The sequence below is a fragment of the Arvicanthis niloticus genome, chromosome 9 (genome assembly GCF_011762505.2).
Source record: "Arvicanthis niloticus isolate mArvNil1 chromosome 9, mArvNil1.pat.X, whole genome shotgun sequence".
NCBI classification, from domain to species: Eukaryota; Metazoa; Chordata; class Mammalia; order Rodentia; family Muridae; genus Arvicanthis; species Arvicanthis niloticus.
In genome coordinates this window covers 11,864,594-11,924,736 of record NC_047666.1, presented here as the reverse complement: position 1 = coordinate 11,924,736, position 60,143 = coordinate 11,864,594, and the positions used below count along the sequence as shown (strand labels likewise).

The 60,143-nt window shown below is 44.4% G+C and overlaps 1 protein-coding gene and 4 long non-coding RNA genes across 5 annotated transcripts; 2 read left to right on the top strand and 3 right to left on the bottom strand.

Moving 5' to 3' along the window:
* Positions 1 to 8,699: 8,699 nt before the first annotated feature.
* Positions 8,700 to 13,126, bottom strand: Fabp1 (fatty acid binding protein 1). The gene is made up of 4 exons (XM_034512523.2): positions 12,966 to 13,126; positions 11,845 to 12,017; positions 10,566 to 10,658; positions 8,700 to 8,820 (listed from the first exon to the last, which is right to left on the bottom strand). Exons 1-4 carry the CDS (start codon positions 13,030 to 13,032, stop codon positions 8,770 to 8,772), a joined length of 384 nt encoding a protein of 127 aa, XP_034368414.1. The 5' UTR covers positions 13,033 to 13,126; the 3' UTR covers positions 8,700 to 8,769.
* An 8,028-nt stretch (positions 13,127 to 21,154) lies between these two features.
* On the top strand, positions 21,155 to 26,854 carry LOC143443449 (uncharacterized). Its single transcript, XR_013112435.1, has 3 exons — positions 21,155 to 23,073; positions 24,656 to 24,738; positions 26,483 to 26,854. It is a non-coding gene; the product is annotated as an uncharacterized LOC143443449 (long non-coding RNA).
* A 5,756-nt stretch (positions 26,855 to 32,610) lies between these two features.
* LOC143443450 (uncharacterized) lies at positions 32,611 to 39,023 on the bottom strand. Its single transcript, XR_013112436.1, has 3 exons — positions 38,139 to 39,023; positions 33,507 to 33,600; positions 32,611 to 33,368 (listed from the first exon to the last, which is right to left on the bottom strand). It is a non-coding gene; the product is annotated as an uncharacterized LOC143443450 (long non-coding RNA).
* Positions 39,024 to 46,278: 7,255 nt separating this feature from the next.
* On the bottom strand, positions 46,279 to 54,087 carry LOC143443447 (uncharacterized). Its single transcript, XR_013112433.1, has 3 exons — positions 53,897 to 54,087; positions 49,803 to 49,959; positions 46,279 to 46,368 (listed from the first exon to the last, which is right to left on the bottom strand). It is a non-coding gene; the product is annotated as an uncharacterized LOC143443447 (long non-coding RNA).
* Positions 48,619 to 49,797, top strand: LOC143443448 (uncharacterized). Its single transcript, XR_013112434.1, has 2 exons — positions 48,619 to 48,862; positions 49,425 to 49,797. It is a non-coding gene; the product is annotated as an uncharacterized LOC143443448 (long non-coding RNA).
* Positions 54,088 to 60,143: the final 6,056 nt, after the last annotated feature.

Genomic DNA, 60,143 nt, shown 5'->3' with positions numbered 1-60,143 from the left:
TGAGTGCAGGTGACACTTTATGTGAGGACTACATTTATGTGAGGACTACATTGAGGTTTCTGGTTCTCAGGGCTGTTGTCTGATCTTACAACTTGAGCTCCAGTCCCTCACATTTTCCTGGGTGCTCTGCAGGTACATCAAGGCCAGTATGCTCCAGATGAGACCCCAGTACAAAGTCTCCTAACACTTCTTCATTCTCAGAATACCACCCGAGATACCACTCTCTCCATCATGTCGTGGCTTCCTGAGAGCAGGGCTACGTTCCTTCATTCATCTTTCTGTCTCTAGCACAGGTCCTGGAACATAGTAGGTGCTCATTTAGTGTATGTTGAGTGAATAAATGAATGAAATGCTTATCTCAAAGTTAAGAGATACTCAACTGTGTACTTCAAGTATCTTACGTTATAACACTCAGCAAAGCCCATTAAACCATTCTTTGTTTATGGGGCATGGCTTCTTCCTTCTTTCTGATTGTCTTTCCAGACAGTCTTGATCTCATGGAATTTCCTGTGATGATGGGGAGGACTTACATCTCCGAGGTCCAGTTTAGTAGTCATTAACATCATGTGACAACTGAGAGTGGAGTAAGATTAAGGACATGAAAATGTAATTTTATTTAGTTTTAATTTATTTGTGATTGGCTAGGCAAGGTGGCCAGTGGCTGATGAATTAAACTGTAATTTTAGAGAAATACTGTAGTGTTGATTTAAAGAGCATGGATGCTGATAAAAGCTACTGAAGTTTGCCTTCTTCATAGCTATTCTGATACCACACTGGTTACTTCCCTCCTGCCTCAGTTTCCTCATCTCTCCCTCTGCCTAGGTTGGAAGTTGTTTTTTTTTTTTTTTTTTTAAGGCCTATCCCTGTACAGACTGTAGGATGGCACCAGACTCCAGCAGCATTTAAAGAGAACTGGTTAGTGTTACACTGGCTGAGACCACGTTTCTGCTGGGGTTTCCATTTTCCCAATTAGACAGGTAAGGAATGGGTTGTGGTGTGCTGAAATCGGCTTTATCGGCTTTGGGGGCCAGCTGTGCGCCGGACTCCACTGCACCATGCTCACAGATACCACAGTTGGCCATGATAGGAATGTGAAGACCACGCTCAGGGCCTTACACTTAGAACACATGTATAAACTTGCAAAGGGGCAGTGACAGAATGGAACGCTAAAGGAGCCTTGGCTTAACTGGAGACTGTACTTGCAAGCCTTTAGCCCCGAGAGCCACAGTTAACATGGCTAAGAGTTCTACGCACCACCCTCACCACGACGTCATCGGCATCCACCCCATTTTGGTGAACCAGAGCACTAATCAGACATAGTCATTGCCTGGTGACTCCCTTAGGGACTGCCTCTCTAAAGATCTGAGGAAGAAACTATGGCAAGTCCGTCACTGGCTGGAAGGATCTTCCTACAAAGCACTTTATTTGCAGACTGTAAACCCATCATTAAGTACCTGCAGACTCCTGGGTCAAGTTCAAGCTCCGTTCCAAAGTCAAAAGATTCACTGCAGATACCCGGATCTGTCTCTGTCTCCTCTCATGTATGCCCACTTTCAGCTTACCTGCTTGCAAAATAAATACCCTTGGGTGCTCTCGGGCTGGCTGTGATTCTTTCCTGATGTGGAAGACTAGAAAACTGTGAGCGCTCGGTGTATGTAAAAACTGACTCAGAACCAGTGAGATGGTTCAGTGGGGACGTGTGCTTGCTACTAAGTCTGACAACCCGAGTTCAACCTCCAGATCCGACAGAGTGGGAGGAGAGAACAGAGGTCTGCAAACTGTCCTGGCCTCCACAAGGGCACATGGCACCTGCACATCCCCTTCCCTAAGTAAATAATTAAAATTTAAGATAAATAGATAAATAAACAGACAAATAAGCAAATGAATGAATAAAAGACAAAGTGCCCAGAAAGCCCACCTGCAGCCACCATGCCATGCATTGTGGGTTGGGGAGGACATCCAGAGGTGGCTGCCCACAGTGGGAGCCACTGTGATGTGTGCAAGTATGTGGTGGACAGTATACCCCCCATACATGCAATAAATAATTCTTACTCATAAAAGGGTGAGGGAGGAGAGAGTTGTGAGTTTCATATCACGCACCCCAATCCCACTAATTTCCCAGTCTCTTTGTATCTGCCCTCCACCATTACAACCTTCCCCCCAAAGAAAACAAAAGACAGGAATAAAATAAAATGACAAAAAATAAAACAGAACATAAAAACATCTCATTGTGGAAGCTGTAGTGTGTCACAGTGTGTCTCACAGTAGATCCTTTTGTCCACACATTTTCACTTGCAAATTTTCATTGCAGGATCTCCAAAATACAGGGCAACAACAGAGTATTCGAGAGGAGTGCTGTGAGGATCCAGTATTGATGCCGTAGCAGAAGCCAGAGACGTTGAACTAGACCAGTAACTCATTGTAATGAAAATTTGAGTATACTGTCCCTGTCTTCAGACATACCAGAAGAGGGCATCCGATCTCATTACAGATGGTTGTGAGCCACCATGTGGTTGCTGGGAATTGAACTCAGGACCTCTGGAGGAACAGTCAGTGTTCTTAACTGCTGAGCCATCCCTCCAGCCTTCCTTTACCCTTTCAAATCACTTTCTTTACCCTAATGCCGTCAATTATAAAAAAGAACAGGGAGAAAATCAAAAACAAGAAGATAAAAGAAAACAGCTATTTTGTGGACATACTTAAGAATGTGCATTAGCCAGGAAAGTGTGCTCGTAGGTGAGCAAGCACGCCTGTGGGTGAAATGTCCATAGTCTAGGTAAAGGGCTGTGGTATTAACAAGTGAGTGTGCTCACATGCTGGTGTGTTTGTGTGCTCACCTGCTGGTGTGTGCGCTCACCTGCTGGTGTGTTTGTGTGCTCACATGCTGGTGTGTGAACTCACATGCTGGTGTGTGCACTCATATCCTGGTGTGTGCACTCACATGCATGGGTGTGTGTGTGAGTGTGTTGGGGGTAGAGAGTGAAGATAGGATGGACCAAGGGAAAATTGCAGAACCCATCAACAGCTGTTTCTTCAGGCCCTAAATCCTCTGGGCACCTGTACAAAATCTAAGTTCAGCATTTTCCAGGGCAAAAGACAACTTCTCAACCCAGGTCTCAGTGCAAGACCCTGGTAGAAGTCAACTTGGGAAATGGTTTGTTTTGTTTTTGTTTTTTTGAGACAGGTTTTTTTTTTTTTTTTTTTTTTTTTTTTTTTTTTTTTTTTTTTTTTTTTTTTTGAGTCCTGGCTATCCTGGAACTTGCTCTGTAGACCAGGTTAGCCTTGGACTCAGAGATCTGCCTGCCTCAGCCTTCATAGTGCTGGGATTAAAGGGAAGTGCCACCACTGCCTGGCTCATTTTTGGGGAATTCTATTTGATCCCTAGAAACTTTGCTGAAAAACCTTCAAATTATTATTATTATTATTTTGCTTCAGAGTCAAAGAACTTAGTTGTCAGCTTATTGAAAAAGCAAGCCTCCTTTCCTCTGCATGACACTCAGCTTAGTTTCTATGGTGATGACAGTGTATGTCAATGCTCCAAATATCACACTGTTTCAGTTCTACTCTTTTGCTGTGCCAAACACCACAACAAAAGGAAAAGGGGCTTATTTCAGCTTACAGAGTTTAAGTAACTGTCAATCACTGAAGGAAGTCAGGACAGGAACTCAAGGCTGGAACCTGGAAGCAGGAACTGAAGCAGAGGTTCTGGAGGAGCATTGCTTGCTCTCTCTGGCTTGTGTTCAGCTCGCTTTCTTATAAAACACAGACCCACCTGAATTGTGCTACCTCCGTGGGCTGTGCAGTTCCAATCGTCAGCCAAGACGATTCCCCACAGATATGCATCCAATACGATAGAGACAGCTCTTCAGTTAAGGCTCCTTCTTCCTAAGTCACTGAAAGTTTGTGTTAAGTTGATAACAAAACCAGTATACACACCCTATTGGCCACCCGACACCACCCCCAGGAATCCGAGAAAAGCATTTGCTTTGCAAATCATGCTATGGCTCCTTTCAAATGCCACAAAGAAGAAATTGCACTGTGCATTTTATAGAGGCGGTAACTGTGATCCAAAATCATAAGCCAGTAGCTCAACTATATTACAAGCCAAATATTTCTTAAATCACCTCCTCATCAAACACATAAATGCAGAAAATTGGTTGCCTATAAAAGAGCCAATTAACATAAACTATGTAAAAAGTCTCAACCTCCGGGTTCTGTCCCCACAACAGAAACACTCGCTGTCACTAGTACTAGTTGCCTAGAGGCTTTGCCCTCAGCTCCCTTAGATGTATAGTAAGAGACACGTTTACTTCCTGCTTTAACACAATTTACATGAAGGATATTAGATTGTTAGAATTGTTCTGAAGCTTATGCTGGTCAAGGTGGTTACAGGCATTTGGGTGAGGGAGCTAGGAGGATCTAATATTCAAGGGTTCCTTCAGATACGCAGTAAGGCAAAGCCAGCCTGGACTACGTTTTTCTACACAGTAAGGCAAGGCCAGCCTGGACTACGTTTTTCTATAATTTACTTTGTGTTAGACTGACACCATCATTTATAGATTATTTCAAAATGCACGGATGTACAACACTTGATTTAATCCCCCTTTTCTTACTTTTAAAATACTTGTTTTATTTTAAACTCTTTCTCACTCACTCTTTTTCGTGTGTGTGTGTGTGTGTGTGTGTGTGTGTGTGTGTGTGTGTAAACACAAGTGCAGGTTCCCACAGAGACCAGAAGAGGGCATCTAATCCCTGGAGCTAGAGTCATAGGTGGTTGTGAGCCTTTCTACTTGGGTACTAGGACTAAACTTGGGTGTTCTGCAAGAACAGTAGATAGCTGAGCCGTGTCTCAAGCCCCCTCTGCTCTTCTTTTCTATGCGTGTATTGGGGGGGGGGAGGGCATGTGCATTTTATGGCATGTGTGTGAGCTCAGAGGACAACCTCAGGCATTGATTCTCACCTTCTACCTTGTTTGAGATAGGTAGCCCATGACTGGCCCATGAGCTTCGAAGGATTGTCTTTGCTCCCCTCTTCCTGTTGGGGTGCAGAGACTAGAGATGCGTAAGTCACTCTGTTGGGCTTTATGCTGGTTATGGGAATCTGAAGTCAGGTTGTCAGGCTTGTGATCAAAGCACTTTAGCCACTGAACAATATCCTCGGCCCTATCTAGACAAAGAGCATCTGTTTCTAGTTTACATTGCTGCTTTTCTTTCCAAACTTAGAACTGTGTGCACTCGAGGCAAGTGTTCCAGCACTGAGCCACACCCTCAGCCCATTTGCTCGCTTGCTTGTTTGTTTATTAAGACTTAGCCAGGCTGATCCCCACATCTCTGCCTCCTAAGTGCGGGGGAGTGTACTACTATACCCAACGTATGCTTGTGACATCCTTTATGCTTTCTATACACGTATATAGTAATACTTCAGGAAGCTGCACAAGCGTGTTTGCTAAGTGCTAGGGACTTCACTGAAAATGTTAAGGGGTGCTGTCAAATGGCCCCCAGTACTGACGGCACGGCACCAGTTTATATCTCCACCACTGATGGTCGAGCCATTCATTGTATCCTTACAAACTTGGACGTAAGTAGTGTTAACATTTACTCGCTCTCCTATTTGGGTACCTCGTCTTACATTCCTCACCTCTGTTATGGTAAAATAAACCTCTTTTATATTGAGGGTGGCCTATTAAATGTCCTTGACCTGCCTGTCCATTGATTTGTTGGTAGTTCATTTTTAATTTGGGGGAAATTTTACATCTTATAACTTTCATAATAACATTATTGCTGCTATCTGAGACCATAGGGAAAGATAGTAGGCTCCTAATTCAATATGGCCAATATCCTTATTGAGACATCCTTGGGAAACATCTGTGTGAAGACCAGAGTTGTGCTGACACACCAAAGAGGTCTTAGAAGCCAGCAGAGCCCTGGGCCAGATGCTTTCCTAGATCCATCAGAGATAAACTTGGCACTGTCAACATTGGATCTCAGACTTCTAGTCTCCAGAATAGTGAGGTCGGCTGCTTATGCTACCCAGTTTGTGGAACAATGGTGTTTCAGGGTTTTATTGTTGTGAAGAGACACCATGACCACTGCAACTCTTAAAAAGGAAAGCATTTAAATGGGACTGGCTTACAATTTCAGAGGTTCCGTCTATTACTATCATGGCATGAAGCATGGCAGTGTGCAGGCAGACATGGTGCTGGAGAAGGAGCTGAGACTTCTACATCTTGATCCACACAGGCATCAGGAGAAAGACTGTAAGCTACACTGGGCATACCTTGAGCATGTGAGACCTCAAAGTCTATCTCCCCAGTGACACACCTCTTCCAATAAAACCACACCCACCCCAACAAGGCCACACCTCCTAATAGTCCCATTCCCTACGGGCCAACATTCAAACACATGAGTCTAAGTGGGGCTATTCCTTTTAAACCACCACATTTTACTTCCTGACCCCCCCCCCCATAGGCTTGGAGCCACACAATAATGCAGAAAAGCATTTAGTCCAACTTCAAAAATCCCAATAATCTACAACAGTCTCAAACTTTCATGCAATTTTTAAACTATAATCTCCTGTAAAATCAAAAAGCAGATCACATACCTCCAACATATAATGGCATGGGATGTACATTACCATTTCAAAAGGGAGGAGAGAGATCATTGTGAGGAAATACTGGACCAAAGCAAGACTAAAAACCAGATGGGCAAACTCCAAACTCTGCATCTCCGAGTCTGATGTCAAAGTGCTTTTCAGATCTCCAATTCCTTTTAGTTGGCTACAACACACTTCTCTGTCTTGGCCTGGCTCCACTCCCTGTTATCTGCTCTCCTTGGCGGGTATCCCAAGGCTCTGGCATCTCCAGCATCTTGGAGTCCCCAAGGCAATCCAGGCTTTACCTTCATAGCTTCACACAATGGCCTCTCTAGGCCTCCATGCAGGAGCACCCCCGACATTCCTGGGCTCAACAGCATTCCTTAGTCACAGAGGGAGATGCCACGACCCCTTTCTTCTATTCTTGACTCTGAAGCCAGAACCCTGTGGCTAAAGCTACCAAGACCTGCTACTTGCTGAGGCTAGAACATGGTCCCTTTGTTCAATGACGTCCTCACCAGCTTTCTGTGTTTGATGATTTCCTTCCCTGCCTAAGTTTGGCTGCCCTGGAACTTAGAAATCCACTTGCTTCTGCCTCTGGAGTGCTGGGATTAAAGGATTCATTACCCTAAACGTGCCGATTTCTTTCCACAAGTTGGAAGCTTAGCTGGTGGAGTCTTGCTCTGAAGCCCCCACTTCTTTTATTCCATTTAACACCAGGCTTTTCTTCACTCTGTTTATCATCCTGAACACAAAACTTAGCCCCATCCCACTTCCTGGCGCCCCCTTTCCTCTTAAAATAGTACACTTTCTATGTTTTCCTTGCTTGGCTTGCTGCTTTTCAATATAGATCTTCATAAGAGTGAACACCAATACTCAGCTGTTTTGAGATTTCCTCTGCCAATGGAATTAATCTAAAAACCCTTCAATTTAGCACCAGGCAAACTTTTTGTACAGGGCCAAAAAGTGGTCACACTCATTGCTAAAACATCACAAGAACAGTTTCTAGGCCACACACTAACATTCTTCTCCACTGAAACCTCTTGGGCCAGGCCCCCACAGTTCAAATCAGCCTTAGAACCATTGTTTTCAATATTCCTACTAGTAAGGCCCGCTATGCCCTACTTAAATCATTCAACTGCTTTTGTTCACACCACCACAAATGGCAAACCAACCCAGTTCTCAGACAGCAAATTGCTGCTCAATTCTGCTATTACCACCCTCATATAGTCTTTCAGCACCAGAAGTGTCCCGGCCTACAGAAGCCTTGATAAAGAGCTAACAACTACACAGAAAAATAAAAACCAATCACACACACACCAACATGCCAGTCACAGAAATGGATTCTAGACTGAAGTGCCAAGTAAATAAACATGAAATGCTGCAAGTCAGTGTAACATCCAGGGATGAATGTGGTTGTAAAGGTAGAGTTTAAGGTGTTGGCAACCATCTTCGACTACATGCAGCAGAGTCTGTGGCAGCCTAACTTAGATGACTCCCTCCTTCCAAACAAACCAGCTAAGAAATAGAAAGTAAAGGAAAACAAGAGACACATAGCAGTGGATAGCTTCTAAAATGCAAGGCTTTCTTTTAAAATCTCAATTATGTGTATGCCTGTGTGCACCGCTGTGGGAGTAGCCTCGGAGACTGAAAGAAGGTGTCAGATCTCCTGCAGCTCGAGGTACAGGCAGGTGGGTGCTGCCTTGTGTAGTTGCTGAGAGCCGAACTGGGGTACTCTACAACAGCAGTGTGCACTGTTAACTGCTGAGCTTTAGGTCTGGAGTTCTTATAGAACGTGCAAAGACCAAAGGAAAAGATTAATACATTTGACTTCACCATTTACTAAGATTACACATGAAAAAGACAGTGTAAATGTAATTTCCATATAAAGCAGTACTGTGGGAGAGCACTCTTGTGATCACAGAAAACAGAGTTTGGGATACACTCAGTGGCAGAGCTTATGCCACACATGTGTGAAACCTTGGGTTTAATTTCTAACTCTCTCTCTCTCTCTCTCTCTCTCTCTCTCTCTCTCTCTCTCTCTCTCTCTCTCTCTCTAACAAAATAAAAACAATAGCACCACAATGAGAGAAGCCACTAAGGAGAAATTATTTCAAAACAAAGGTAACTTTATTGCATTAATTTTGTACTGTAAAAGAACATGAAACACAGCCTTCTCTAAATCCTCTTGCTGACTCTCTTGTACACAATGTCGCCCAGGGTCATGGTCTGAAAGTCAGAAGAGGTATTATTAAATATTCTGTTGATGGTAAATTGTAAAACAAACAAAAAATAATCTTTCCAAATGGCTCCACCAAGTGTGCTAACACAATAAACAACTTGAACATTTCCCATTTTCATTAGGAACAGGGGGACGACTGGCAACCTTTTCTAAAACAGCATACTGGGTCTTCTCATGTTCTTGTGCATATGGAGAGCTGTCCTTCCAACCATTGAATGGTTTCTTGAATCGATGACAGCTATAGAAAAACCACCCAGAGCAGCCTAACCTAATGTCTCAAAATTTCATTGACATCTATTCCTGCACATTAACTACCTGTGGCTGAACACAAGGATATGTACAGTGGGTCGCTAGACTGGAACATAGTAGGTGCTATCTGCTTTCCTCTTACACTTGTGAATGAAGCACATGAGAACACTGGGCACAGCTGCTCTTTTGTAGGAGTGAGGGGCAAGAGTGTGGGGCGTGGATTTTGCTTCATGATTGATGCCTCTCTCTCCTTGGTAGAGGGGGTTGTCACTTGACCAGATGGTGTCACTTAGACAGGAGTTTGCCTTCTGTGACCTCTAAGGTGCATTTTGAATACAAAGGAAAGCTGGAAGACCCGGCCATGAGGGAAACACTGTGAATTACTGTAGTGGGACACAACGTGACCAGCAGCTGGGCATGGGAGATGACTGCATAGGAGTGAACACCCAGCATGGAAGATGACTGCATAGGAGTGCATATCATACCCAGCGTGTCATTCATTAGCAGCCATAACTTGGTAAAAGCGTGACTCCACACCAATGCCAAGTGGGCAGAGGCATTTATTGGGCACCTGGGCTATGGAAGATGCCTGGCTCTGTGGCTCACTGGTTAGTGCTGAGGCTGTAAACCACTCTAACGTCATCAAATAGGAATAGCAATGCAAAAACAAAGCCTCTCATTGGTGGAAAGTGCTAACGCAGGAGGCCCCGAGAGATCTGCAGACGCAGTGAACTCTGGGAACATCTCTGGGTTGAATGGACTTCTGTCCTATGGCCTGAGTGTGAGGTTTGAGGCCGCGTCCCAGCAGAAACAGGGACAGGCCAGCTATGCTCTGCACATGCTGTCCTGTGCCTCAGCACACCAAGCACCCCTCAGCCCGTCCTGTTTGGTGCTGTTGGGAAAAGGGTAAGTGTCAGGGAGTGAGCAAGGAGGAGAGAGGCAGAGGCAGGAGAGTGGCTGATTCTGAGAGTGGAGGACAAGGAGGTGTGAGACACCAGGTGAATTAGGAAAGGGTGCCCCTTCCTCAAGATACTGCTCTTCATCTATCAGGAAATCACCCTGATATTCTGCCATGGTTTGGCAAGAACAAGATGGCTGCAGGTGTGCTGAGTGCAAATCATCACTGTCTATAGTGTGAACAGACTCCTCTGAGGCTGAGTAGTGAACAGCTATGAGATTAGCCCAAGAGACAGACCCAGGTCAGGAAGCCCTGACGCTGCTATTTGACAAGCTTTCTCTGGTCATTGCCTTCTTTCCCTCATTTAGAAAAGGGTCGTTCAATAGATTTGATAAGATATCTATCAACTCTGTGATACATAGTGGATCCTCTTAGGTGGCAGAAGACATTGACAAGAGGCAAGGTGGAGTCAAGGTCCCGGGAGGAAAACGTGGAGAATGAGAGATGGGCGGCCAGCTGTCCCTCACCTTTTCCATCCCCATTCACCTCCAGCACTGGGATGGCAAGACCAGAGTGCCAACTTACATTGGTGATTGTGTCTCCATTGAGTTCAGTCACGGACTTTATGCCTTTGAAAGTCGTCACCATTTTATTGTCACCTTCCATTTTAACGGTTGCCTGCAGGGTAGACAGACCGTGACCCATGAGCAAAGACCTAGCAATGAAGCTGGTGAAGCTGGTTCTCTGCATGTTAGCAACTGGCCTGTCTGTATCCAGTTCTCCAGTGCTAAATGGAAATAGGGCATATTTATGAATGAAAGAAAATGTCAGGCCGACCTAAGTAGTTCTCCCCTGGGGGGGTGGGGGAATCCTAAAATAAGATATACAATCTCATTTCTCAAGCTTATGGAGGGAGGAGGTAGCAAAACTCCAGTCACCAGCATCTGGGAGGATTCAGTTTAATTTGGCTATTGAGTCTTTTTTTATTGTGGCGCCAATTCCAAGCCGTATACATCAAGCAACGCAGTAAACAGAAATGGTCTGGGCACAGTGCTTCAGGCTTTCCAGCACTCATGAGGCAGGAGCATGGAGATGCTGAGGTTGAGGCCAGTATGGGATACGTGGCAAGGTGCTGAGGGGAAAACAGGATAAAAGGAAAAGAAGCGAGAGGGATGGAGGGAAGAATCCTAATCGAGAGCACAAGATACCAGCCAAGTTTAAATAGCTGCCTCTTCAATGGGCATTGAAAAAGAACTGTAGTAAAACTCATGACACCCGACCCTCATCGTGAGCCAACCAGGAGAACCCTCCCCTGCTCTTCTTCTCGACATGTAAGAGAGGCAGAAATAAGAGCAACCAAAGAGATGAAGAGACTCCTGCTGAGCCTGAGGCACAGAGCTGCCTGGAAAGGCAGGAGCAGAGAGAACAGATACATAGTCCACTGGCTACCCTGGACTGTGCAGGTCTCAAAGGGAGGGGCAGAGGTCCCACAGCCTCTGTATTTCTCTGCTATCACCTGTCCACTGCTCACACAGCCCACAGACACCTGACATTGCTGCCTGGAATCATCTCCCAGGAAGCTGCCCTGGCTCAGATAAAGGTTCTCACACCAATTTGCCCCAGTTCCAGGCTCTCCTTAAAGGACTCTGAGAGCCAGGAGCACTGTGCTTGGGAGACCCTGAGGCTGAGGATCCTGCTCTGTGTCCCCTTTCCCCCACATCCTCCACGGTGAGAGCCCAGATACCCATAATCACTGAGACAGTGAGAAGTCTACTCTCAGAGCTCTCTGTGTCTCCTGCCTGAAGTAGGTTCAGTGACATGGTCTTTGTTAGGAGAAGTTTTGGCCAGAGGTGGGACTACATACCTTGACCTTTTCCCCAGTCATCGTCTCCAGTTCACACTCCTCTCCCAAGGTGAACTCATTGTGAATCACTTTGGACCCATAAGTGAGAGTGAGTTTGATTTTCTTCCCTTCATGCACGATTTCTGACACCCCTTTGATGTCCTTCCCTTTCTGGATGAGGTCTTCAGGCAGACCTGGTAGAGACCATGTAAAGGTAAAAACTGGAAGAACAGAGACCCCACACATTTCTATATAGCAGGTCTGTGAGCAGTCAGGCCTTTGGCTTCTGATCTGGAAAGTGAGTAGTCTTCTAGTAATTTTGCCAGTTAGTACTATTTTTTTTTTTTTTTTGAGACAGGGTCTCTTGCAGCCTAGGCTAGCCTTAACTCACTATATGGTTGAGGATGACCCTGAGTGTCTGATCCTCCTGCTTTCACCTCCTTAGTTCGAGAATAGCAGTCATGTGCCATCGTACCTTGTATGGTGCAAGAGATCGAACCCAGGGCTTCATGCATGCTGGGCAAACACTCTACTGATCGAGCTACATCCTCAGCCCCCAGGTTCATTTGTAGTAAGGATCCTTTCCTCTGTGGCTCCCTCTTCTTACTCATTCTCCCTCCCAGGTCCCTTCTTCTTTAGTGGCCTTGCTCTTAGAGTGGAAACGCTTCATCCTCCAGAATGTTTACCTTCTAAATCCAATTACTCCTGAAGCGATCGGGGAGCTACGAATAACTGGGCCATGTACAAGGTAGGACCATGCCAGGCAAACTTGCTGTGGTCTCTGGAGTCAAGGCTCTTGGGAGGTAATGTACAAAAGTCCTTTTCCCTAGAATAAGGCTTCACAGATTTTAGAACAAATCTGTGCTTTTCCACGAACGGAGGTTCACAGGAGCCATGGAGTTCACAGCAACAGTGGAGGGTCCCTTGCACAACTAAGGGATCCTCAAATTCATGATCTGTGACTTGTCTGCAAAAGAAGCTCCGAGTCCTGGGCTGACCCGGAGAGTCACTGGAAAACTCCTCAATTTGGTAGAGCCTGGACCCCTCCTTCCACCTCATCGTCAGACCTTGACTATCTGCTAATAGTAGGGCTTGCCCCTCATTGCCGCTACATCAGCTTTGGCGTCTCATTCGGCACTCACCCATTGCCTTCATGAAGGGCTCAAAGTTCTCTTGGCTCTGCAGTTGGTACTTGCCGGAGAAGTTCATGGTGGCAATGAGGCTTCCTTTCCACAGCTGACCACAACAGCTCTGCCTGCCAGGCCACCCACTGTTGGCTATTTTATAAGGGGCTTCTTCCTCCTCAAATATAGGCCATAGGTCAGTGATTGTCGATTTCTTTATGGCCAGGTTCAAACATTAACTCCTGAGAGCAATGGTCAACGATAAAAATCAGAATGGGCAAGGCAGAGGTTTGTTCTAATTCAGCAAACATTAGTGAGTCCAGTCAAGGGCGAAGCTCTCTGTAAATGTTGCCTGTATAGTGATTGACACTGCTCATGAAATAAGTGTGCATGCATGAAGTGTATGGTGACAGATGTACATAGGTGAATCACATCTCTAGCAATGCATATATGCATATATACTATGTGCACTTGTATGTGTTTGTACCTGTGCACACTTGTATGTGTGCATATATTTATATACACATAGTTACATATACATATGTACATATATAAACACATTTATAGATATGTGCATTACATATATAAACATATTTATAGATATGTGCATTTGAACTCAAAACCTTTTTCACATAACCTCATGTTTATTTCTCAATTTTTTATTATTATACAAACATAATTTTACATATATTTTGTCAGTCCCCAAAGCTGTTTTTTATATTCTGAGCATTTTATATTCTGAACATTCTTCCTCAATGAATCCGGGCAATCCTCAGTTCGGGCAAGCCTCCCTTTTGAAGGCATCTACTGTCAGCAGGTGCAAGCTCTTTAAAGCAGCAGCCTGAAAATTTAGATCATTTTGTCTGGTAGAGACAAGTCAAGGGGAGAAAGATGGCATTACCTGCTGACTTTGTCCCATCCCTGCCTCAAAGCCAGGAACAGGGAACCAAGATGCTACATGGGAGTCTGGCCCTGGGGGAAAAGCAGAGGGATGTTTCCAAAGGTCTCTGGTGTTCTTGTTCGTCGTGGGGAGCAGAGTTGTGTTACCCAGAGCATCTTCATCCCCGCAGTTCCTGCATCCCAGGCAGCTCTCAGCAAGTCCCGCTTTCTCTTTCACAGCCTGCTTCTCTTCTGTGCTTAGACTTTAGCACCAGCCTCTCTTCACCCACAGCCATCAGCCCTCCGTCCTCTAGTCTTCTCTACATAGGCTGTTATAAATCAGAGCCTGGGGTATGCAACACCTCCGTTTTAAACCTCCAATGGTCCCTATTGCTCTAGCAGTGACAGGTCCCGGAGAGTGTGGCAGGCCTGTGTCTACTATCCTGACTGATCACTGCTCTGATCGAGCACTGCTGATCGAGCTTGTAGTTTGCTATCATGAGCTCTCATTTTTGTCTTGCAAAATGACTGCCATTGCCTAACCTTCTCTTAGGCGGTTAGGCTTGCCAAACCCAGCCTAGTCAACCCCGCCCCCACCCACTCCCGCTTTCTCTTGAGGTCACAGGCACAGATCAGCTGAAGGTGTCAGGGGTATCCATTCCTCTATGTTTGAATTAGTGTCTCTTCTGCTCTTTTCCTGTCCTCCAGCTGTCTGCCTCCCTGTAAGTCCTCCCAGCCAGTGGACCAGTATGTAACATCCCTACCCCCATTCCGTCTCCTCCATTCAGCTGGGCTGGCTTCTCTACATTCTTCTTCACTGTGTTCCTTCCTTGGGATTCTCGATGTATGGCACATGAAATGAGCTCAATCAGTGATGGTTCAGCAAAGAAAAGCCACCAAAAGATAATGAGGCCATGGCTCTCGTGCAGAGGTAGTGGGAGATATGGAGTAGTCAGATCAGCAAGTCAGTCCTGTAATCAGTGAATCATGAGTTCTGAGGCAAGGGGACTGGAGGGCAAGTACGATTGTGTGCATGCGCTTGGGCAAGCGTGTACCTTATGTGGCTGCAACTTGGCTGAGAGGCCAGGGGGATAGATGTGAAAGGGATGAAGATTGTTGTTCCAGTCCTGAGCGCTCAGCTCTCTCTTCTCACCCCCGGTATTCTTTTTCTTTTCTCTGTAATCCTGCTCAGTCATCCCAGTCTGTGCTAAGCCCATGGAGACAGATTTTGCATGGCCAGTTCTCTGTTCCTGGCCAGTTCCCTCTCACTTGTATCATAATCGCCAAAATGACAAAATGCTTTGGATCCCAGCCCATCTGCCTTCTCGCAGCTCCCTACTCCACCCAGAAACTTGCTGGGTTGCAGATTCTGCCTTTAGGCCGTACAGGTCTGGTGGGTGGGAATGAGAGGGAGGGATTTGAACTGACAAGCTCGTGTTAGGTGCATCAATGGCTCAGGAAGACGTCTTAGGATCAACAGTCAAGCCAGCCTACAGTAGGGGTGAACACTATCGTCTCAATCACACAGACTCCCCAGAACCTCTGCAGTTTGCTGCTTCTGATCCAGCCAAATGTTTGAATCTACAGAGTCTTTGAATCTACACACCACATGTCCAATGTCTGGGCCCTTCTCATTCATCCCTGACAGGTGGTATTTATGTGCATGATGAGAGCAGAGACATCAGTTGAATGTAGCAGCATGCAGATCCCAGCCCCGACACAGTTGACCACTCTGCCTTTCCTGACCAGTCCTCTTCCAATAATGTTGAGGACATGAAGCTTTGAAATCTACAAAGGGCAGACGTGCACACAGACTAAGTCAACTAAGAGTATGTGAGTTCTTTAATTTTGGTTGGTGACCAAGAGTAAGCGAATGTCTCAGTGTCTCTTGGTACTGAAGGTGAGGGAGACAGTAGTTTGAAAGGCAAACCCCACAGAAACCATAATTTATATAAAAGCTAGGTGAGGGTCAGAGTATGAAACATTCATTTTTTGACACTACATAGTAATTATTTCAGTAATTAAAATCATAACAATTATTTTTTCACTTATACCTTCTTCACTTAATTTAATTTGTGTTAAGTTTGTGTAAACTTAATACACCTGGTCCATAGACAGGGTCGTGAAAATCTCATAGGTGTTGCCAAGGTTGATGTGACTGCTGTGAGGTAGAGGGCTGAGAGTTATCTAAGAAAACAAAAAATGTTGTCAGGACAAGATGGCGTTACCTTGGCCATTTCAACATTAAATGAAGTCCCTGAGCTTCCTTGTGTGTTGAGATCTTATGTCCATTTGTAGTTACCCAATTGCTTGCACACAAGGACAGAGTAAGCAAAATGGCTCAAAGGAAGATGAGAACATGCAAAGTACCTACTTGCTCTGAGCCTAGAATATGCATCTTTTAATGTGACTTACTCTGGAACTCTAGAAAGGCACAATCCAGACACCGATCTGTGGGACACTGAATTTACATATATAGTGAGTTTAAAAGTCTAGTCTGTTAAGAAGTTGCATTGGAATTTTGTTGGGGGATCTTGCCCGTGTGTGTGTGTGTGTGTGTGTGTGTGTGTGTGTGTGTGTGTGTGTGTAAATGACTGAATGAGTTACTTGGAGAAAGCTTGTTTGAAATTCCAGCTGGGCAACAAGAGCCAAGATGGAGAAAGCAATGATTCTCTTGTACAGAAGACCAGAAAAGGCCTGGAGGGGAAGCAGAGGGACCTATGAGACTGCAGGCATTGCTCCGGCGATGGCCAGACCTGCTGCCCTCTTGCTCAATACACTAGACTCAAACAAGAGAGCAGACAGGAATAAGAGGAACCAGTGAGGATTTAGAGCACAGGCTGCTAAGATACCTCCAGTGGGCAAAGCAGGGATCCCAAGAAGGCCAGCGTTGATGTTGGCGCCAGCTCTTCAGTTCAAAGTGAATGCCACCCTTGTTTTAAACCCTTTCCTCCTGCTTCAAAGGTTTCTGAAGATGGAGTTGGGCTGGGGATATGGCACAGGTGGCCTATGCCCGTCTGATGATTCTGCAAGAGAGCCCTGTGAAACAGCTACGACCATACCTGGGCTCCCTTCATTATATCTGTCATAGAGAGCCACTTCCCCTGGAGTGTGTGGTGTTTCGGTGTGCCATGATGGCTGCATAAACCTAAAATAGCCGGACTTGTGTGCTCACAGCAGAATGTAGGAGCAGCATCCCAGCATGAAGTTGGAACTTTGAGTGGTGGCTCTACAGCTAAGCACTGGAGCCAGCAGCCTTGGCCATCCCCAAGTCCGTCTATAACCTGAGTTTAAGAACTGAGAATTTTGAGTTGGTGGTGGCAGCTCATCCCAAGAGAAGTTCTGTTTCCTCAGAGGGTCATCAGTCTTAAGGATCAGTAGCTGTCACCAATTCGGATTCTGAAAGCTTCCACATTCTGGTGCAGAAACACTCCCACCATAGGCATAAGGCCGTCCTCAGCAGCCAGAGGTATCAGACAACTCTTCTAGGACAGGCACATATGCTGTCACTAGCCTGCCCAATAGAAGCTTCTGCCCGCCACCCCCATTCAGCCCTTTTCATCTACCACCTGTCCAAAGAGCTAGTCCAACATGGTGGAATACTAACTAGTAGGCACATGGTCCCTATCACAGCAGCTAAAAGATGGAAATGGAAGGGAGAGGGCAGGAAAAGAGGGAGGGGGAAAGCTAGGAGAGTTGCGGTCTACTGTCAATGAAATAATCACCAAGGTAACAGTGATAGAGTCATGCCCATCCAGCCCACTCAGCACGTTCTTACTTTGGGAGGATCTGTAGGCATAGACAGACAGACAGACAGATAGATAGATAGATAGAAAGATAGATAGATAGATAGATAGAATGCTCCCCATGCACCCAGCTGCCTGTAGGATGTCACACTTATATAAAAGCAATACCTGACATATAAAAATCCCACACACATGTTTTCTTCCCTTGGTCACAGATGTCAAGCTGCAGCTTTCTGGGGCCCAAGGTAGGCATGGGAAGGGAGGCATGAAGCTTCCTACATAGGGCAAATCAACACCAATCCCAGAGGTCTCCAGGAAAGCCTGGGTCTTGGGTAGCTTTTCTGGAATCTGAGGAAGAGAAGGATACATGAACTCTATGACACAAGTTCTATTGGAACTTCTGCTCGGCCTCTCACTTCCTGCCTTCCCCATTAAGGGAATGCCTTACAAATGGGGACCAACTCTGGGGACATGAGGTTGCCTCAGGGCCTGGCACAGCAGATGAAGATGCTGTAGCAGACTTTTGGACTGACAGCCAGCCTAACAGGAAGGAAACAAGTAAAGCAGGCTAGGAGATAGATGTAAGACAAGGATTCTCCCCCTGCCCCAGATCTCACACCTCAGACATGTCCATTTGTAGACAATCCTAATAGCTTTCTTAAGTCAAGATTTTGAGGGGGATGCATGAGTCTTCAAGCCACAGAGTTAGTAGCTATTTCAAAAAGCAATACTATGTGGCTCACACCTGTAATTCCAGCACTTGGGAGGCAGAGGCAGGTGGATTTCCTTGAGTATGAAGTGTATCTGAGCTAAGTAGTGAATTATATAGGCTTGCTAGGACTACAGAGTAAAAACCTTATCTAAAAAAAAAATGTCGGGGTTGGAGAAACAGCTCAGTGGTGACGAGCATATGCTGCTCTTCCAGGGGATTGGATTCTGTTTCCAGCATCCATGTGGCTCACAACCGCCTGCAACTCCAGCTTCAGGGGTTCTGATGGCCTCTTCTTGCCTCTGTGGCCACCTGCAACCATGTATTATAAACTCACAAAGAGACATATACACAGTAGAAATTAATAATAATAATAATAAAAATAATGTTGCAGTTGTGCATAGTTTTATATAAAAATTAGGTGAGCATGATGACATATTCCACCTACTCGCTGGTAAAGAGACAAAGGTCAACTACAATGACAAGTTCAAGTAGCGTCAAGAAACAAAACAAACAAACAGAAAACAAACGAACAAAACAACAAAAACAATAACCAAACCTTCCAATACCATAGGCACAGCTTTGGATTTTCATCAACTCAAAGATGCAGTCTCTTTTCTCAGACCTGGGCTGTGGAAGGACAGAGCGTGGGTTAAGTCACTGATCTACCTTACGCCTACTAACCACCCCTGAGCCTCATCGGGGCTCTGTTTTCCTTACCTGTTATGGTCATAATATTCTTTGCCTGATGAAAACTGTTGAGTCCTTTGAGTGTGAAGCTCTAATTACAAAGGGTCAGGACACTTGGCCTGGGTCGGAGGGGTGTCTTCTTTCCCATCATTATGGCCTAGTGGGTAGTGCCTCCAATCCCAGGTTTGCTGATGGTTCAGCTGAGTCTTATAGGCTTGAGCCCTAGGCTTTTTGCTTACAGGCCATGTAGACCCACGCTGCTGGCCACTTGAGTCTGTGTCCAGCTCTGGCAAGCGGCCCAAATGACCTAGGCTGATCTCATTGCATTTCAATGAAGCTTCTAATTTCCCCAGAGTTCCTAGAACCTGGGGTGGGGACAGTTCATCTGAAAACTGTTAAGGTTCAACTCTCACTCTCCAGCCAGGCTTGGGGAGAGCTAGTGAATTCTTTAACGAACTCCCCTGCAGCTGGGGATACTGCTCGGTGACAGTTGTTCGCCTATTGTACACAAAGTCCTGGGTTTACTTCTGAGTTTCACTATGGTAGCCCCATGGAATTTCCCTGTGGCAACTATGTTCTGGCCTTAAAATGAGACCTGTCCTAACAAACCATGGTGAGGGTTTTGATGTTGTTTTCTTTTTTAGAAATCTATCTTCTGAATGAGATAACTGGGTGGGGAGGTGAATGGGGGGAGGGGGGGACAAAAATCAAAACAGATACCAAACAACAGTTGCAAATGGCTGGAGAGATTCATCCAGTCAAGATGATAGCTGGGTAACCCTGACAACCTGAGTTCAATTCTTGGAACCCTTGTTAAAACAAAACAAGCAGTGCTGCAGTGCACACACCTGCAATCCCAGAATTCCTAGGGAGACATGGAGGGCAGAGGCAGGAGGTTCATGTGGAAGCTTCTCAGTCAGCTTCCAGGAGTTCACAGCACAGCAGCAGGATGTTCACCTAGTAAGGTGAAAAGAGAGAGAGCCTTCTCCTGAAAGCTGGCTTCTGAGTTCTATGTGCACGGCATGGTTGCACCTGCACACACGTAAAAACAAGTAAATAGGTAACAAATGAACAAATACTTTTTAAAAGGCACAGGTAGTGGAACTATAGAGAAAGTGTACTCAGTGTGGAATTCAAGAAAAATAAAAGGTTTTGAACCCACGACAACCAAAAATTAATTCAAAAATCAAATGTGTGTTGAGTCCCAAATTTTTCCAGCATGGGTTAATTGTTATTTCAGAAAAAATTTTAATTTCATATTAAGGACTGAACCCAGAGCTTCACACATGCTAGGCAGGCACTGTGCCACTGAGCTATAACCCAGCCTTGGTCCTGAACACACAACAGACACATTTGTATTGAGCACGCCACCATGCCATTAAATGAACCTTGGCTCAGGGTCCAAACTATTACATGTTACTGTGGTGGTTTGAAGAAGAATGGCCTCTATAAGTTTATATATTTTAATACCTAGTCATCAGGAAGTGACACTACTTGGGAAGAACTAGAAGCTGTGACCTCTTTGGAGTAGGTGTGTCACTAGGGGATAGGAGCTGTGACCTCTTTGGAGTAGGCATGTCACTAGGGGATAGGAGATGTGACCTCTTTGGAGTAAGTGTGTCACTAGAGGATAGGCTTTGAGGATTCAGACATGCTAGGTCCAGTGTCACCCCCTTCCTGCTGCTTGTGGATCAAGATGTAGAACAATCACCTACTTCTCCAGCACCATGTCTGCCTGTGTGCTGCAGGACTCCCCACCATGATGACAATGGATTAAACCTGTGAAACTGTAAGGCAGCCTCCATTACATGGTTTCTGTGGTAAGAGTTGTCTTGGTCATAGTGGGTGTCTTTTCATAGCACTAGACACTGGCTAAGACCAGTATGAACACAGTATTTTGACTGTGCACACTAAACTTTCTGTTCTTATAGAAGCATCACAGTTTAATTACAGAAAGCAAAGATACCATTTTCCTAATACCATTCTTTAGCATATAAGTATCAAGGTAGTATATCTTTTGAATATATTATGTTAGGATGCTTTATTTTTAAGATTCCAATCTCCATTATTGACACAAGTTTTTTTAAAAAAACAAATCATTCAGTGAATTTTGAGATGGACAGAATTTCCAGCTTCTCAAATGCTCCTGTATGCACTTCTGCCATTTTGTATGATATTTTCAGCATTGACCACTCTAAAATTAGAATTCTGATCAACTGAAACATGTTACAGTATCCATACCCTATGGTGTCAAATATTCGGTCAAGATTTATTCATGTAAACATAAACAAGCACACTCATCTTATTCACATGCAAATTTGCTTCTGTCTTTAACAAATGGTGAAAGTATATGTATACAGAGAATTATTTTAAAATGAATTTCTTTTTAAAAAATTTAATTACATTTATTATTGTTATCTCTCTCTGTGTGTGTGTGTGTGTGTGTGTGTGTGTGTGTGTGTGTACATATGATGAGTGCAGGTTCACACATGCCATGATGACTATGTTGAAGTCAGAGGATAACTTTGGGGAGTTGATTGTGTCTTCCTGCTGCAGGTTCTGGGGTTTGAACTCATGTTGTAAAACTTGTGTGGTAAGTGTACCTCTCTCCAACTGTTGAGCCAATCCAACCACCCCAAAGTAAATGTCTTTCTTTAAAACAACAACAACAAAAAAGCTTTATGGCAGACACCACTTAGGAAAGACTAGGGCATTCGAGAGAACTTTCTGGAGATGGACAGCTGTTTGCCCGGCTGTGTGGGTAAACTCTGAATTGCAGGGCCTTTGGAGATTTCACCCGAGGATTGCTTCTCACTGCTGCTATTCCTTTCCTGTCACTATTACATAGCCTAATGACTCCTGGGCATCAGCCTACCCTATTGGGCAGATTTTTCGAAGACCAACATGAAGACATACTTTTATGTAGTAATGCTATGTAGATAAGTTGATGGTTTCATGATTTCTAGAATCCCTAAATTTTTATACAAATAATGCATGCCTGATGCCCACGGAGGCCAGAAGAGAGCAACAAATCCCTGGAGCTGGAGTTACAGGCAGCTGTGGGCTGCTGTGAGGGTGCTGGGAATTGAACCCTGGTCCTCTAGAAGAGCAGCCAGTGCTCTTAACTGCCAAGCCATCATGTTCCTCTCTCTGTTCCCTTTCTTGGTTTCTTTGTTTCTTTCTTTCTTAAAAATATTATTATTGGTGTGTGTGTGTGTGTGTGTGTGTGTGTGTGTGTGTGTGTGTGTGTACATGGTATGAAAATGGGGGTGGTACACATGCCACTGTGATCTCATGGAGGTCAGAAGACAACTTTGTGGAGCCTGTTCCCTCCTACCTTTATGTGGGTTCTGGGTATTGAGCTCCGGTTACCAGGCTCGTAAGCACCTTTGTTCACTAAACCATCTTGCTGGCCTGTAAATTTCTCTATGAAACTTACACAGACACACAGACACACACACACACACGCGCGCACACACACACACACACACACACACACACACACGATAAGTGCATTCAACAGACAACCTTTTCTCTACACAGTGCCTCCTTAGAACTGTCCTTGTCTTAAATGAGGTCATTGCTTAATGGTCCTCAAAGACTTCTTGACACTGTGGAATGGAAAAGCCTGGAGTGATGTGGGAAGGGGTTCAGAGAATATGCGGATTGTCACTATCCCGACAGGTAAGGCTCCTATTTTGACTGCAAAAGTAAATACTATTTGTCCTCTGGTGTCTCTCTGTCCCTTGCCCTCTGAGGGTTGAGTGCTAGCCCAATTGGCTTCAAGTTTGCATAACCTTTCAAGGCAATTAGTTTCCAACTTGCCACATCTCCCCTCCCCTCTGAATTCCAGCAGCTAGCTCTGGTCAGATAACTGTGCAGCCTTTCTGAGCCTTAGTGGCCACACAGGCATCCAACAGGCAGCCCTCTGCAGAAAGACTCCCTGAGGTCTCTCTGCACAATAACATCTCCGTTTCCATCTCATTTTCCACCCTGTTCTTTTAACTCTACTATATTAATAGACATAAAAGGATGAAGAGATGAAGAGTTGACTGAACACTTAGTGCTTTCTCTAACTACATATTTTAAATAATACTATAAGGTAAGCATTATTTCCTAATTTTTTCTCAGATGAATAAACTATGTACCCAATTATCCACTCAACAAGAATACTTTGACCTACTGAGTGAAAATTATACTGGAATTCTATTTCCAATCTACAAAGGAACTCACTGTGTAGTAAGGACCGTAAGAAAAATGAAAGCTCCCTTTTAGATCAAATATGGTTGGAAAAAAAATCTCAAACTGTAGGCACAGTTTGAATTAAGAGTAAGAAGAACTTTCTGGTTGGGAGGGAGTCAGGATATCTTCATGAAGAGATGACAAAGCGTTCAGAAGCATGAAAATGCCTGCTGCTGCAGAGGGGGTGTGTAAGAAATAGAAAGACTAGGAGGCTGGAGGAGCTGGACTGGGGTAGCTGGGGTGGGAGCTGGAGGCAGGGCCTCAGCAGATGGGGAAGGAGGCCGCTTCCCCAGTACAGCACAGATGCATAGAGATAGATAGGCATTTTTAGTAATGATGATTATGAATTTGGTCTAATTTATGTTAGAAAATATGTATCAACTCACTGTCTTTTGTTTTTGTTTATTTTTGTTTTGTTTTCATTTTGTTTTGTTTTGTTTTTGAAACAGAGTTTTTCTATGTAGCCCTGGCCATCCTGTTACTCACTCTGTAGACCAGACTGGTCCCAAACTCAGAGATCTGCCTGCCTCTGCCTCCTGAGTGTTGGGATTAAAGGCATGTGTCACCACCACCATGTACAACTCACTGTTTTATAAATAGTATTTAGAATAAAATCAAGTGTGTTTTGTTTGTCTGGGATAGTAGGGCTTGAACTTGGGGCCTCTTACTTGCTAGGCAAATCTTCCCCGAGCTACATCTCATGCCCCCTTTTTGTGGTGCTGGGACTTGAGCCCATGGCCTTGAACATACATGCTGGCAAACACTGTCTCTGAGCTACTTCCTTAATCCCAAGTATAAGGAGCATCTCAGAGAAAGCTTGGATTTCCTCCTTTCTACTAGAAGATGCCTTCGTAGGTTCTTGACGTACATTAGGAATGTAATAATTTAGTCTAGTATAGAAAACACATTCTAACTAAAAATTGCAAAAGAGCAGATTTCATTAATGAGATGGGTTACTAAAGTATTGAAAGACCAAGAAGAGGATGGGGGCTTGGGTCTCTTAATGACTGGGATGGAGTGCAGGATGGATTGTCCTTGCTTCTATAGGCTTGGGGGTGGCTGTTGCCCATAGGTGTGGATGCAATCAAATGATGCCACATTTATTAGGACTTGAATCATAAAAAAGGAAGTAAGGACAAGGGCTGAGGGACATAGGCAATAGCCAGCATAGGGCATCTGAAGATCTGACAGCTTCTGGTGACAGGAGATTAGACCTTGGGAATGGGCAGGAGCCTTGGACTGGAAAGTTTCTGCAGTCTTAACAGACCTCTTAGAGATCCATGAGGGGTGACCGTGAAGGGATGGCAGGAGTTGGTTGCAACCTCAGAAGCTTCGTGTGGTCACCGTGGTGATGCATGGCATCTGCTGAGGAGCACAATGGAAAGAGAAGCAGCCAGCCTTCTCTCTCCCCATCTCCTGGACCTATTTTCCTCTCATTCCAGATCACTTACTATAGAACTGTTGCTTGGATTGCTGTCTCCTTCAACAATACCGAGGTTCACATCTTTTCTTCCTGGTTGTCAAGGTGATTGATGGAAGAAGGGTACAAAGGTTCAGTTCTGTTTCCAACCAAAGGCTTTTATGGTTCATGGTATTCAGACAGGCTCAGTGAATATTTGAGGATACAGCTGTTCTCACCTTCCTTTAGCTTCTGGCAGATGATTTGTCCATTGTCAGATAGACTATACCCTTCACATCCTGAGGCCAGAAGCCAAAGAGATGAGTCAGAGGTTAAAAGTACTTACTGCCTTTGAAGAGGACCTGGGTTTGGTTCCCAGCATTCATGTTGGATGGCTCACAACTGTCCACTACAGCAGATCCAAGGAGTCTGACCCTCTCTTCTGGCCTCTGAGGGCACCTTTGTATACACGTACACATAATTAAAAATAAAGCACATCTTAAACAAATTTGAGAGCAGATTCTAGCATCTATACCAATGATCCAACAGAAATGGCAAAAGGCAGATGAAAGTTCTTAATAGGTCTGTTTTGACTTCCCTTCCTGCTTCACATCTGTTTTAGGGTTTCTACTGCTGCAATAAAGCACCATGACCCAAGGCAGTGTAGACAGGGAAGGACGTATTTGACTTACACTTCATTGATGCAGGAAGTCAAGACAGGAACTCAAACAGGGCAGGAACCTGGAGGCAGGAGCTGATGTAAAGGCCACGGAGGGATTCTGCCTACTGACTTGCTCCCCATGGCTTGCTCAGCTTACTTACTTACTTTCTTTCTTTTCTTTCTTTTCTTTCTTTTCTTTCTTTCTTTCTTTCTTTTTTTTTTCTTTTTTTTTTTTTTCGAGACAGGGTTTCTCTGTGTAGTCCTGGCTGTCTTGGAACTCACTCTGTAGACCAGGCTGGCCTCGAACTCAGAAATCCGCCTGCCTCTGCCTCCCAAGTGCTGGGATTAAAGGCATCCGCCACCACCGCCCGGCAGCTTACTTTCTTATAGAACCCAGGACCACCAGCCCAGAGGGGGGGTTATCACCTACAATGGGCTAGGCCCTTCCACACCAATCACTAATTAAGAAAATGTTCTATAGCAGTGGTTCTTAACCTGTGGGTCATGACCCTTTTGGGGATCAAGCAACCCTTTCACAGGGGTTTCCTAAGACCATCGAAACCACAGATACTTACATTACAATTCATAACAGTAAGAAAATTACAGTTGTGAAGTAGCAATGAAAACACTTTTATGGGTGGGATCACCACAGCACAAGGAACCGTAGGAAAGGGTCGAAGCATTGGGAAGGCGGAGGACACTGCTCCACACGCTTGCCTGCAGCCTGATCTTACGAAGCCACTGTTTCAAATGAGGTCCCCTCCTCTCGGATGACTTTAGCTTGTTGGTGACACAAAACCAGCCAGAACAGCATTCCTCCACGGGTGAGATTCTGTGGGTTCCTAAACGTTCACATAGCTAGCAGTTTTGAAAAGGAAGTTCCTACAAACAAAAACACAGCTGCTATTCTCTATTCTTTGCTTTGGGCTTATCAGTGTTTGATTGGAAAGATGTTAACTGTTAGGAAATAAACCTAAGAATAAGTCAAGGGTCCAATGTGAAACTAGAGATGATAGTTTGAGGGTTTGTAATAATAGTTTTGCTATTTCCTTTTGCCTGTTATACATCATTTTCTGAGGGATTTGCATGCATCTTTATCTGTATCTCTGGGGCTTAAGAATGTCGTTGGGAAAAGCATTCAGGTCGTGTATGTTGAATGGCTGATTGGATAGATAAAAATAAAACAAGTACCACAAATTTCACTTTCAGGAGCGTCCTGTCAGGATCCTTGATTCCCTGTGGGAACAACAGCAACAGAAGCCTTACAAAGAGTAAGGATGAAACATCGATGAGCTCTAAGAGAAACGGCCTGGAGTCTGCTCAATGGCATCTTTATAAACATTTATGGGAGGCTTGGGGACATAGCTCAGCCAATAGAGCTCTTGCCTATCATGCATGAGGACCTAGGTTGCCACTCAGCATAGCATGAAACAGATATGACGGCACATGTCTATGCCATGGAGGTGGAGGCAAGAGGATCAGAGATAAAAGGTGTCATTCTCTGCTATGTAGTGGATTCGGGGCTGAGACAGAGACCCTGTCAGCAAATAAATAAGCAAACATTTCATAGGAACTCTAAAACTCATGCCTGTGGTGTGAAATGTTCTCAAGAAATAGCAGAGACAATAAAGGATTCCACGGCATACCAGAACTTACAGAATGTACATTGCCCACTGAGAGTGGTGAGACAGATCACCCCACCTGCTGATAGGCATGTGTATGGGGATCGTTTTTTGATCATGTGGGCAGTTCTGGCCCAAATTCCTCGTTCCGCTGAAGCTTTTGACAATTCAGTTAAATTTCAACTACATTTTATTTGACTGAACTATTCCCTGATAACTTAAGGGTACCAGGGCTGTCAGCCCTCACAGGCTTTGCTGATAATAGCATGGAACGGAGTTAGTTTTCAAAACCAGGGCAAAGGGAAACCTCGATGTGTTGAGCAAGAACATCAATGCTGATTCAAAAAGGGAAGCAAACCTTTATTTACAGAGATGTATGGACCTGGCCGGAGCAGCCAAAATTCAGTGGTGAACTTTATCCTACATGGCATAGCTCACCAATTTTCACTTATGCCCACAAGAACAGCCAGGATGTGGTGATTGCCTTTACTGTCCAATATTACCTAGACTCACTCACGTCTGCGTGCTTTTCTAAGCACCTGCTTGGCAGACAAGATGCTGACAATTACCCCATCTTAGAGAGAATCTTGCTTTGAGGGAAAGTATGTTGCCTGAGTTCACACCCTCACGAGGCAGCAGAGAAGACAGGCCTCTTCTGAGAGGAATCCCCAGAGGCCTCCTGTCCCTAACAAGCCTTCATTTCACAGTTTCATCCTAAATGGAGGGCAGTGTTTGTATTTGAATGAAGGACACTTACCTGGGATTTGGAGATTTCCCTTTTGTCTTAGTTAGGGTTACTATTGCTGTCATGAAACACCATGACCAAAGCAACTTGGGGAGGAAAAGGTTTATTTGTCTTCCATTTCCACATTGTAGTCCATCAGTGAAGGAACTCAAACAGGGCCAGAACCTGGAGGCAGGAGCTGGTGCAAGAGCCATGGAAGGGTGCTGCTTTCTGGCCTGCTCCCCATGGTTTCCTCAGTCTGATTTCTTATAGAACCTAGGACCACCACCCCAGGAATGGCCCCCTCGCCATCAATCACTAATTAAGAATCACTGTTCTAAAGGCTTGACTACAATCCAATCGTATGGAGGCGTTTTCTCAGTTGAGTTTCCCTTCTGTCAAATGACTTTAGCTTGGGTCAAGTGGACATAAAACTCTCCAGCACACCCTTGGTACATCACTGAATAGTTTGGGTATCTGCATTAGGCATAACATGTCTGTTCCATAACCATCATAGAGTAGAGACTACTGAACCCTGCTAGTCTTGTCAATGAAGCATGAACTATACAGAGAGAGTTATATTTATGGTAATGATAATGTGACCATAACACTCTATATGAGAATATGGGACTCTCACTCAGGACTCCAACCATTACACCCTTCTACTTCTTACAAGCTGCAAATGATCTTGGAGACACTAGAATATACATACAGGAAATAGAAGGTAACTAAAAGTGAGACTTTGTGATACAACTTCCATGAAGTCATTATCAGGGATGGGATGAGACTTTGTATGATGCAATTGTTTGGAAGTCACCCAAGTGTGGTCCCTCACCTATGCCCTGTAAGTAATCCCAGTAAACTCACTTGTTCACCAACCTGGACTTCATTGGAAGTTTTACTCTGGTCTATTGTTGGTGCCCCATCTGGGGTGAAGAGTCATTTGTTCACATCTCCCAAAGAAAAGTAAATTCAGTAAGCACATTGTTGAATTGTAAATATTAAGCCGGGAGGCTTTGAAGTCTTTCTTGTTAGACCCAATGCAGTAATAAAGGAGAAGGGCTTCTGTCCAACTCTCTGAGACGACTCTTTCTCTTAAAATTTCTAAAGGCTCAAAGAGAATGTCCTCCCTCTATGCACATTGAGTGCTGTGCCCATCTTCCACGTGTGTACTAAGTTATGAAACTAAGTTTTTGACATTCTTTTTATTATTATTATTCCTTTTGTAATATGACATAATAGGGGGCAACGCGTATCAGGTAGAGGGCTACAAGCTTGCATGCATATGTCGGAGAATGACCTTAAGGCTGGTTCTTTCTTTCCCTGTTTATGTGGGTTCTATACATTGAACTCAGGCTGTGAGCCTTGTGCAACAAGAGTTTTCCCTTCTGAGCCATCTAGTCAGCCCATCTTTGATATTTTTTTTTAATAATGGCACAATTCAAACACATCTGATAGTTAGAACACTTGCCCAGAGATAGCACTTCCACCAAAGAACAGATATCAATTTCTCCTGGATGCTCAAGAACAGTAAACCTCATATCCAAGTAGCTTACATAAGACTCTATATCCAAATATCCTGCAGAAATGTCTTCCCTTTCCCCTTAAAACGTTCTGCTTTCTTGAGTGACGAGACAGGTCAATAGTGCATGCCCAGTGACCTGAGTTCAATTTCCAGGACTCAAATAAAGAGTAAAACCACATGCCCATGAGGTGCACATCTGCAATTCCAGAACTTCTCTGGTGAGGTGGGAAGCAGAACAGGAAAACTGTCTGGAGCTTCTGAGTCAGCTAGCCTGGAGAATGCAGTGTAGCAAGAGAAGCAATGAGAGAGACTGCCTCAAGAGCAAGGTTTCTATTGATAGAACCAACTCCTAAAAGTTGCCTTCTGACCTCTACACAGGTATGTGACACATGTGTGCTATATGCCTCACACATATACACTAATAATAAATACAAACTTAAACGTAAAATACAATCTTGCCTTGCCCCTTTGTCAAACATGCATATCATTTACTGTGGTAGAGGAGTCCATTGCATCACTCTGCTGTTCCCAAATACGTATGGTTTTTTTTTTTTTTAGAGTCTCTCTTATTATTATTTAGGTTGACACAAATATTTATTGAAGATAGATGAATGGATAGAAGCAATCATGTAAAAAGTAAAACTGCACACAGTGGTGCGTATCTGCACTCTGTTTCTATGTTGCCTTGGAAACTCCTGTACTACATGTCACCCCTTCCCTGATTTGCTGTTAACTCTTGTGGGTCGAGACCGAGCAGAGGAAGCTCAGGGGGCGTGGACTTCTTGTTCCCAGGACTGGGTCCAAGCCCATGCGATGGCTTCCCAGCCACCACATCACACTGAGCTGCTACTCTAAATGTACTGTGGGCCCGCGTTGGCTTCCAGCACTGAGGCTCTAAGGTATAAAGTGCTTTTTGACATTGACTCTGCCTTCATGCAGCAGGGACACAAACCTCCTCCCCACCCTTTTCAGCATGTCACCCCTTCCTCTGACCCTAATGAGCAAATGCGGGGTGTCACATAGTCATAGAAAGAGACTTAATCCACCTTAGAAGGGGAATGAAAAACAAGATACAAATCAGTAACTGAACTTCATCAGAAAGCACGACCAAACCCTTCCAGGGATTACTCTGTGGAGGAGGTTGGAGGTCTGCTGGAGAGATGCCGTGAGCATCCTGGGATCTCTCTCCCCTTTCCTTGGTTCCTTTAGAAGATGCTCACTCACCCTGCAGGTTGGTCAGCACCCTGACTTAGGAGGCTTCCCTACCTCTTAAGTGAGCATCTCAAGACCACGTCTCGTTGGACTCTAGTTACCATATCTTCTGTGACTCTTGAGAAAGATCTCCATTCTCTACCCTCACCTGCATTTCCATTCTCCTTCATAGAAACATGAAATAGGCATCACAAAAGATTGAAAAGTGAAGGATTGCAGCTACATTTATATATCATAGATTCCTGGATACATAATCCTGGCGGGGCATTGTTCTCCTTCACTGCTGTTTTCCCATTTAGAGAATAAGCAAGCTGTTGAGGTCTGATCTTTTGCTATGTTGTGTAATGTCAAATACTGGTCCTCGTTGTCCTCAGGGACGAGGAGATTCTCACATAGAACCAAATAATGCTATGTAACCTTGCTTTCCAAGTTATTCCTGATTGGTAAATAAAGATGCCTACAGTTTATAGCTGGGTAGAAGAGAGATAGGTGAGGTTTCCGTTCCTGGACTTGGGAGTCTGAGGCAGGAGATCATGAGGGGACAGGTAGGTGAAGAAAGGAGAAGATGCCATGGGGTAGGCGAGTCATGAAAACATGGCCATGAGGGCTGGCCACTGAGAGTTAAGAGCAGCCCAGATGGAACATAGCAAGTCATAACGGAGGGTTATTGGCAGGAAAATAGGCATAATAGCATGAAAGGCAGATACCCGCCCAGCTCTGGTGTTAATTAAGGCTTATTATAAATATAAAAGTTTTGTGTCTTTTATCTGGGAACTGAATGTTCAAAGGTGGGGTGGAAACCCCCAATTGAGATTAAATATTTACCACAACAGCAAGCTTCTTATCTACTTATATAACAAATATTTATCAAGCATTTAACTAGCAGTTTGCAGAGTAGCAATTCTCTCAAGGATCAACCCTGGCTGCTGTCTGAGGTCATTGGAACACAGATGGAGATCAACCATTGATATTGTTGTAAAGGATCAAGACCTGTGGTCCTAGAGGCAAAAGCAGCTTCTTTCTCCTGGGATTGCTGTGCAAAAGTTGAAAATATAGAACAGGGAGCTTGGAGAGTGGCTAACTCATTCAGCTCTCCCTAAGTCTGGTACGTTAATGCTGAAACGTGGGGCTAAGCACAGAAATCAAGTAGCCCGAACTTGCCTTCATGGATGATGTAGAAGACCAAAGACCTTAAAAGCTTCTGTCTCAAAGTTCCAGCATACTTGTGTGTTGAAGCTGGTATGTGAACTCCGGGGTCTTGTCTTCCACCCCAAACCCATTTTCCTACACAGGCTTAGCCTCACATGCTTGGAGTCACTTCCCAATAAATCTCTCTCTACTCAGCATTCATTCTGAGACAATGCCAGTCTTGTTCCTAAACCAGCAGAGAAAGGGGTTTCAATTTTCCTGCATCGTCCTTGCCAGGAGTTGCTGTTCTCCCATCTTTTAAAATATAGTATCCACGGGATGTTTACATAATGCCTTCCTGAGGTTTTGATTCATATCCCTACGAAGTCCACTGATGCTGCACGTGTTTGCATGTGTTTACTGGTCACTTGCATACCTCTTTGGGGGAAAATTTGCTTAAATTCTTTCCTTGATTCTAATTTTGTTTTGTTTTTAATTTTGAGCTAGTTGTCAGGAGAACTTCCTGTATTCTAGATAGAGTTTCGTTTTATCACGCACATGATTCGCAAATATTTTCGTTCATTTTGTAAGTTGTCTTTTGATAGTCTCAACGGTGCAGTTTTGAGTATAAAAGATTTAATATCCACTAAGTCACCAACGTTTTCAGTGTTTGTATTTTTGGTAGTAATCCAGAAACTACTGCCTAAATGAGTATTTTTATTTTTAAAATGTATTGCATACATTTTTATTTATGTAATTTTGTGTGTGTGTGTGTGTGTGTGTGTGTGTGTGTGCATGTGTGAATGGCTCAGTTGTGGAGGTCAGAGAACAACTTGCAGGACTTGGTTTTCCCTTCCATTATGTGGCTCTGGAGGACAAACTCAGGCACCAGTCTTGGTGGCAAGTCCTCTGCTCACTGAGTCATCTTGCCAATCCTGGATCCTCAACTTTAACAGGCACATTCTTCCACTGGTTTTAAATGTCTGTCTTTCTAGTTATTTACTATTTTCCCCTTTGTTTTCCTTTCTTCCTTCAGGTGCCTCTTTTTTTTTTCTTTTGAATTGATTACACATTTCATTTCCTTTTTATCTGCTCTGCTTGTAAATCATCTATGAGTCTTCATTAATCTCGTTATTGCCTTAGAGTTTAGAGTACACATCTTAACTTATCACACACTACCTTTGAGTCAGAGTGTACCTCGCATGCATGGCATAAACGGTTTGAAGCAGTGCACTTCTATTTATTCCTTTTAGACCTTGATGAAATCGTGGTCACATTTTATCCTTATGTATATACTGCACTGTGACTAACGTTGAAATGGATAATCATCCTTTAAAGGTATTTAAACAATAATTAAAATCTTATCACATAATTGCCATCTCCTCTGCTGCTCCCTCCCTTGTGTAGGGTCATTTTCCTTGTTAAAGGACTCAGTCTTTGCTCCTCAAACCATCCAAACATTGAAAATGGAAGGAATACTTCCAACCTCAGCCTATAAAGCCAAACTCACCCTCTGATGCCAAAACTCAGTAAAAACATAGCAAAATAATAAAACCTGTGGATCAATTTCCTGGTCATCAATATAGATACAGATTTTAAAGTCCCTAGTAAAATACTTGCAACAATGTTGTGAAAACAAATTTTTCAACAATGTTTTGCAAAGATAGCATGCCCTGATAAAATTTACTTCCTCCCAGGGATTCCAAGATGGTTCAACAAAGACAAATCAATCAACATACTTAAATTACTTACTTATATTCTTAATTGCATTACTTACAGTAAAAGTCAAGGGAGAGATTACATGCTCATCTAAATACATTCAGGAAAGGCCTTTGATGGGACTCAACTTCCTTCTATGATCCAATCCTGGAAGGCACTAGAATCCTGGAATACACAAAGATTGCATTTCAGTATAGCAAAGGCCATAGATGCCAACTCTGAGTAGCTGACATTATAACTGACCGGAGGAAATAACTGACTTTCCTCTTAAGAACAAGACAAGGACCCCGGGAGATGTCTTACCCCCTGTGTTGAAGAGATGTGTCTGCTCTTGGAGAAAGTGTGTCTGTATCAGGAACATGCATGTTCGGCCTTGTTCCCGTCCACAAGCTGAGCCCTGTGCACACAATTCAGACTGTTTTCCTAGGTTCTGCACTTCACATCTGCAAGATGACTATCTCCGTCTTTGCCTAAATCCATCACGCGTACAGGAACCTCACAGAGACAATAGTGTCAGTCTCGAGGGAGAAGGATAAATAGGGAGCAAAAATGAAACCTGTATTTTAAAAAATCACCAAATCTATTAGGCAACAAGTTAATGTGTGTAATGCTGAAATTCCGAGGGCTTTCAGATTTCTCAAGCTACATTTTCTGAAACCGTAAAATTTCCTTGCTGTTCATTCATTTGTTTGAAATCAGCCCTTTGTACTTCATGGTGTGTTCTTGTCATCACTATTGACTCCTGGGATGCTGATGGCTTTGTGTGTCTTTCCCTTTGAGATGACAGTACGTGTGGTAGAGTACAGCCTGTTGGGTTTTTCTTAATGTATATATTTCACTCCAGTTTGCTTTATTTTAATTATTGATACTTAAGTTGTCAAATACTAGATTACTAGATGTGTTTTATTTATGATATATTTCAGGTTAGAGTTATGTTTATTATATGTGGATATAAATATAGATTTGGTGTTTTATGAGACACAAAAAGAGAGGGAGAGAGAGAAAGAGAGAGAGAGATATGTTCACTCTCTGCATTCTTATTGGATTCAGTGCTGGGTGCTGGTATTCTTAGCTAGAGCAGTAAATCTAGAGGAAAAAATAAGGGGGTGGGGCACTGGCTCAGTAAGTAAAGTTCTTGCCACCCCAAGCATGAGGACCTGAGTTAAATCTATAGCATCCACATGAAAGTTGGGTACACTGGCACGTACCTTGAATCCTAGCTACCGAGGACTCAGAAAAATCTCTGGCTTCCTGGCTGGCTAGTCTATCAGATCAGCAAGTTCTAAGTTCAGCGAGAGACTCTGTCTCTAAAAGTAAGCTGGAGAATAACAAGAAGACACTTGACTTTGACCTTTGGCATCCAATTGCATGCACACACATGCACATACACTGGCATACATGTATAAACCATACACACATATAAACATGTACACATACAATATAGGGCTGGAGAGATGGCTTAGTGGTTAAGAACTTGCTGCTCTTCAAGAGGATACAGGTTCAATTCCTAGCTTCAACATGGCATCTCACAATTCCAGTTCTAGGGAATCCGACCTCCTCTTCTGACCTCAAAGTACATTAGGCCCACACATGCAGACATACAGTCAAAACACCCATACACACAAAATAAAAAATTAAAACAAAGAAATACAAAGAAGATACAAGGCCGGACTTAGTAGTAAAAACCTGGAATCCTAGAACTTAAGAGGCTGACACAGAAGAACTATGTCACTATATAGCATAGGAGGCCAGCCTGTGCTATATAGTGAGACTCTATCTTTAAAACCAATCAACTTTTAACAGGGATAACAACAGGAAAGAAAGAAGTCCATATTTGAAGGTAATGTGGTCTTACACCTAAAAGACTCTATAAAGATTCCACTGGAAAATTCTCAGATACCACAAACTCATTCAACAAAAATGCACAATGCAGAATCAACATGAAAACAATTCAAGCCCTGGGTGTAAGTGTAACCAAGGAGGTGAAAGACCTTCACAGTGGAAGCTATAAAACACATAGACCAACAGAGCCAAAAGAGAACCAGAGATTAGCCCCCATAGCTACAGTTATCAGATTCTCAGCAAAGATGTAAAAACACTGGAGGAAATATGGCCTCTTCAGCAAGTGGTGCCGGAAATCAATGTATAAAATCAAAGTAGAAGAGCCCAGACACACACACACACACACACACACACACACACACACACACACACACACAAACACACACAAATACTCAACACTCCTTTCAAAATGGGTCATAGATCTTAATGCACGGCCTGAAACTGCTGGACTCTAGCAGCTAGAGAGGAAACGCCTCGATGACTTTCTGAGTCTTACTGCAATGGCTCAGGAAGCAGTAGTGAGAACTGACAAAATTACCGAAAATCTGAAAGCTTCTGACAGCAAAAGAAGCGACTGTCCCAGGAAAGAGTCAGACTACAGAACGGAGAAAGTCTTAACAAGAAACTGTCATTTAAAACAAAGAACCAAACCACCACCAACAAAAACTCAAAAAGAACAATAATTCAGTTAATAAGTGGACAATTTATTTAAACAGGTTTTTTTTCTAAAAAATAAAAGCACAGACAAGTCATAAAGGAGCATTTTAAAATATTAAATGAAAAGTCATGAAAAATGTTCAACATCTGGAAAATATAAATTCAAACTATATTGAGACCTTGTCCCAATAAAAATAGGACAAAGGAAAATTAGCACGTATCAGTAAGGGTGCAGAAGAAACGAAACCATTACGCCCTGCGAGTAGGAATGGAAATTCTTAAAGTCACTGTGGAAATCGGTTGGCGATGGAGAGATGGCTCTGCTGTTAAGAGCACGGCATAGTCTTCCAGAGGACCTGAATTTAACTCCCAGTGCCCATGTCTGGTGGCTCGCAACTGTCAATAACACCCTTTGCTTGCCTGTAAAAGCACTGTTCTCCCTTCTGCATGCATGCGCGTGCACACCATTTTTTTTTTTTTTGAAACATATAAACTCAACCTAAATGTCGAGTTCAACAGATGAATGGATAAAGAAAATGGGGCAGAACCTGGGAGGTAGGAGCAGAAGGAACAAAAGTCCCATACCATACAGGGCTACATGGTGAATTCAGCTGCCTAAGGCTGGACTGGCTGATACGAGACTGTATCACAAAAAGAAAGGAAAAAAAAGCACATGTGTGTGTGTGAGCTGTGCTAGCTGTAACGAATAATAAAACTGTGTCAGTCTCAGAAAAGTGGATGGACCAAGGATCATCACAGTAAGTGGAATAAGCTAGGAGACAGATACTTCGTGTCTTCTCTCATACATGGGATGCAGATTGTTTTTAAGGGAGAGTAACAGGGGAGCTATTTGAGAAGAAAGAAGCAAGAGAAGGGAGACTGGGAGATGAATATGAACAAAGCATGCATTCTCTCTCCTCTCTCTCTCTCTCTCTCTCTCTCTCTCTCTCTCTCTCTCTCTCTCTCTCTCTCTCTCTGTGTGTGTGTGTGTGTGTGTGTGTGTGTGTGTGTGTGTAAAGACAGCTCAATAGTTAAGAGCAGTTGCTATTCTTGCAGAGGACTTAGTTTAGTTCCCAGCACCAACGTCTAGTGGTTTACAGCCACCTGTAACTCTAGTTCCAAGGGATCCAGCGCCCTCTTCTGGACTCTGAGAGTAGCTGCATACACATAATGCACATACAGAGAAGCAAGCATATACATACATTTTTTTAAAGGAGCATATTCGGGACAAAAATACACAAAAGAACCTTTTACTCCTTATAGTATAAAGCAGTTATGTCTGAGTTCCTTCAGCCTTTGTTTGCTTGATACAGTCTGTATTTTGCCTTATTTCTGGGAGATCTCAGTACTGTAGAATTCTAGGTTGTCAGCACTGTTTTTCTCTCATCTCTTTAAAAAAACACACTTGGGTTCATACTAGTGCTGACCCCTCTGTGAAGTCTGCTGGCATCTCCACTGTTATTTTTTCCATGTAACATGCCATTTTTTTTCTGGTTTCTTTGAATACTTTTATCATTATCATTAGCTTTGGACACTTTAATTTATGATGGACCAAGGTACAATTTTCTTCTTCTTACTTCTATCATGTTAACAATTTTAATTAAATCTAGAAGGACTGTTGCAATAACTCACTGAGTAAAGATGCTGCTGCCAGGCCTGATGACTTGAGTTCAATACCTGGGACCTACACAGTAGGAGATGGAAGTTGGTTCCTGAGAGTTGTCCTTTGACTGCGAGGCACTTGTGCATGCAGCAAAAATCGGGTTATTATTTTTTCAAATATTTATTCCTGCTCTGTCCTTTGAAACCCCCTTTCATAACTCTAGCACACTGCTCCAATCTTCCTAGCTTGCCAATGTGTATTTTCTAATTACAATTTCCTCTGTGTCTGGGTTCATATTTATTTGCCTCTTTGGGTTCACTGATCTTTTACTACTATTATTTTTCAGTATCTAATCTTTGAATCCCATACAGTTTAATAAAATATTTTTGTGTGCATGCCCATATATGTGCATATGCCCACAGAGGTCAAAAGAGGGTATCAGCTGCTCTGGAGTCACAGGCAGTTGTGGAATACCCAGTGTGGGTTCTAGAAAGTGAAGTCTCTTAAGTCCTGAGGCAACTCTGCCGCCCGCTTCCATTCTTCTTTTGGCTTAGGCATTGAGGCATTGCAGGTTTTGTCTCTAGAAGTTCTGAGAGATGAAAACTGCAATGCCTCTCAGAATTGTCTTATCTCTGTGTGACATGGAGGACATATGGAATATGAACTTCCACACTCCTGCCTGTAAAGTTAAACACAAGATACACAGGTGTCTTATGCTGCATCCCAGAATAAACACCAAGAGTGTATGTGAGAATACAAAAATGTATCCGCTATCCTATGTTGATACTTACATGCATCCAGTCAGAAATTACCCGAAAAACAAATACACTTACTGAATCTCTCAGAGGCCAGTGTTTCACATGACATCATGTCTGGTTGTTTGGAAATTGTTGTTTCATATATTTTGTTAATTCTTTGTTCTCATGCAGGGGATTTTATCTTGTCCGGAAACAGTAGTAGCAGCAGCAGCAGTAGCAGTAATAGCACAGTAGTGACACTGGTAGCGGCAGTAGCACAGTAGTAATGGTGGTGGCAATAATAACATGGTAGTAGTGGTGGTAGTGATAATGGCACAGTAGTAAGTGGTGGCAGTGGTAGTTATATAGTAATGGTGGCAGGAGTAATAACATCAGTAGTAATGACACAGTAGTAATGGTGGTAGGAGTAGTAACATCAGCAGTGATGGTGGTAGCAGCAACGGCACAGTCGTGACAGTGTTTCCTATTTTCTCCCCTCCTCCTCACTTTATCTTCAAATGGCAGCAGTTCCATCTCTTCCTTTCCAGCTTTCCTGGCCATCATGTCTCCTCCTTGCATTATAATCTGCAGAGCGGTGACAGCATCCACTGTTAGTCCTGCATTCTTTGGTTTATTCTTAACTTCACGTTTCCTTACATTTGAGGTGATCCAGGTTTGCAGCCTTTTTGCTTTGCTCTGTTTCCCTGAGGTCACTGGTTCGATGGACACTGCTGCGCGCTGCTCTCTGGCTGTTCCCTAACTCGGCAGATACAACCAGGTTGTAAATGCCCATGGTCTTAATCAAGATAACCCAAGCCTTATAGGAGAGCTCAGGTTTTCTGGGAAGAGGTAGGACAGTCTCCAAGTGTGAGGTCCGAAGGTCTTTAGCTGTCTTTGTCAGACCTGAGGTGACCTTGAGGTGGAAGTGGCGGCTTAGCTTTGAGATCATCAGAGACTTCTGGTTAAGTGCTGATTTCAGGCTAGCCCAGTCCTAATCACAGGAGTCATTGCTCTGGCTGCTTCACTAATCTCAGGGAGATTAATTAACGATCTGAGGCTCCCAGCCAGGTGGCCAATGGTCACAGGGCTACTGAGCCATCTACGTGGGACAGACACACAACCCACACAGAGCTCCTGGTCACAGTTCATCACTGCTCCAGCGTGGAGGAGATGTCTCTCTGTCTCTCTGTCTCTCTCTGCCTTTCTCTCTGTGTCTCTCTCTGTGTCTCTCTGTCTCTGTCTCTGTGTGTGTGTGTGTCTGTAGTGTGTGTGTGTGTGTGTGTGTGTGTGTGTGTGTGTGTGTGTCCAGCCCTAAACTTACCCAGTAACCAAACTACCCTGCACATCAGAATTGGTTTGCCACCTGCTCTTAGGCTCTGCCTGTTCTGGGGTAGTTGTTTATGGTATTGTGTGATCCCCTATACTCCTGGGTGCTATGTTTATGTTTATTTTAACATTTTGACAAGTCAAGTACTTTGGAAGATAATAATAATTCATGAAACTAAAAGTCTTTGGGGGAGGGTACATTAGATTGCTAAAATGGTCTTCTCACCTTCTTGTCCAGCTCTCCTTATTCTTCTACATCTCTGATGTCACTTCACCAGAGACAATAGAAGCCAGTAAGCAACGGGAATAGGCAGCAGGTCCTCAGACCTAGATGGAGGTACCCACAGATCTGCTTTTACTTGACTTGTAGACGGGGTCTTCTGAATGAAAATGGAATGGTCCTCAGTCCTGCCACAGTCTCACCCACTTTAGCCTTTCCAGCCTCGCTCCCATCACACCCATCCTTTCTCAGGCACACCTTGAGCCAGTCACTGGGAGGTTGGCCTCCACACCTCTCTGGTTTGCGTATGCTTTTCCTTTCGCAAATCATACTGACATTTCTCTTTGTCCAAATGGTGAGCTCCTACTTGTCCTTCAGAGTCAGGCCTGGAGACCTCTGCCTCTGCAGACAGCCATGATTTCTCTGTGTCTGCTCCTGCAAGCAGGTCACATGTGTAAGAAGCCAGCATTACCGTCCAGCTGCTGCTCCTCCGATCCTTACCAACATCTCCCTTTGTACATTGACAGTCACCGCTGAGACACCGTGAGTCCCTTCTTGGTGCCAGAATCTCTCATCTAAAAAGTGAGTTATATCAAAAGGGGCACTGGTGACCATACATCCCATTCCCCATTCTTGTTCCTTGCTCTCCCCCATCCCCAGGAAGATGTACAGAGGAACTGTACCCACTTCTGCTGCATGAACTCTGAGTCCTCTCTTCAGGGTCTCTGCCGTGTGTCTGTCCTGGGACTGGGGCCTGTCATGCTGTTCCCTGATTCATCTCCTGAGTGGAGCTACACTTGATGAGTACTCTCGATTTTCTGCTTTCCCATCCAAACTTTTTCAAAGCCCCTATCACCTAGCATCCTCATTTGGGATCCTGGAACTGCTGCCTAGATGGAGGATATGTTCTGATAAGGACACAGCCTCTGACAATGCCTTTTCTGAGAGACTGCTACCACCAGGCTACAGGACTCTGAAAGATCCAGGGACAACCAAATTGTATGGAAACCTTCAGATGGGACCTTTCTAAATCTTCAGTAACATTCTCAACCCAACCCTCCACCCAAATTCAATACATCGAGAGTATCCTCAAACTTGTGGTTCTCCTGCCTCACCCCCCATCCCTCAAGTCCTTGCATGACAGGCATGCACCAGCATGACTTATTATCACGGAAATTAGACTCTGAGCCAGTTGGTGGTTATCAGCTACTGTCATAGGCACACCTATCTTCTTTATCTTTCTTCTGTCTGTCTACCCTGCTCATTCTCCTTCATTCTGCATCATCGTTACAACTTATAAGAAGACATTCATGAAACAGCCTATACTTTTAAATTTAATGTTCTCTTAAAAAGGAAAAAAAAAAAAAAAGAGGGGCTGGAGAGAACACTGACTGCTCTTCCAGAGGTCCTGAGTTCAATTCCCAGCAACCACATAGTGGCTCACAGCTATCCGTAATAGAATCCAATGCCCTCTTCAGAAGGCAGCTGCGGTGTACTCATATAAATAAAATGATAAATAAATCAGATTTTTAAAAATCACAACAGACTCAGCTCTGTTTTCTCCTCTGCTTCCCACCTTGCAAGCATCTGTAAGGCAGACACCTCCACATTCAGCTCCAACTCCCCGCCCTCATGTGCAGCATGCTGTAACTGCTTCATGAATATCTGGTGAGCGACTCACTTCACCAAATAGTCACCAGAGGTGCTTTCCTCCTCCTCGGAATCACACAGCTTTCTAATTTCCCTATCACTTCCTATTCCACTGAAATATGTTTGCAATTCAACATTATTTATTAAGTTTGTTTTTATGCATATCTGCAGTGTGTGTGTTTGTGTGTGTGCGTGCATGAACATACAAAGGCCAGAGCTGGTGACAAGTGTGTTTCTCATGACTCTTCACTTACATCTTTTGAGACAGGATTTCTCAGTAAATCTGGAGCTCACACTTTTGGCCAAACTGACTGGCTGGGAACTCCTGGGACCCTCAACTTTTATGTAGTGCAGGGGATCTGAACTCAGGTCTTTGTGCTGGTAGAGCAAGCACTTTACCCACTGAGCCATCCATCTTCTCTCCAGCCCCAGGAACAACTGAACACTTTTAAATAACATCTTGGTAAAATTTTTTACTTCATTTTCTTTGGGCAACAATGAATCACTCTTTCTGAGCAAATCTTCACTCATTAAACTACAAAGCAAAGAACACCCCCGAGAAAGACTGGGATTCAGTGGCTTTCAGGATTGGCGAGGTGGTTCAGTGGGTACGGGCATTTGCTGCCAAGCCTGACAACCTGAATGGGGTCCCAGGATCCACTGATGGAGAAAATAACTGATTTCCATGAGTCCTCCTTTGGCTCCCACACCCATTTTATGGCAGACACAGACACACACAGGTGCACACACACACACACACACACACACACACACACACACTCACACAAGATACATGCTGGCATCCAACTGTAAGTTCAGCACTCAGGAGGCTGAGGTCAGACTGGCCTATATAGTGCATTCCAGGCTGGGTTGGACTCCAGAGTGATACCCTGTCTCAGTGACTGTGTGCAGAGAGACAGCTATCTGGTCACTTTGCAGAGACAGAGCTGGTATTCTGGTAAGGAGAAACTTTCTCATCATCTACTACAATTTTGTATTCAGTTTTAAATAATTCAAGCGTTTTGGGATGTCATAGTCAATAAAATTTCTAGTACACTTTGAAGATTTTTTTCTGTTTCTTCTCTGCTGGGCTTATCTCAGGCACTATTTTGGGCACAGCTATACAATCCTACATGAATTCCATCATCTCCGATTTGAATGTCCAAAACCAGTTCCCAGAAGGGCCACAAAACACCTGTTGCAGGCATTATTGGCCACGCGATGCCATCTAGTGGCAGTAAATACAACCACCTTCATTTATTTCAGAACACAGAACAAGAAGGTACATTCAGGATGTCAGCGGCAAGCTACAGGACAGAGTGCATGTGACACTGTGTTTGGTAGGATGTGTTTGTACTAGGAGCCAAGGCAGTCAGTCAGGGTCCCATGTGTCCCAAGCTTCTACCAACTCTTCTGCATAGTCAAGGGTGATCTTGACCTTCTAGTTCCCCACCTCCAAAGTGTGCATTACAAGTGTGCTCCAACATACCCAGTTCATGATATGCTGGGTTCTGTGGGCACTAGACAAAAGCTCTACCCACTGAACTACACCTCCAGGTCTCTTCTCCTATTCTAATCTCTCGTTCATTGTAAGTTCAGCAGCCTTACTGATTTCTAAAGCAAAGGGAACACTAATACCTCAAGTAAATGACTCCACTTTTTCTTTTTCATCTTCTGCAATGTCATAACCAGAACCAGGTCAAGATAGCACCTTGGCTTGGATTAGTCACGTTCAGAATTGAGATTTCTTAAGCAGCAGTCTTCCTTGCCCCACAAGCCTGCCTTGGCTGTAAATGGTTAAAAAACTATCAGAGTTGGTCAGCCTTCCACATGGGCCTCTCTTGTTTTCACCTGACGTCTTTCCTTCGTCAGCCTCTTTTGCTTTCTTTGCTGACGTCTATCAAAGCATCTCACTGCCATGATCATGTTGGCCATTCCACACCATCACACTGGTGACTTTACTGTAGGCTTCCCCTGTAGACAGAATGGGGGAGATGGCCTGATAAGAAATAAGAACATTGTTCCCATCAAGAGGGACTGAAAGGAGCTGGTTACACTTGAAAATGAGACCCCCAAAACATTTCTTAAATCATGCTTATGTCAGCAGAATGCGTGTGTTGGGGAGAGTCCAACCTCTCCTGTGATTCTAACATATTCCAACATTTTATAAATTTCAGATTGTCAGCGCTCCGATTCTATTTAACAGCTCGAACCCGGGTAGCCGGCAAAAGTACTTTTAAAATTTTAGAAAAATTTAGATACAGCTTAATGTGTGTGCACTTGGAATGAGGCTAAGAGGGAGTGGAGACAGTTGGTATAGGCTGTTTGCCTGGGCGGGGGTAGGGTGGAAAGCTGGGGGGGAGCGGGGGGGGGGGGATCGCCGATGTTGACAGGTTCCCCACCAGCAATGGCACAGCAACCACACTGCTCCAGGTACATGTTTTAGGGTCTGCACATGGTATGCCTTGGGCACTGTGCAACTTCAGCTCTAGGATTCTCAGTTTATCCAGCTCCCAAGCCTAGGTCCTCTTTCTAGAAGCATCCAGCATGTCGATATGTTGGGGATCTCTCAAATAAATGAAGGTATCATTAGTCAGATGGTGAGAGCAGGCTATGCACCTCGCCTGGACATCCAGGTAGAGCTGGCCTTGTTGGTGCGGGCATCCCAGTAGAGTAGAGCTGGAGCTGTTGGTGTAGTCACCAGAAAGCTTTCCCTGATGGCCCAAGTGAAGGCCCTTACCAGCTGCCCTAGGCAGGAGCGCGGCCCCACCCCCCCCCCCCCCCCAGCTAAAAGGGTGAGGTGGCCCTGGTGGCACAGGCTCAGGAAAGCAGCATTGCTGACCAGCTACCATCAGGCCCAGATCCAGTGCTTCGAGTTGGTCCACCCCAACATCTACACATTCTGCAGATATTGGAATATGCTTGACCCATGGGAAGTGGCACTATTAGGAGGTGTGGCCTCATTGCAATAGGTGTGGCTTTGTTGAAGGAAGTGTGTCACTGTGTAGGCGGGCTTTGAGGGCTCCTAGTGCTCTAGCTCCCCCCAGTGGCGGGGGCGGGGAAGAGCTACAGCAGTAAATTGTTAAACCACCCTGTGCTCCCAGCAGGTACACTCACGGCTCTGCACCCGCCTAAGAGCTCTAGATTCATGAATGAAAAGACACACACACACACACACACACACACACACACTCACGGGGCCACTTTCCCTTTGTGCCTACATTTCAGCCATCTCACCCTCCTGATTCACGGTGTGGTGTGGTCTGTCCTATACCCCTCTCATGGCGGAATCTCTTCTTCTCTCCTGTTTCTTGCAGGGAAACCCTAAAAGTCCTGCCTCTGTCCCTCTGCCCAACCATTGACCTTTGGGTCTTTATTGATCAATCAAACACAATTGGGGACAGAGGCCCTCAGCGTCTGGACACATAGATTCCCATATGATGTTGGGAGCTGAATTAAGACAAAGCATTAGAACCAATCCCCAGCAGAGAGACTCCTCCTGGCTGCTTGTAAAAGAGTCTTCAGATCAATGTGTAGAACTCTTGGCTCCTCCAGCACCATGTCTGCCTGGATGCTGCCATGTTCCCTCCTTGATGATAATGGAATAGATCAAATCTATCAATGATGATGATAATGATAATGGTGGTGATAATGATGAAACAAAGTCTCTCTATGTAGCCCTGGCTGTCCTGGCACTCTTTATGTAGACCAGGCTAGCCTCAAACTCACAAAGATCTACTTGCCTTTGCCTCCCAAGTTAAAATTATTTTTGTGAATGTTTCGTATGGGTATGTGTGTGTTTGTAAATGAATGTGGGTATATAAATGTCACCACATGTGTGCAAAAGTCAGAGAATACCCACAGATGTTGATTCCCACCTTCTACTTTGTGATTGGGTCTCTTGTTCACAGGGCATACACTAGACTAACTGGCCCATAGGTGTAGTGAGAACTTTGGTTTCTTTGAAAAAACACAGATATTATAGAAATATGGCTTGAATTGGCTGATTTCCCCGGACAGAGAAATAAAGAGAAATAACCTGTCGCAGCCTGCCCCTTGTTTCTGTATGGTTGGTCAGCTAAGAGTGGTTTTGACAGGTTTAAAAGTTCAGCAGACTCAGAAATTGGTGCCAGAAAGGTCAGAAGCTTAAAGGTATCCTTGGCTACATAGTTAATTCAAGCCCAGCATAAGCTACATGAGACTCTGTTTCAAAATGAAGTATTAAAATAAGCAATATCTTATGGCATGTGAAACATATACATTGAAATTTCAGTGTCCATAAATAATTTTTTTTAATATTCAGACATCCATTTGTCCAGTGTGGCCGTTTTTGTGCTGTGAATGCAGAGTGGAGCACTGTGGGGCCAGAGAGCAGAGGACTGGTCTGCTGAAGGATGAAACTTTGTCACAAGTGGAACAAGGTGTGCTACAGGGTGTGTGTGAAATATTCCAAGGGACAAGTCGTGGTATCACCTCTAACATGGAGAGGGCAGTCCTTTACCCGAGCTTACGGTGGGCTCTCTCCAGTTTGTCTACCAAAAGACACCATGCAGGCAGAAATGGCACATTTTGGCTGCTGCTGTGTTTGAGAACTGGGTTCGTATGTTGTAGCTGCCACTGTTCCACAGCCTGGGTTGCTCAAGCAATAGACCTTAATGAACCCACAATTCTGGAGGCTAGACATGGTGTGAGATCCAGTGTGAGCAGAGCCCAGGTCCCTTTGAGAGAAGCACCTGCTTCAGGTTGTTCTCCTGGCCTCCAGCAACTGCTTCTCACTGAGTTGGGTAACTTTAGTCATCACTCACATACTTGCCAGGCATGTCTCCATTTCCAAATTTCTTCTTTCCATAATGACACCAGCTTGTACTGAAATACCCTGCCACTACCACTTCATTATGACCTCTGCAGTAATCTTGTTCCTGAGACTGTGGGGTAGGGGTTGGGGTCAGGACTTCAGTGGGTGACTTTCAGGGAGACCCAATTCAAATCAACCCATCTAAGCCCCTAGCTGCATGCAACAAAGAAAAATTTCCAACACTATGCCTTTTTTAAATTAATTTTATTAATTTTAGTAAACTGTGAAGTGGAGAATTATCTAATTTTGATTGATGATTCTCTTCATGATGTAGTCTGAAAGTGAGAAAAGAAACCATGAAGTGTTTACCTGCTCTTGAATACAAAACAAGGTTTTTCCCCCAAATTGCCCCAAATGTGTTAGCACACAAAACAACCCTCCAAATCCCTATTTTCTTTGATTTTTTTTTCTAAAACACTATGTTGGGTCTTTGTCATTTCCCTTACTCATGTGGAGGGCTGTCCTGACATTGTGAATCATTTCCTGTATCAATGAGAGCTACAAGACCATCTACACCAGCTCAAATTTTCATTAAGACCTACTAGGCATCAAGTGTGTGTGCATGACCTGTGCATAGTCAAACCAAGAAATGATGCTGGCACAAAGTAATGGGAGCCCTGATTCTCCCTCTTTTTTTTTTTTTTTTAAAGATTTACTTTTATTAGATTTATTGATTTTATTTTATGTGTGTTTTGTCTGTATTTATGTATGTGCACCACATGAGTCCTTAGTACCCATGGAGGGCAGAAGAGGGCGTTGGGTTCCCTGGAACTGGAATTATTGATAGTTGTGAACCATCATGTGGATGTGAAGGACTGAACCTGGGTCCTGTGCAAGAGTGACATGTGCTCTTAACCGTTGAGCCATTTCTCCAGTCCTCGGATTCTATCTCTTATCAGCTGGGTGATTTTGGATGATGAGATTATGAAATTCATGATCTACCTCCCTCCCAGAAGAGGGAGGGAGGGTTTGGGTGATATGTTGAATCAAATGATAGACCAAGACCCAGTACAAGATGGCTTCTCTCTGCTCCCCTACTCTGTTGTGTAAGTGGAGACTGGATTTTGCTTCATGATTGATGCCTCTCTCTCTCCTTGGTAGAGGAGGCTTTCACTTGACCAGACGGTGTCACTTAGACAGGAGTTTGCCTTCTGTGACCTCTAAGTTGCATTTTGGATACAAAGGAAGGCTGGAAGACCTGGCCATGAGGGAAACACTGTGAATTACTGTAGTGGGAACAAAACATGACCAGCAGCCGGGCATGGGAGATGATTGCACAGGAGTGCACACCCAGCATGGAAGATGACTGCATAGGAGTGCATATCATACCCAGCGTGTCATTCATTAGCAGCCATAACTTGGTAAAAGCGTGACTCCACACCAATGCCAAGTGGGCAGAGGCATTTATTGGGCACCTGGGCTGTGGAAGATGCCTGGCTCTGTGGCTCACTGGTTAGTGCTGAGGCTGTAAACCACTCTGACATCATCAAATAGGAATAGCAATGCAAAAACAAAGCCTCTCATTGGTGGAAAGTGCTAAAGCAGGAGGCCCTGAGAGATCTGCAGACGCAGTGAACTCTGGGGAACATCTCTGGGTTGAATGGACTTCTGTCCTATGGCCTGAGTGTGAGGTTTGAGGCCCCGTCCCAGCAGAAACAGGGACAGGCCAGCTATGCTCTGCACATGCTGTCCTGTGCCTCAGCACACCAAGCACTCCTCAGCCCATCCTGTTTGGTGCTGTTGGGAAAAGGGTAAGTGTCAGGGAGTGAGCAAGGAGGAGAGAGGCAGAGGCAGGGGAGTGGCTGATTCTGAGAGTGGAGGACAAGGAGGTGTGAGACACCAGGTGAATTAGGAAAGGGTGCCCCTTCCTCAAGATACTGCTCTTCATCTATCAGGAAATCACCCTGATATTCTGCCATGGTTTGGCAAGAACAAGATGGCTGCAGGTGTGCTGAGTGCAAATCCTCCCTGTCTATAGTGTGAACAGACTCCTCTGAGGCTGAGTAGTAAACAGCTGTGAGATTAGCCCAAGAGACAGACCCAGGTCAGGAAGCCCTGACTGGACCATTTCAAGTCATTCATTGCCTTGATTTTTCTCATTTAAGAAATAGTTGTTTAAAAGAATAAAGACAATGTGCCGAAGCTTCTGAGTACATAATGAATCCCAAGTCAGGGGCAAAAGACAATAGGATTGATCGAGGGTCTGCCTCTGTAATAGGCCCTTGGAAAAAGCTGTAGTAAAATACACATCGCTTTCTCCTTGTAATGAGTAAATCAGAATTCTCCTCCGTGTAAGAGAGGCAGAAATAAGAGCAACCAAAGAGATGAAGAGACTCCTGCCGAGCCTGAGGCGCAGAGCTGCCTGGAAAGGCGGGAGCAGAGAGAACAGATACATAGTCCACTAGCTACCCTGGACTGTGCAGGTCTCAAGGGGAGGGGCAGATGACAGGTCCCACAGCCTCTGTATCTTTCTATCACCTGTGTTGTCTTTTATAGAAGAAGAAGAAGAAGAAGAAGAAGAAGAAGAAGAAGAAGAAGAAGAAGAAGAAGAAGAAGAAGAAGAAGAGGAGGAGGAGGAGGAGGAGGAGGAGGAGGAGGAGGAGGAGGAGGAGGAGGAGGAGGAGGAGGAGGAGGAGGAGGAGGAGGAAGAAGAAGAAGAGGAAGAGGAAGAGGAAGAGGAAGAGGAAGAAAGAAAGAAAGAAAGAAAGAAAGAAAGAAAGAAAGAAAGAAAGAAAGAGAAAGAACCAGGACACGTCTGTGTCTGTAGAGGTCCAGTATGGTGAGGTGGAAGGGGGTGCTTCTGTGGGGCCCATGCTGAGGCATCCTTCCCCCCCCCCCCGAGGTACCAGCCATATGGCAGATGTAGTATGGAATAGAGTTATGGCATGGGAAGGGGGTGTTGAGGAGAGAGTAGAGACAGAGAAAGGCAGAGAGAGAGAGAGAGAGAGAGAGAGAGAGAGAGAGAGAGAGAGAGAGAGAAGAAGAAGAAGAAGAAGAAGAAGAAGAAGAAAAAGAAGAGGAGGGAGAGGAGGAGGAGGAAGAGGAGGAGGAGGGAAGGGAAGGGAAGGGAAGGGAAGGGAAGGGAAGGGAAGGGAAGGGAAGGGAAGGGAAGGGAAGGGAAGGGAAGGGAAGGGAAGGGAAGAGAAAGCTTGGCCAGGAACATATAGAGAGAGGGGGAGAGGGAGGGGAACAGAAGGGACAAAGAGGGTAAGAGAGTGAGGAGGGGGCAAACAGTCCCTTTTATAGTGATTTAGGCATACCTAGCTGTTGCCAGGTAACTGTGGGGCAGAGCCTAGAAGGAATGCTAACAACCTGTCCCTTGCTCACACAGCCCACAGATGGCTGACATTGTTGCCTGGAACCATCTCCCAGGAAGCTGCCCTGGCTCAGATAAAGGCTCTCACTGACACCAATTTGCCCCAGTTCCAGGCTCTCCTTGAAGGACTCTGAGAACCAGGAGCACTGTGCCTGGGAGACCCCGAGACTGAGGATCCTGCTGTGTGTCCCCTTCCCCCCACATCCTACATGGTGACAGCCCAGATACCCATGATGCCTGAGAGAGTGAGAGCATCTTCTTTCAGATCTGAGAGGTGGCTTCAGAGGCTTGGTGTCCGTTAGACTATGGTGAAAACACTGAGGCACTGAGCCCTGAGGCCTGGCTCCAGGGACAGATCTGGAAACAGAGAGTATCTGAAATAGATGCACTTACCATCACAGTCACCTGCTTCAGCTATAACATTATTGTGGATGGGGTTTTGTTGTTGTTGTTGTTTGCTTGCTTGAGACTGGAATTCCCTCTTTGACAGTGATTTTGGCTCGAGTCACCACCTTCTTCTCCACAGTTACTTGGACAGTTTGTGGGCTATCTGAAAGGTCAAAGCAGACAAAAGCCAGTTGGCAGAGCAGCTAACCCAGAGGCCTCACACTCTCATGGCAAACTTATGAGTGAGGAAAGCTGTTGGCTTCTGACAGAGAAGTTTCACTGGCAAGGTCTTCTGATATCTTTGCAGGTGATTTTTTAAAACACAGGATCTCATGTAGGCCCCAAACTCACTAGATATCTGGAAATGATCTTAAAATTCTAATTCTCCCGCCTGTCCTCCCAGTGCTGGGATTCCTGACATAGGTCACTGTGACTGATCTGTTTGGTCTAGACTTTGCACTCTATAATTGAGCTGCGTCCCTAGCCATCTGATTATTTAATATAAGACCCATCCTCTGGCCTCAGGACCCTTCTCTCAGTGGCTCTCTGCTCCTCACTCACGCCCCTTTCCCATTCCCTCCTCCTTCGATGGCTTGGATCTTAGAATAGGAAGACGACACCTTCCACAGCAGAGAGCCCGGAGAGTTATCTTTCAAATCAAATTACCCCTGAGGTGGTGAAGGAGCTATTAGTAATTTGTCCAGGATACCATGCAAAAAGCAGGACCATTCTGGACAAACCTGAGTCACCCAGGCATTTTGTGACCCCTGAGTCAAGGCTCTTGGGGAAGATCCTACTGAAAATCTTCCCTGGCACAGGGCTTGGCAAACCTCAGAGCACATCTGTGCTTTTACATTAATGGAGGTTCACAAAAAGCACATAGGCTGCCAGCAGGATGGAGGTCCTTTGTACAGCTGTACAGCTGAGAGATGCTGGAAGCCGGAAATGATGTGATTGCCTACAAAAGAGACTGAGTCTTTGTACAAGGGGATAAGAATGGATTGATTTGCATCCTTCTACATGTTGACCTCCAGTTGAACCAGCACCATTTGTTGAAAATGCTGTCCTTTTTCCACTGGACAGTTTTAGCTCCTTTGTCAAAGATCAAGTGATCATAGGTGTGTGGGCTTATTTCTGGGTCTTCAAGTCTATTCCATTGATTCCTGCCTGTCTCTGTACCAATACCATGCAGTTTTAATCACTATTGCTCTATAGTACAGCTTGAGGTCAGGGATGATGATTCCTCCAGAAGTTCTTTTATTGTTGAGAATAGTTTTTGCTATCTTAGGGTTTTGTTGTTGTTGTTGTTGTTGTTGTTGTTGTTATTCCAAATGAATTTGAGAATTTCTCTTTCTAACTCTGAAGAATTGAGTTGGGATTTTGATAGGGATTGCATTGAATCTGTAGATTGCTTTTGGCAAGATGGCCATTTTTACTAAATTAATCCTGCCAATCCATGAGCATGGGAGATCTTTCCATCTTCTGAGATCTGCTTCAATTTCCTTCTTCAGAGATTTGAAGTTCTTGTCATAAATCTTTCACTTGCTTGGTTAGATTCACACCAAGGTATTTTATATTATTTGTAACTATTGTGAAAGGTGTCATTCCCTTAATTTCTTTCTCAGCCTGTTTAGAGGAAGGCTACTTATTTGTTTGAGTTGATTTTTATAACCAGCCACTCTGCTGAATTTTTTTTATCAAGTTTAGGAGCTCTCTGGTAGAAGTTTTGGGGTCACTTAAGTATACTATCATATCATCTGCAAATAGTGATATTTTGACGTCTTCCTTTCCTATCAAGTCCAAGTGGATAAAGGACCTTCACATAAAACCAGATACCCTGAAACTAATAGAAGAGAAGGTGGGAAAGAACCTTGAACACTTGGGCACAGGGGAAAAGTTTCTGGACAGAACAACAAATGGCTTATGCTCTAAGATCAAGAATTGACAAATGAGACCTCATAAAACTGCAAAGTTTCTGTAAGGCAAAGGACACTGTCAATAGGACAAAGCAGCAACCAACAGATTGGGAAAAGATCTTTACCAATCCTATACCTGATAGAGGGCTAATATCCAATATATACAAAGAACTCAAGAAATTAGACTCCAGACAACCAAATAACCCTATTAAAAATGGGGTACAGAGCTAAATAAAGAATTCTCAACTGAGGAAACTCGAATTGCCAAGAAGCACCTAAAGAAATGTTCAGCATCCTTAGTCATCAGGGAAATGCAAATCAAACCAACCCTGAGATTCCACCTCACACCAGTCAGAATGGCTAAGATCAAAAACTCAGGTGATAGATGCTGGCGAGGATGTAGAGAAAGAGGAACACTCCTCCATTGTTGGTGGGATTGCAAGATGGTGCAACCACTCTGGAAATCAGTCTGGCAGTTCCTCAGAAAATTGGACATAGCACTACCTGAGTACCCAGCTATACCACTCCTGGGCATATACCCAGAAGATGCTCCAACATATAACAAGGACATATGCTCCACTATGTTCATAGCAGCCTTATTTATAATAGCCAAAAGCTAGAAAGAACCCAGATGTCCTTCAACAGAGAAATGGATACAGAAAATGTGTTACATTCCACAATGGAATATTACTCAGCTATTAAAAAATGAATTCATGAAATTCTTAGGTAAATGGATGGAACTAGAAAATATCATACCTGAGTAAGGTAACCCAATCACAAAAGAACACACATGGCATTCACTCTCTGATAATTGAATATTAGCCCAAAAGCTTGAAATACCCAAGATTCACGTCACAGACCACATGAATCTCATGAAGAAGGAAGACCAAGTGTGGGTGCTTAGGTCCTTCTTAGAAGGAGTAACAAAATACTCAAGGGAGCAAATATGGAGACAAAGTGTGGGACAGAGACTGAAGGGGGGCCATCTGGAGACCATTCCACCTGGGTATCCATCCATCCCTTGTGCATTCACCAAAGGTAGAAGCTGATGTGGATGTCAGGAAGTGCACGCTGACAGGAGCCTGATATGGCTGTCTCCTTAGAGGTCTGCCAGAATCTGACATATTCAGAGGCGGATGCTCACAGCTAACCATTGAACTGATCATGGGATTCCCAGTGGAGGAGTTAGAGAGAAGACTGAAGGAGCTGAAAGGGTTTGAGGCCCCATGAGGAGAGCAACAATACCAAACAACCAGAGCTCCCAGGGTCTAAATCACCAGCCTGAGAGCACATAGGGAGGGACCCATGGCTCCAGCTGAATATGTAGGGGAAAATGGCCTTGTTGGGCATAGGTGGGAAAGGAGATCCTTGGTCCCATGAAGACTGGACGCCTGCGGGGGGGGGATTTGAGGGTGGGGAGATGGAAGTGGGGGGTAGGTGAAAGCACATCCTCATAGTAGCAGGAGAAGCAGGGGATGGGATAGGGAATTCCTGGGTGGGGGGAGGAATGGGGTAAGTGGATAACATCTGAAATGTAAATAGAATATCCGAGAGGGAGAGGGAGAGGGAGAGGGAGAGGGAGAGGGAGAGGGAGAGGGAGAGGGAGAGGGAGAGGGAGAGGGAGAGGGAGAGGGAGAGGGAGAGGGAGAGGGAGAGGGAGAGGGAGAGGGAGAGGGAGAGGGAGAGGGAGAGAGAGAGAGAGAGGGAGAATGAATCCTGGGATGTCCCTAGGGGTTCTCATTTCTCCCATTATTGCAGTTTCCCTTTTTCTTGTCCTTTTTGGTGCCCTCCCTCGTCACATTGCACCCTCTGACCCCCTCTTCCTTGAACATATCACCACCCACGACTACTACTCAACACTGCCTGTAACTCCAGCTCCAGGGGATCCAATGCTACCTTCTGACTTTCTCAGGCACTACTCTCATGTATGCCCATATATGCGCGCGTGCACGCGCGCGTGTGCGCGCGCGCGCACACACACACACACACACACACACCCTTGTTCATTCAGTAACAGCACAAGTGGGAAGAGACAAAAACAAAACAGTAAAAATCTGTTCTACCCAGTTTGGAATAAGCTGGACCTCTCCTTCCACCTCAACATCAGATCTTGAACAGCAGCTGGCAGTAGGGCCAGACCTACAGTCTTATGACCTACACCTCAGTGCTCGGTCTAGCACTTACCAGTTACAACTGTGATAGTCTTACTCTGTTCACACTTCTTCACTTCTCTGGGCATTTTGTTGGCAGTCTTGGTGTGGTGAACGAGGCTCATTTTGTACAGTTGGCCACAGCACTTCTGCTTGCCAAGTTGCCCACTGGTGGCTATTTTATAGGGGATCACCTCCTCTTAGATACTGGGCAAATATTGGTAATTGTTGATTTCCTTATTGACAGGTGTAAATATTAACTCCTGAGAGCAATGGCCAATGACAAAACATGAGATGGGCAAGGCGGAGGTTTACTTTAAGCCTGCAAACATTAGTGAGTGCCAATCAAGTGCAAAGTACTATGCACTGTTGCTTTTATGGTGACTCATGCACACAACAAGTGTGTGCCCATGAATTGTGTGTGCACATATATAACGGCCACACATGTCATACCCACAACAATGAACATACATATACACTTTTAAAATGTGAATGTTCTATGCGTGCATGTAGTATTGTTAGCATGCATATAAATGTTTAAATAAATAGAAAATGATTAGATGTACTTTTGTGTGCAATCATTAAAAAGTTGGGAAACATATATACTATTAGGCTTATGTAAAATGAGAAATGCCTTGGAACTCAAAATCACTTTCATATAACTGTAGCTTTGTTTCCCAACATTTTTATTATTACACACCATGTTGTTAATTTTTTTTCTAACTTGACACAACTTAGATTCATCTGAGGAGAAGGAATCCCAATTGAGAAGTGCCCCCCCCCCCGTCAGATTGGCCTGTTAGGTAAGCCTGTGGGCACATTTTCTTGATCAATGATTGATGTGGAAGGGCCCAGTGCACTGTGGGTAGTTCCAGGTCATATAGAAAACCAAACTGAGCAAGCAGTAAGCAGCATTCCTCTGTGTTCTCTGCTCTGCTTCCTGCCTCTAGGACCCCAAGGGTCTGCACTGACTTCCCTCAGTGATAGACTGTGGTCACAACATTGTGCTCCAAATGAACCCTTTGCTCATCCAGTGGCTTCTGGCTGTGGTGTAATAAATACAGCAATAGAAAGCAAAGCAATACACAATCTTCGCAGCTTGTCGTCAGTCTTCAGTGTGTTCTAACAATTCTTCCCCAATGATTCCAGCCAGTTCCACAGTCCAGACAAGCCTCCGTTCTGGCATGCTAACGGGATATCTACTGTCAGCAGGTGTAAGCTCTTTAAAATTGTATAGAAACTGGAACTCATTTCAACTCCCACAAGGTAGTGGGAGAAAGAAGGTGGTGGTGGTGTTCCATCCCAGGAGATGTGTAGTACATGGGAATTTGGCATGACTGAGCCTGCCTTTGAGGAGATGACATGGGGATGCTTCCAGAAATCTCAGGATGCCCTCATTTGTGGTGGACAGCAGAGGTGGTGGTACCCTGTCACCTGTCACTTCCCCACCCCATTTCTTGTCTTTTAGGCAGTTCTCAGCAAGCACCCCCTTACCCCTATTTTTCTTCTCTGTCTGGTCTTTGGTTTCAGCCTCCCCACTTGATCTTGCCATCCCTCCGTCCTCTCTACACTATGACTACACAGAATGTCCCAGTGCAGAGCCTGAGGTGTGTCACTCCTCAGTGTACATATCTGGTGTCCCTGTTGTTCCCTGAAGCAATCCAAAGACCTACTTGTACTTTTCTTGGAAAAGGGACATTCGGTGTGAAAGTCAAAGAGTCTCAAAGCTGTCCTATCCTGACCAGAGTCTATTGTGCCAGCCTCACTTTCTCTACCCCATTTTTTCTTCAGGTGTCCCTGTCTTCGTCACCAGGGCAGTGTGTTCCATACCTCTTTGCTTTTCGTATCTTTCCTTCTTCTCTTTGGTCAGACTGTTGACTCCTTCTCCTTAGGGTTAGGGCTAAAGACCTCGGATCCTAGGTGTCTCCCAGTCATTTCTTTCTATCAAGACAGTTGCCCTTCATCATTTGTGCCAACCTGTCCCAGGTATGCAATCTGCTTGGTGGATACCGAAGCCTTTGACTTACGCACTGAATAATTTTTTCCCTATTAAACTCAGAGCACTTACTTTCAAATACTCCACTGTGGGAGTCCCTGCAAGTTCACAGCTGGCAGAGGAACAATCCAGGTGAGGTAAAAGTGAAACTTAGTTCAGCTCAACTTTGTGAGCACTGGCACCAAGCTAGTTTACTATCCATAGTAAATAAAGAACAGTGTAACTTTGAAAAAAGTTTCCTTATAACAATTATCCCAACCCCAGGTACACAATAAAGTTTAAGGCGTGACTGCATTGAAACTCTTTTGCAAGTACCTGTGATTTCTAATATGAAGATGGGTTTTATAGCTTAAGGACTCAAGATGGTTTCCCACCCAGATACTGTAGAGGTCTGATTATACCTGGAATCTAGAGAATTTCCAAGCACAATTCACCCACAGGCTATAAAGTACAGGTGATATCTCCCCTCAAGATAGGTCCTATTGACTGAGGAACAAAGATAAAGATCTAGGGAGGGAGAATCTGCAATAAATGTTCATTGGGTTTGGGTGGGGTCTGGCTCTATAAAGAGTAAAGGTCACCAGGTCACTAATAACATCCACTCCCAGCCTTCTGGGTGGGAGACAGGTGTTCATTCACTCCACTGAGGAGACAGCCCTGTGTGAGTAACATTCATGGTTTCTCCATTGCTTGTCTGTGAACACTCATGCTCCAGTAGGGACATGTCCTTTGAGAACACTTATCCTAAGAGATTGTCACCATGAGTCTACAGAAGTGAAGAATCCAGGAATACCTGAACTGTGTGAAAAACTTCAGGTTAGACTTTCCAATCTCGAATGCTGTAAGCCTTGACCTTTGCTCTCTGATGAAAAAACTGAAGTGAAGGGATTCACTCATGGTCACAGAGCTAGGAATCAGTGGAGCTGGAGGAGAACTGGGGTCCGCCATACCTCTCTCTACTTGCACCTAGAATCTAGCCAATTCCCCAACACAATCCACGCAGCTCTTGTATGCATCATGTGTGTGTGTGTTCATATGGGTGAACCCAGACACCAGACACGTATAGAAGTCAGAGATAGCCACAAGTGTCCATTCTCATGCTCTACCCTGTTTGCGGCAGGATCACTCATCATTCACTGTTGTGTACACTGGGCAACTGGCCCATGAGCTTCTGGAGAGCCTCCTGTCTCTATTCCCTCTCTGGGAAACTGAACTCAGGCAGTCAGGCTTGCCCTGAAAGTAAGTTGCTGACTGAACTATGTTCCAAGACCCCATCCCTCAAACTGATAAATATCTTTTTCCAGTTTCATGTTATTTTGTTTGTTTGTTTGTTTGTTCCATGGATTTAACTCAGAGCCTTGTTCATGCTAGACACATACTATACTGAGGCAGAATTTCTTAGCACCCTGGCTCTACACCCTGGGTCCTTCAGTTTGTAAGGAACCAAATAAAAGACATTTTGAATAAAACTTCCATTTCGAGTAGGGGTCAAGAAAAGTTCCCAAGACCTCCCTGGATGAGCAACATCCTGGTTGGCAAGTTGAGACTTGAATGCTGGACAAGTCATCCTGCCTCAGTTGAGCAAACCAACCAATGAGAACAGGGTAAATGCACCACAAAGAAATGTTCCTGGGAAAGTGCCCTATCCCTGAATCCCGATTGGTAGAAAATGTAACTATAACTTGGCACAGTTGCCTTTTGTGATTTTGTGCTTAAAACTCTGGCTCAGGGTCGCAGTTCAGCCCCCAAGCCCTTTCTATGTCCCTGATCTGTCACTAGTGGCTTGATTACAATAAGCTTTTCTTTTCTGCACTGACATTGAGTTGTTATGGATTGAGCAGACCTCCTAACAGTTTGGTTACATATAACTCTCATACAGTATCGATGCGCTTGGCTGTCTAGTTCTATGGAGTATATACAGACCCCTTTTCTGAACGATGTACCTAGCAACTTCAAAACCCCTTCACATTTCCACCTGTATCAGCCTACAATAATATGTTTCCTTACCACTATCAACAATCAAACTTAGACCAGTTCTAATCAAGTATATTTTTATATATCCAGGGAGAAAGCATAGAAAGGCCAGTTCAGCCTGAGCTGGTTTTGGGTGCATGCACATAAAGGAAAAACTGTGTCCTCAAGTGAACTTTCAGGGGAGCTCCCTGATCTTATGCCCATGTATAATTGGGCCTAAATATGATGAGGCACGTAAGTAATAACTACATGGTCTAACCTAGCAATCAAACTAGAGTACCCCATCCCCAACAATGCCCCTTAGTGACCAGCTCCTCCTCTCTTTAGATACCATAAAAACAAACTGTGGCTGTAGCAGGTAGCTCTTGCTATTTTCACTCACGTGGCCTGCTGTCAGTCTTCACAATGTACCCCTGTAACCTGCACTATTCCTTCACTCTGAATAAAGTTGTCTTCTTCTGCTTCTTCTGCTAATCTATGTGAGCCCTTATTCTCAGTTCTTTGGAAAAGAGGCCCCAAGCCTGGAAGCGCCTAATCTAGACCCCGAGTTCCTGTATCTCTACCACGGAGCCACGTCACAACCAAGGCAGGTCTGTTCTCCAAGGCAGGTTCTCACTTTGGAGCCCAGGCTGACCCTCCTGTCTGCCTCCCAAGCATGTGTGCAATACCTTCTCCTGGACTTGAACAGTTTATACTTCTGCCACTGAAGGTAGAGCCTTCCGGCACATCCTTACAACTTTAGGTATTATTATCCATGTTAATTTTTCACCAGCTCTTCAGTGTCTGAACACCTCACCTCACACCTCCTCCTCCTTACTCAAAATTTTCATGAAAACAATATATTGTGTGTTCCTAATGAGCACCATTGACTCACCTTTCCAGTGACCAGAGTTTTTTTTAAATTGACTTGGAGGAGAATTTTATTACATAAGCCACAAATATTGTTGGTTTTTGGGTTTTATATTTTTTGTAGAAATTATGTTTAGATTGTCTTTTTCAGAAACAGCTTCCAGCTTTAGAAGAAGTCAAATTAATTAATCTTTTCCTTATGTTCTTTGCCATTTACATAAGAAAATATTCTATAATTGAAGCTACTTGTCCTTTTCTTTTTGTTTTCTTAGTTGATTGGCTTAATTGGAAGCCTGCAGACCAGGTTGGCCTCGAATTCCTTATGTAACTGAGGATGTCTTTGAACATCTGAGCCTTCTGCTTTTACCTCCCAAGTACTGGGATATAAACATACATCATTGTGCCTGGCTGTCACAGATATTCCTAATATTTCATGTTCATTTACTTAGTTCTTCAGTGGTCTAGAACTCATTTCTATGAAGAGAATTGTCTTAGTTAATGTTGTACTGCTGTTAAGAGACACCATGACCAAGGCAAGTTATAAAAGAAAGCATTTAATTGGTACTTATTTACAGTTTCAGAGGTTAGTCCATGACCATCATAGTGGTGAGTGTAGCAGGAGGGAGGCAGGAAGGCATAGTGCTAGAACAGTAGCTGAGAGCTTATATCCAGAACCACAAGTTAGAGGTAGAGATAAAGGGAGACAGAGATAGGTACAGAGAGACAGAGAAAGACAGACATACAAGAGCAACAAGGGAGGGAGATTGGGTCTGGTGTGGGCTTTTGAAATCTCAAAATGCACACCCAATGACACACATCTTCCAACAAGGCCACACTGTCTAACTCTTCCCAAGGAGTTCCACAACTGGGAACCAAGTATTCAAACATATGAGCCTTTAAGGTTGTGGTGGTTTGGAAAAATGGCCCCCACAGACTCACAGGGAGTGGCACTATTAGGAGATGTGGCCTTGTTGGAGTAGGTGTGGCATTGCTGGAGAAAGTGTGGAGTGGTGGGCTGTGAGAAGCAGCTGGGTACCCCAATACTCTAAAGAGATAGTAGGAGTTCAGCCTTGCTCCTGGGCCCTGGTTCCTTTCACTTATCCACACCCCGTCCCAAAGAAAGGTTTGTGGCCTTCGGTCTTGTAGCACAGGTAGAGGGCGTGACTACAGGCCTCAGAGCCTCAAGAGATCGTCATATTAATGAGATACCTAAAGGCTAGAGGGTGTCGCCAATTAAGCATTCCTTCTCAGACCCTCCTTCTTGCAAAAGATATTTAACCTCAGGCCTGCCCTGAGTACACGGGGCACAGCTTCATCCACTTTCCACCATGACAATAAACCTTTTAAAATCATGGATTTCCTTGTGTCTTTGGGGCCCGCTGTGGAGAACTGTAGAGGGGGCCTTCAACTAACGAGCCTCTGTCTAATCTCCCACTGGAGGACTTCTCTGCATTCCAGCCAT

What these genes read in the sequence shown, in the direction of transcription:
- Fabp1 (XM_034512523.2), bottom strand. Translation starts at nt 13,032, where the DNA reads ATGAACTTCTCCGGCAAGTACCAACTGCAGAGCCAAGAGAACTTTGAG. An exon ending in TGACTGGGGAAAAGGTCAAG is followed by an intron (nt 10,659 to 11,844) that starts GTATGTAGTCCC and finishes TCTACCCTGCAG; the next exon opens with GCAACCGTTAAAATGGAAGG. An exon ending in ATGGAGACACAATCACCAAT is followed by an intron (nt 8,821 to 10,565) that starts GTAAGTTGGCAC and finishes TCTGACTTTCAG; the next exon opens with ACCATGACCCTGGGCGACAT.